Source organism: Nicotiana tomentosiformis, chromosome 1 (genome assembly GCF_000390325.3).
Source record: "Nicotiana tomentosiformis chromosome 1, ASM39032v3, whole genome shotgun sequence".
Taxonomy (NCBI): domain Eukaryota; kingdom Viridiplantae; phylum Streptophyta; class Magnoliopsida; order Solanales; family Solanaceae; genus Nicotiana; species Nicotiana tomentosiformis.
This window is the reverse complement of record NC_090812.1, coordinates 100,689,000-100,760,133: the sequence shown is the minus strand read 5'-3', so window position 1 is coordinate 100,760,133 and position 71,134 is coordinate 100,689,000. Positions and strand designations below refer to the sequence as shown.

At 37.4% G+C, this 71,134-nt stretch overlaps 5 protein-coding genes across 10 annotated transcripts; 2 read left to right on the top strand and 3 right to left on the bottom strand.

The window, feature by feature from the left end:
* Positions 1-13,551: 13,551 nt before the first annotated feature.
* Positions 13,552-21,401, top strand: LOC104116621 (CSC1-like protein At4g02900). Of its 2 annotated transcripts, XM_009627512.4 has the most exons (13): positions 13,552-13,875; positions 14,622-14,752; positions 15,024-15,363; positions 15,557-15,706; positions 16,105-16,240; positions 16,323-16,424; positions 16,651-16,770; positions 16,902-16,982; positions 18,048-18,388; positions 18,785-19,030; positions 19,683-20,007; positions 20,493-20,726; positions 20,899-21,401. In XM_009627512.4, exons 3-13 carry the CDS (start codon positions 15,050-15,052, stop codon positions 21,100-21,102), a joined length of 2,253 nt encoding a protein of 750 aa, XP_009625807.1. In that variant the 5' UTR covers positions 13,552-13,875; positions 14,622-14,752; positions 15,024-15,049; the 3' UTR covers positions 21,103-21,401. The 2 variants fall into 2 exon arrangements, with proteins under 2 accessions (XP_009625807.1, XP_009625808.1); XM_009627513.4 differs by lacking the exon at positions 14,622-14,752.
* A 6,458-nt stretch (positions 21,402-27,859) lies between these two features.
* Positions 27,860-32,118, top strand: LOC104094287 (isoamylase 2, chloroplastic). The gene is made up of 2 exons (XM_009600194.4): positions 27,860-27,958; positions 29,162-32,118. Exon 2 carries the CDS (start codon positions 29,237-29,239, stop codon positions 31,826-31,828), a length of 2,592 nt encoding a protein of 863 aa, XP_009598489.1. The 5' UTR covers positions 27,860-27,958; positions 29,162-29,236; the 3' UTR covers positions 31,829-32,118.
* A 71-nt stretch (positions 32,119-32,189) lies between these two features.
* LOC104094285 (protein PALE CRESS, chloroplastic) lies at positions 32,190-37,753 on the bottom strand. Of its 2 annotated transcripts, none has more exons than XM_009600191.4 (7): positions 37,579-37,751; positions 37,420-37,493; positions 36,748-36,942; positions 34,620-34,706; positions 33,910-33,960; positions 33,185-33,367; positions 32,190-32,984 (listed from the first exon to the last, which is right to left on the bottom strand). In XM_009600191.4, the coding sequence occupies exons 1-7, from the start codon at positions 37,691-37,693 to the stop codon at positions 32,751-32,753; spliced, it is 939 nt and encodes a 312-aa protein (XP_009598486.1). In that variant the 5' UTR covers positions 37,694-37,751; the 3' UTR covers positions 32,190-32,750. The 2 variants fall into 2 exon arrangements, with proteins under 2 accessions (XP_009598486.1, XP_009598488.1); XM_009600193.4 differs by having other exon boundaries at positions 32,691-32,929; positions 37,579-37,753.
* A 1,432-nt stretch (positions 37,754-39,185) lies between these two features.
* On the bottom strand, positions 39,186-50,380 carry LOC104094284 (mediator of RNA polymerase II transcription subunit 33A-like). Its single transcript, XM_009600190.4, has 12 exons — positions 49,918-50,380; positions 49,100-49,210; positions 47,115-47,462; positions 46,624-46,943; positions 46,456-46,547; positions 45,729-46,065; positions 45,135-45,345; positions 44,090-44,204; positions 42,814-42,975; positions 41,731-42,388; positions 41,116-41,322; positions 39,186-40,654 (listed from the first exon to the last, which is right to left on the bottom strand). The coding sequence occupies exons 1-12, from the start codon at positions 50,205-50,207 to the stop codon at positions 39,522-39,524; spliced, it is 3,984 nt and encodes a 1,327-aa protein (XP_009598485.1). The 5' UTR covers positions 50,208-50,380; the 3' UTR covers positions 39,186-39,521.
* A 984-nt stretch (positions 50,381-51,364) lies between these two features.
* On the bottom strand, positions 51,365-55,703 carry LOC104094283 (RNA exonuclease 4). Of its 4 annotated transcripts, none has more exons than XR_011412200.1 (8): positions 55,216-55,464; positions 54,590-54,741; positions 54,361-54,494; positions 54,033-54,250; positions 53,738-53,944; positions 52,258-52,338; positions 51,566-51,987; positions 51,365-51,522 (listed from the first exon to the last, which is right to left on the bottom strand). XR_011412200.1 is itself a non-coding variant. In XM_009600188.4 (8 exons), the coding sequence occupies exons 2-8, from the start codon at positions 55,260-55,262 to the stop codon at positions 51,753-51,755; spliced, it is 1,074 nt and encodes a 357-aa protein (XP_009598483.1). In that variant the 5' UTR covers positions 55,263-55,275; positions 55,500-55,703; the 3' UTR covers positions 51,365-51,752. The 4 variants fall into 4 exon arrangements, 3 of the variants coding, with proteins under 3 accessions (XP_009598483.1, XP_009598482.1, XP_070044626.1); XM_009600188.4 differs by adding an exon at positions 55,500-55,703 and having other exon boundaries at positions 51,365-51,987; positions 55,216-55,275; XM_009600187.4 differs by having other exon boundaries at positions 51,365-51,987; positions 55,216-55,275; positions 55,358-55,495.
* Positions 55,704-71,134: the final 15,431 nt, after the last annotated feature.

Below are 71,134 nucleotides of genomic sequence, written 5' to 3'. Positions count from 1 at the left end.
ATTAAAATTTTACCTATATAAATTTTACAATTAAAGCATGATTAAATAACATCAAATCTTTATGCGTATGAATTTTTCACAATTGAACGATTTTTAGTGCAAAAGAGATTGTACAATTGTGCTAAATTTTAGGTGAACCACTATGATGTAAACAAAATAAAATAAAGAAAAGATTAAAGAAAGAGTAAGCATTTTGCTTTTTCCTTTATCCTAAATCAGTAATTAACCTATAAATACTATGAGTAGTCTGCGTGAGATTAGTCCACTAACTATTAATTTTATTCTTCCATAAATAATTTGCTTAGATATAAATATTTATATAGATTTTAAAACATAATTAAAAAATAATAATTACGAAAATATTTACTAATAGCAAGAGAAAGAGAGAAAGAAAAGTGATTGACAAATGTCATTCACTAATACTATGACAAGCATAAAATGTAAAAGTTCAATTTTTCATCATTTGACAAAAGACTTTTTGTGGATAAAGATATAGTTATAATTAAATATTTAATATATGGTATGAACTACTATTAATAATTTGAACCCTAAAAAAAATTATTTCTTTTAGTGATTAAAACAATAATTAAGTATTTGAATTAAAAGAAATTAGAATATAAAACAAAATCATTTATAGTATTAAGAATTAAATTGATTAAAATGCGAACTTTAAGAAATAAGGATGAAATAGTGGAAGAAAGAATGCATTCATCAAGATCGGTCAGGTGAGACACAATTTAACATATTTGTATATTATATTATAAGATAAATATAATTACAAAATAATATACAACTAATTTAACTAAATTCATCATCTACGCATATTTAGAAGATATTGAATACAATTACTATATTAATGAGAGAAAAATTATTTTCATCATTTAAATAAATATTATATTTTATTTTAATGTCAATATATATATATATATATATATATATATAAATGGCAAACATTATACACACGTGCAACACACGTATACTAAAACTAGTGTCCGTTAATAATGCAAATAAAATAGCGCTCTATTTTGGAGTCCGGAACCAAAATGTGTTTCTTTTGGACTCAAACGATCGAAATGTGTGGAAAAAAATATAGTGACCAAAATATGTATAATGCCCTTTTAAAGGGCGCTATACCTTAACGGTTGTTTGCCCGTTAAGGTATAGCGCCCTTTTAAAAGGGCGTTATACTTGAATTTGCAAAGATGGGCAAGTATAACGTCGTTTATTAAGGAGATATACATATTTTGTGGGCCCACAAATAATTCTTCTGGGCTTAACTGACATAACAATAATTCAACTGGGTATAGCGCCCTTATTTAAGGTACTATACCTAAAATAATTGCACCCCGGACTGGTTTTTTGCCGTATTTAAGAAGGTTAAGAATTTTTTAAAAATTCATTCATAAATATTCTCAAGTCTTCTGAAATATTTCTTCGTTAAGTTGTTTTGCATTTTGTCATAATGTCTGAAGAGCGAGAAGTAAGGGTTTCATTATATTGGGGGGGGGGGGGAGGGGGAGGGGAGAGAGGAGGGGTGAGGTTGTGGTGGCGAATAACTCAGTAACCTATAGTTTATCTCTACAGTGTCATGTTAAGTTGCCACTTATAATGGAGTACGATAAATTGATATCGTTTTTATGTAAAAAAATGAGTGTGAGCAAACGTTCGGTGAACCTTAAAGTAACCGGAAGATATCTGCATTCTGGCACTCCGCAAAGGGTTGCTTGTTATGCTGAGTTTAACATCGAGAATGATGAAACTCTGAGATATTGTTTGAGGACTCTGGATGAATACCGGGAATTTCTTATGATAAAAATGTTGGAAATGTACGTCAAGGTTGAAGACATTCGCAATAATGAGGTTGCGCAAAGCAGGGATATCCATCGGTCATCGGGTGGTTATTTTGGAGCAGTTTAGCCGAACAGGCTCCGGCTGAAAGAGTTTGGCCTGATCTAAACTTATCTCCATGGGCGAATGAGGAGCGAGGAAATAATTTCTTTCCTAGTTTACATAATCCACAAGACGAGTGGTAAACTTTAATTTTCCATTGTGTTACGATGTTTATTTTTGTTGTATTGAATTTGTATTAACACTCATATATTTCACAGGGGGTACCGACCAGATATGAATTTTACAAGTTATGAACCAACGCCCAGTTGGAATATACCTAGTTCTGGTGTGTTGGATCATGGTGGTCCATCCAGGAGTCATCACCAACATGATAATGTCCATCATGGGATGTCAACACATTACAATTTATAAGTGAAGTGATATAGCTATATGTAAAGTATTTATCGATTTGAGTAACTCATTATTTTGTTGGTTGTGCAGTGAAAACGAGCATCCTGAAGGTCCTGTCCTTACTCAATTGCCCGAAGATGACATATTTAATCGGGATCTGGCAGATGCACAGAGTCAGGAAGATAATAGTGATTATGACAACAATGCCGATGAGTCTGGAGATGACAGACCCTTCCCCGATGAGGGTGATGAGGAGGAGGAAGAGAATGCTGGACCTGATTTGACGAGAGAGCATGCTCCAACCCCCGTTAGACCAAGAGTGTACGAGTCTCACGTGCCGTTTCATTCAATGGAGATTCCATACCTTGATCATTTTCCAAGTATGCCGGATGAGGATGCCCTGACAAGGGATATTGACGAAATTCGAACAGGAATGTGGGATGAATCTAGAGCAACGGTGTTGTCAAATGGAATACTTTTTTCCGATAAAACGCGCCTAACTAGGGCGGTGCTAATGTACAACGTAAAAGAGTGTCGTGAGATCATGGTACACGAGTCATCTCCAAATATATACAAGCTAGTCTGTCGTAGATGGTTTACAGGTTGTAATTGGATGCTGCGTGCGAGGAAGAAGAAAACAAATATGTGGGTTGTGGGTAAATACATTGACACCCATAATTGTGAAATGGATACATTCAGTGGGAATCATTTTAACTTAAATGCTGACTTGATTTCTCTTGTCTTGATTCCACACATTAAAGCGTCCATAAGGTACAAGATCAAAGAGTGTATAACATTCGTCCACCGGGAATATGGCAATTCTCGGGCACAAACATAGGTTTGAAATTGTTTATGGTAACTGGGATAAGTCCTTTGCATCTCTACCCAGGTACATGGCTGCATTGCAATACTTTAACCCCGGGATTGTGGTTGAATGGAAGCTTAAGCGGAGTCCGAGAATACCAGAACATATATTCAAATATGTGTTATGGGAATTTAAACCACCAATTGATAGTTTTCTGTATTGCCGGCCAGTAATATCCATATATGGCACACATGTCGATGGAAAGTATGATATTAAGTTGTTGATCGTCATTGCAGTAGATGCTAATGGAAGTATATTTCCCTAAGCTTTTGCTATTTGTGCCAATGAAAGCCAAGAGACGTGGACACTATTTTTGAACCACTTGAAAGAGCTTGTTATCAAATAGCGTTCAGGTATTTGTCTAATATCTGATCGGCGTAATGGTATTTTAAGTTATGTACAAAATTTACGTGCATGGAAAGAACCGTATGCATACCACCGTTACTGTGTGAGGCACCTGAAGGCCAATTTCCAGAAGGCATATCCCAACAAGGATTTGCATGATTTAATGTAGATGGCTACAACAGATCACCAAGAGTGTAAATTCAGGAGGCGCGTGGAATCTATCAGGCAGGAAGACGAGGGAGCCTATCGTTGGTTAATGCGACATGAGCTTGACAAGTAGACTTTGCATGCGGATGGTGGCAGAAAATGGGGAATTCTGACTACAAATGTGTCAGAGTCTGTCAACGGGTTATTGAAGTCTGCACGAGGATTTTCTATCACTGTCATGGTGCGAATGTCATTCAAGCAGATGACGGGGAGGTTTGTTGAAAGGGCTAGAGGTGCATCGTCATTGATGGAAAGGGGTGTTGAATTTATGCCAATACCAATGAAAAGATTTGAGAAATACAGGAAGCGAGCATATTGGCATTCATTTTTGCAGTATTGCAATGAGCGAAATATTTTTGAAGTTCGCACCGCTATCCATCACAGTCGGGGGAATAATACACACACCGTAAATGAAGCCAGAAGGTTATGCTCTTGTGGGAAATGGTCCATCTACCACATGTCGTGCCCACATGCCATCAAGTGCTTTCAACATACAGGTTTAGGGACAACCAACTACGTTGATAAAGAATATAGTGTTGTTGCATACTTAAAAACCTATAGTGGGTACTTGCATCCAGTGGGTGCTGAGCATTATTGGCTGCCGGAACCATTTAAAATAGTGTGTAACAAGGACTATGTACGTCAAGGACAGGTGCAGAAAAGAACACGTATACAAAATCAAATGTATATTGGTGATACCGTTTATGTGCGCAAATGTGGCATATGCTCGCAAATAGGACACGACCGTCATAAATGTCCTTCAACTGGTTTGGGTGGCGGTGGTAATCCAGCTCCTGGTGAGAGTTCATCTAATGTGCCCAACTATCAAGGATACACGTAGTGTTTTGTTTCCGTAATATGGTTGTAATAAGTGTATGTACTTGTTTATCTTGCAGAATGTATGAAATAAAATTATATTTACATTGCTGTTAAATCTTATTGATATTTAACATTAATACTTCAGTACAACAATCTAACATAAACCCATTTAAAAAAAAAATTGTCTTATCGACCTGAAAAAGCTGCTCGCCTGCAAAAGCTATCTTCTGGAAAAGTTGTATTGTACCCGAAAGAATCTTTAACACGCGAAGCATAGCGCGGTGAATTACTACGTTATGTTTGTTGTCTTGTCGACCTGAAAAGTTGCTCGCCTACAAAAGCTATCTTCTGGAAAAGTTGTTTTGTACCCGAAAGAGTCTTTAACACGCGAAGCATAGCGCGGTGAATTACTACGCTATGTGGGTTGTCTTGCCTATAAATAACTAGCGCATTTTAGTTATTATCTGCGCTTAACAAAAACAAATAGCAAAACTTTCCATAATTTTTTCATTTTTCTTGCATTAACAAATGTCTGGACGCAATAACCATTCAAGGTGCTATTGTGGCCAACATACGATTTTGAAGGCATGTTGGTCCGATGGTAATATTGGGCGCAGATACTGGATGTGTCAACAATTGTTTGGACGTAATGACGGGAATCATTGTATGTTTGAGGAATGGTATGATGAACCCATTAACCAGGAATATTACAAATCATGTTTGCAGTATGTTTGGAATATGAACGGTGAATACCAATGCCAGATCTCTGAAATGCAACGAGAAATTGCGGCAGTGCAGGAGAAACTAAAAGACACGGAAGAAGAAAAAAAATAAAATGGATGAAAAATTTAAGTGGTTGGAGCAGAGAATAATAGGCGGTAGTGACTAAACAAACACATGTATGTGTTGAGTGTAGTATTTTATCTTTATGTTTTCTGTGTCATGTATTTTCATTAGTTGTATTGAATTTAAATTATGTTAAGTTACTATGTTTGTGTTTGTGTTGTAGTATTAAAATAATGAAGAATCGGAGAAATAAGAATATAATGCGCATATAATGTAAATAATAAAAATTATTGCTATTATTTACTGAATGTCATATATACATAAAATTAAAAAAATCAATGTGTCCCACATCCTGTATGCTTTAATGCAACCGTTGGCCTGAGGCGCATCCCAAACCTCCCGGCTACGCAATCAGGATCATCCTTATCACGTCGCCTCTTTATCGGAGGATGCGCTGCAGCATGGTCATCAGCAGGGTTGGCAGGCTCGGTAGAAGGATCGTCGGTCCAGCAGTAACCTACAGAATAATAAGATATTTTAGTATATGAAATAGATATTAGTAATGTACGTGTTAAGTCATAAAAATTTAAATTGTCTTACCATGGTCTCATCTGGCTCCTGAATATAATCATTCGTCGTAGCCAGGTCAGTACCGCACAAAGTGGCCTCCGTGACGGGCGAGGATGAAGCCTTAATAAAAAAAACATAAAGATATTTATGGCTAATTAATGAGATAAAAACAAATTTAAATTTAATAGTGATACAAACATACTTGCGCCTGTGAAAGATCCCCAGCATCCCTCGATGATGAGCCATAACTCAGTCGGCACCCATTATCCACATCTCGTGTCGGCCGATCATCAGCAAGTCGATGGGCCTGGAAGATCAGGAAAATACTAATCCCAATCCTCTCGCGCAATGGTCGTGCCCGCGATCAACAATGGAGCGGACGGGATCACCTGCGAAGTCCCTGGAGTGAGCTGAAGCTAAAGGCTGAATGACGGCATGCTGCTGTGAAAGTGGTCTGGCTTATGGAGGTCACCCGACTGATCAACTCTAACATCCTCAACAGGTGCCTCAACACCCCCTTGCTGGGGACCACCTCCTCACCGACCACCACGACCTCGTGGGACACCCCTACCTCGTGGGGCACGCCAGCCACGTCGACCACGTTCCGGCCCCACTGGTGGCCCACGATGGTACTTCTCTGGTGCCACATACTCAGCCTCGTATCCTAATCGCTCATCATCTCGGGCTCCCTTCAATGTCCGGGAAGCCAGATCGGTAACCTGCCGGCCATACTCGTGCAAAGCGATTTCTCCCCCGCCGGTATATTATTGCATCTGCAGTCCCAACTAGTGGAACAGATGTAGGTCAATAGTCTGCACAACATGTAAAATATAAATTACGGAACGCTAGGTTAACGTTATAAGTAAGTATACCAAATAACATACCAGTGCCTCGTGCCTCCCAGCGTGTTGAACGTACCGACAGCCAGCGCGATAAATGGGATTCCCGATGAAAAGTCGGGTACCGCTGCAGTACCAGCCCATATAATCATGCTCAGTCTCCATCCGATCAGGTGGAGGGGGACGGAATCAGGTCATGTCGCTAGTCCCAAGTATCGATCTGCAACTCTAGCCATGCCATATATGTCTGGTCCACCCTGGAACGATCATCCCGCTGGTAATGTGTGATATGTCGGGGGGGCGGTAGCGGTACAAGCTGCGGGCGGCCAAACTAGCGAAGTACAAGCTCGGTGGCATGATACTCTACAATATCAAGGCACATCAACGGGACGGAAGAGCTCCACATAATTCGGTCGGCCGAGCAATAATCGGGCAAACCAACTATTAGCTCGTCGATGTATGGCCTCCAGATGAACTATTAAGTAACAACAGAAAACGTGAGTATACGCAACACATATGAAGCCAGGCCAAGTAAATTTAGGTATACATTTACCTGTGCATCCTCCAGCAAATCCAACAAATCCCTGCACAAGGAGAGATTATGTTGAGCCTCGTACTCTTGTCCATATTCTCGCCTATCAACCCACCTCCTAGCTAGAGGGAGAAACGGAGGTGGTGCACCCAGAGCTAAGGGTGGTAGAGGTGGCTGCAACTGCATGAACCGCTCCCAGGCCCAAACCTAATATATAAAGTGGACGTAAAATTTAAGGTATATTTTTACCGGGTATGTTATAACGAATAGAGTATTCGACTATGTTTTCACCTGTAGCAACGGTAAAAATTCAGCAACGTCATGTTGGGTGCCCATGCTCGCCGGGCACATCTGCCTGTACAAGTAACCGAGAATAGCAGCACCCCAATTGTACTGATGAAAAATCATCTAGTCGCTCAAGATGATGAAGAAATCTCAAGATGACTAGGTTTCCCGAAATGTTTGGGAACAAAACCCCTCCAAACATAAGGAGCAACATTAACCTCGTGTACCGGTGGATATGAAGCTCCGGTATATCATCTGTGATGTCAGTGTGCAATGCCTCCAAATGTTGTCGGACGAGCGTCAACTGCAGACGAATGGCCCCAACAAGTGCAGTCTCATTCAGTGGTTGGAAACCGGTGAGCCGCTGCAGCATCTCCATGTAGTGCAAACCCGTATACTCTATGATGGCTTTCGGCAAAGCAACAGGGTGTCCATCAACGGGCAACCCATACAGGACCTCTACGTCCTGAAGCATGATAGTGGCCTCTCCAATGGGCAAATGGAATGTCTGCGTCTCCGGTAACCACCTCTTTATCAGGGCCGTGATCAACGACCAATCCAGCTACAGTCGGCCGATCTCTACAATCATATAAAAGCCGGTATCCTGGAGGCGTCTGACTATACGGGGATAGAGAGGGTGGTCCCTGAGAAAGCCCCACATATTGTCAACTCTCCTGGCACGGAACGTCTGGGCCAGTAACTGCCCCTCCCATATGTGCGATGACCTATGATCGCCTTGTAACAACAGTAGCTCCAGACTAGCAGGTCCGGGATGCAAAGGCGGAATCTTCATGTCGTTTACCGTAAATTAAATAATATTAATTACATTATTTTACTTTAATATGTTAGTTTTATTATTTTACATGTTAGTTTTATTATTTTATATGTTTGTTTGTAAATTAAATAATTAATTTTCATAATTATACAAGATTTAATTATTAAATATTCACATATGAGTTCCGGGCTCGATATTTGAGGCCCAGTAGCACCAAGATATCCTGAATTCTTGTGTTCATGATGAGAAAATTTTCTTTATCACTCAACATGTCTGTTATTTTAAATGTTAGTTTATTATTTATATGTTAGTTTAATATTGTATATGTTAGTTTTATTAATTTATATGTTAGTTTTATTATTTATGTTAGTTTTATTATTGTATATTTTTGTTCATGATTCGCTTATTTTTTACTATAATAAAATTAAATAATTAATTTTCATAATTATACAAGATTTAATTATTAAATATTCACATATAGGTTCCGGGCTCGATATTTGAGGCCCGATAGCACCAAGATATCCTGAATTCTTGTGTTCATGATGAATTTTTTTTTTTCGATTTATCACTCAACATGTCTGTTATTTTAAATGTTAGTTTATTATTTATATGTTAGTTTTATTAATTTATATGTTAGTTTTATTATTTTATATGTTAGTTTTATTATTATATATTTTTATTTATGACTCACTTATTTTTTACTATAATAAAATTAAATAATTAACTTTCATAATTATACAAGATTTAATTATTAAATATTCACATATGGGTTCCGGGCTCGATATTTGAGGCTCAGTAGCACCAAGATATCCTGGAAATATTGTTGTTTTCTCATACTTAGCCCAGAAAATATTATTGTTTTCTCATGTTATTTTCTTACGATTGTTGACTAGAATTGGACAGAGTTTATATTTGAACTATCAGCTTTTTTGACGTATTTTGGGTATAATAGATACTTAAATGATTAATTTCGATAACTACAATGATACTACGCTAAAGGGCACTACATTTTACTACGCGAAAAGGGCATTACATTACAAATACAAGCACTACATTAGGTCACAAGATACCACTAGAGGAAACTAAAGTAATAATTTATCTATTTTACTAGTTTTTAAGCAAATAAATAATCTAAACCGGATAAAAATAATAAATAAATTTAATCACACAACATTCACGAAAATACATATACCACAGTAAAAAGTAACTAATTAGTATTTTTTTTAAGGTATAACTAATTAAAAGTAACATATACCACGGGCCGTTAAGGTATAGCGTCATTTAAAAGGGCGTTATACATATTTTGATCACTATGATTTTTTTCCACATATTTTGATCGTTTGAGTTCAAAAGAATCACATTTTGATTCCGGCCTCTTTATTTTGGTTGGATCAGTTGGACCATCATGTGACCTAGAAGTTAGGAAATCAAGAAACTACTCCAATAAATTAGCAAAAAGAGCATCGAGATCTGAAAAATACGTGGCCGTCTTAGTGGCAATGGTACCATTTTGCTATTTAAAGCTACCATGGTCTTGGAGGTAACATAGTGCATTTTTTAGAGAATGTTAGATGTCAATTAAATTATTTCAGACACCTCAAAATAGAGAAACAAAACGAGAATAACTTTAGAATCCTCATATGTCAAAAAAACAAAAGAAAAAAAATAACCAAACTACAACAACCGCGGTCCGCTTTTTACACTTTTTTTCCCCTCAAAAGATAAAAGTCACCACACAAAAAATAGGAAAACGGTTGGCTTTAGACTAAGGGTGGCAAGTGGGCCGGTCCCGGGCCTAAACGGGTCAAGTGGGTTGGTCCAAACGGTTTTGGTTCCGGATCGGTCCCAAATTAAACGGGCCAAATATTTCCGGGCTAAACGGTCTTTTTGTAGGACCGGTCCGGGACCGTGACCGTTTGATCCCGGGCTAAACGATCCCGGCCCGCGAGCTAAATAGGCTAAGTGGGCCCAACAGATTTTTTTTAAAAAAAAAAATTAAAAAGATATTAGAGACAAAAGGATGTTAAAAAAAAATATCTAAGGCAATGCTTTATAAATTTTATTATAGAATTGTGACCTGAATTTTATTTAACATCCTAAATTTTAATATTCAATATTTAATATCGAATATATATATATATATATTATACTATACTATATGTACATCTTATATAGCTCATATACTATACACTTAGTATATATACTATATATATATATATACTATACTATATGTACATCTTATATAGCTTATATACTCATATATATATATATATATATATATATATATATATATATACTATACTATATGTACATCTTATATAGCTTATATACTATATATATAAACTATATATATACTATATATATAAGCTATATATATAAGCTATATATATAGCTTATATACTATATATATAAGCTATATATATAGAGAGAGAGAGCTTATATATTATACATTTAATATATATACTATACTAAGTGTATAGTATATAAGATATATAATATGTACGTATAATATAGTATAGTATAGTATATATATATATATATATATATATATAAGCTATATTTGATATATATATCGAATATAGCTTATATATTATATACTTAGTAATAATAAAGTAAGCAATAGTAGCAATTATAGAAGAAAATTAGAGAGAGATTGTGATAGATTGATTATTTTGTAAGAAAAATGAAAGAATGAGGGGGTATTTATAGTTGAAAATAGAGAAAAAATGTAATTATAAAAATAGGAGGTATTTATAAATAGCCAACGACTATTTTTGACAGCCAACGGCTATATTAAAAAATAAAATAAAATTTAAATATAGCTGTTGGGACCGTTTGGCCCGCTAAGGGGCGGACCCAAAGCATAGGACCGGCCCACGAGACCGGCCCAGACCCACTAAAGCCGGGCCTAACGATCCTGGCCCGTTTAGCCCTTTTGGCTCGTTTAGCCCGCGGTCCCGGACCGGCCCATTTTAGGGGGGTCTGAGTGGTTAATTTCGTCGGCACCATAAGGATAATATTGGAATGAATGAACTTGAATAAGTAAAATGAATGTAGATGATCATTCGTATTCCCGACCCGAATTGAGGCTCAGTTGATTGAAAAAAAGTTAGATTCATTGCAAAGCTTGATCACATATTAGGAAAGGAAATGATCCATGGAATGCTAACTTATGAACTTTTGTAAACAAACATTTAGTTACATTGATTTTGTGAGTTACTATTTTTATCACCCTTCCCCTCTCCTAGTTCCAATTTAGGAAAGAGTGTATCTTAATTTGAAGTAATCTATATAAATTTAGATAGGTTACCACTCACCATCTTAGAGATAGTTTTGTTCAAGATTATGATCTTATTGTTTACCCACACGTATATATTGAAAAAGACGGGTTCCCCGCGTAAATTGGAACCGTAGCTGTTTTTGATGTCCCCACATATTTGAAAATGAAATTACTCATTGTAACTGCTTGCCTGAATTGGTTTAAAGCGTTGAACAATAGAAAAGAAATAGTTTAACGTTAAAAATAATAGATTGATATTGTTTAAAAATAATATAAGCTAAATATTAGTTTGAGACAAGAATTAAAGTCTGCCTCAAACACAATATACATGAGTTAATTTTGCAATGGTCACAGAATTATATATGTCTGTGTAAAATAATATTTTTAACACGGACATATAATATGCATAGATATAATAAATCGACACCAACATGTCAGGTATCAGAATTCCTTTGCAAGTGCACAAACGACAAGAAGCGTAGTCATTACTCATTTGAATTTGAAAAGAAAAAAGTTTGAGACAAACAAGAAGTCAAATTTGGAAGACAAGAATAACCTCGGACAAACAACCGCAGGAGCCAACAGCAACCGCCCAAGACAGCGAATCATCCTAACACTATACAAAACACAAACTGGACACGCAGTAAAAGCGAAGGGGCGTTTGTGGAATTAGCTCAAATATGCAGCTTATTTATTTTTTAACATCTACTCCCTCCTCCTATCCACAATAAGTGATTCTTTTGTTATTTTTACACAAATTAAGAAATTTATTTTTTAATATTAATTAATAATAAAATTGATCATAATAACTTTTACTATTTGTTCACATAAATACTCCTAACACATATTCCAATACTATTTACTTCAAGAACAATATAGGAAAAAAATAATTAATTCATTCTTGAAATCCGAAAAAATTACTTATTTTGAACCATAAAAAAAAGTCCAAAAAATCACTTATTATGAATCGGAGGGAGTAATGTTTTCTCGAACCTTCACGCCAACGAATATCACTCCGAATAAAGGTGTTTGTTTTCTTATTTTTTGATAATTTATATGAAATATAAAAACTTATTTTAATTACTTCATCATGTTGTAGAATGATATCAAAACTTAAACATCTATGAGAAAAACTTAAAATCGTTTCAGTCGGAATCAATTTGATGGGCTTTAATTCCACTCTTAATTTTAACATGTTATAACTAATAATTTAATTTATATTTTTAAATTATAATTTTACTTTTGGATGAATAGTAACTATATGACCAAACTTCTCTATAATAGATTCGTTTATTAGGACTTTTTGTTGCCTTTTATAATGATTAACTGTTATACCGAAATACCTATTATAATTTTACGTCTCTATCTCATTTTGTTGTTCTAAATCAAAAGTTATTAATTTTTTTAATTTGATTATGTTATAAAAAGGTAACAAAGTTATTTAATATTAAAATCTAAAATAATATTCATATTTCATTCATTAAATATTTTAAAAAGCTAATACACTACTAATAAGATGGACTGTGAGGAAAATGTCAAATACAAAAAAAAAATTCTTTATTTTTAGGATTGTTACAAAAAAAAGCATGCCAGATTTAATGTTTAGTCTTTCTTGTCTGTATACATAGATTATATATTGATTGTATATAATTATACATATATTATAGTATATAAATTATACATGTATTATAGATCGGCCGGTCATTTTAAGTTTAAGACATTATAGATTAGCTGCTATTTAGATTAAATCTTCTATTGTTTTTTATCTTCTGATTTAACAAGAGTGTTTGACCATTTAAATTCTTCGCTGAAGCTTTTACAAAGAGATTTGAACTGGATTAGTGATAGGATAGTAGTTAACTAGTTATCATTTATATGAATTGAGAGTACAAAATTAAATTGAAGAAGAAGACAGGTCAGAGCGCATAGGGGTAGTTTTGTAATTGCAACATATTTCAAGTTATGCTGCAGCTGGTCTGTTAATAATAACAGCATATAACGTTTTTTGGTGAAAGTGTCGTGAGACGCATATACACACAGCAAAAGAAGGCCGGTCCCGTGCTTGTTGCCGCCCCCTCCTCAGGCTCGGGCACATTTTCCCCTCCATCAAAATCGTCATCTTCCTCTCTAAGAAACCCTAACTGAATCTTTTTCTTCACCCACATTACGTTGAGGTTCTGTTCTGTCATTCACATATTCATTCTCTTCATTCTTATTGAAGAAAATACCTTTGTTTGCTTGGTTGGCCATAAGGGAAGAAAAAAAAAATCTTGTCGATACATTTGGGTTCTTGTGAGAGGACGGAAAGCAAGAAACTTGGCTCGTTTTAAGGTTTGTCATATGTCAATTCTTTGTTCATTAATCTTCTCAAGTTTGTATAATCATGTTTCTTCATGTGTTTTGTTGATTATCGGAGAGATATAAGCTGTTTTTCAAGGCCATGATCATGGAAAAAACAATTTCTGAATTCGAAAGAAAAAAAAAAGAATATAAAAAACAAAAACTGATGGGCCTCTGTTCTTGATCCTGATTTGTTTAAAAGACCATTAATGTATAACAAGATATTGTATAACATTGTATGTTGTCCATCATCTACGGCGTAGCTGTTTCATGTTCCCATTGTCTTCATCCTGTTAACTCATGGCTTAAACATGATTATCATGCTCTCAAATGTCATATTCAAGACTTTGCCATCTAAGGCGGAGCTACAATTTTGAATTTATTCTGAATTCTAGATAAGACGGCTTACTAGGTTCTGAATAAATTATGTATACATATTAAGTGAACTTCTTAACACAAATACTTGATTTGAGCCAAAGTTACTAGGTTCTACTGAAGTTGTAAGCCCGTACACTAGCTCCGCCCTGTCTGCCATCCCCATGTGACCCAATAAGTTTATTTTGTGATTATTTTTTTTCGGTTATGAGGGGTTTTACAAAAACGCTCTACATGTCTCGTAGCATACTGTTCTGCGTAAGTCTATAAATTATAACTTTGATGCTTCTTCAATTAGGTTTGAGGTAAAGTATGCATATTTTGGTATTTAATTTGTAGATATTGGCGTTGCACTTGTACAGGCTGATAGAGTACGGCCTGATAGAGTCAAAAGGTGATTGACAGACCTCGAAAGTGCGCAATCATTGCGGCTGGGAAAAAGGAGTGCCTATAGGTTCTAGTTCTTCTGGTTGCCTTGATAATAAAGCAAAAGGTGCTGACTATTGAGACTATGAGTCCAAAATTTGATATTTGTTGAAATTTTACTAATTTTTCACATATGTTTATATTCCGCGTTAAAATTACTGGTTCAGTTGAACCCAGTGAATAAGGCTGCATCCGCCTCTACCTCTGCTGACTGCTAACTGGACTGATGGCATATTTGTTAAACTTGATTATGAGTAGTATTTGTCTTCATTATGAGAAATACCATAATTGGCAAAGTTGTCACTCTTATACATACCTGTCTTCCCTGGTAATAACAGGTTACAAGTAACATTCTGAAGGAAACATGGCTAGCAGTGATGATATTCTTCTGTCAGCTGTGCTCAATCTTCTATCTGCATTTGCATTTCTTGTGGCCTTTGCTATTCTACGACTCCAGCCATTCAATGACAGAGTGTACTTCTCAAAATGGTATCTGAAGGGAATACGAGCAAGCCCAAGAAGTTCCGGAGCATTTGTGAGGAAATTTGTCAACTTGGATTGCAGAACATACATAAGGTTCCTGAATTGGATGCCTGCAGCTCTAAGAATGCCAGAACCAGAGCTTATCGATCATGCTGGTCTTGATTCTGCTGTCTATATACGGATATACCTTCTTGGGTGAGTTCACAACATTTAGAATATTCCTTGTCCATTTCATTAGAAGGCTATAGTTTTTATTGATAACACAGTGCTTTCAGTTATGCTTCAGTCGTTTTAACTAGGAACTTTTAAAGGATAAGTGGCAAAAGAGTTGGTTTACGTTATTGGTGGTTTCCGTGTATCAGAACTAACTCCAGAATTATTAATGCAGATTGAAAATCTTTGTTCCTATAGCACTATTTTCATTTGGGGTTTTAGTGCCTGTCAATTGGACTGGGAAACATTTAGAGCAAATTGAGGATCTAACATTCAGCGGTATCGATAAACTTTCGATATCCAATGTGCCTTCTGGATCACAGAGGTGAGGATTTAGTTTTGCCATGCTGTCTTGGTAGCTTTCTTGGTCTAAAAATGTTCATAATTGATAATTAATTTGGTATAGAAGTTTCACATCACAAGTCATAATTATATTTTAAATAATATTCTATTATCAAGGTATCAACAAGATATTCATGCACATCTGTATGTTCTGCAATAACTGTTAATGAACATATATTCATGCTCAGATTTTTTGGCACAAAATTGACAGACTTTCCTGTATTCTTCACTTCTATTACATAAAAGAGTAATGTACAAAATAGCACCTCAGGCTTAGCGATTGCAGCTTCCTTTATCTAGTGGTTTCTATAAGGATACACCTATGCTGTTGAAGACTTGTTACTAACTACATAAACCTTCCATTTATTCTTTTTTTATCAGGTTTTGGGCACACCTGGTAATGGCTTATGCAGTCACGTTTTGGACCTGCTATATACTATACAAAGAATATCATATAATATCAACCATGAGGCTGCAGTTTCTTGCCTCTGAAAATCGTCGGCCTGATCAGTTTACTGTAGGTGCATGACATAATTCATTGAAATGTTTAGACTGTGGTACACCCTTTGGTTACTTTACCAGCATTTTTCCTCCTATAGGTCCTTGTGAGAAATGTCCCTCCAGATCCAGATGAATCAGTGAGCGAGCATGTTGAACATTTCTTTTGCGTGAATCATCCAGATCATTATCTAACACACCAGGTTTCTATCCTTTTGAATGTTAATATGATGCATTTCATAAATTGATGTGAAACGATAGTTAATATGATGTTATTTAATATCATGTCTCTTCACTTCTTTAGATAACATAGTTATGATATGTTTTATCTAGCCTAGTAAGAACTAGGGATTTAGCCATTTCTCATGCTTACATGTCCTGGTTTGCAGTTACTGCAATTGATCAACCTTAAACTAATGCAACTTGTAGGTTGTTTACAATGCAAATAATCTAGCTAAATTGGTGGAAAAGAAGAAGAGCTATCAAAATTGGCTTACATACTACCAAACTAAGTATGAGAGAAACCCTAAGATTAAGCCAAAGACGAAGGTACTTTTTTCTTTGCCTTGTTGCTTTTTTGAACAGCAAAGCATTATTTTAATATCATTTGCTCTTTGGTTTTCTTGTTAAATATATTGAGTTAATCATACATAACGAATCTCATGTTCAGTCATGTATAGACAGGGTTTTGGGGCCTTTGGGGGAAAACTGTGGACGCCATTGACTATTATACCGCTGAAATTGAGAAGTTAAGTAAAGAAGTAAGTGTCTCTGACTATGGTATATCTTTCCACTTTCTTCTTGATGAATTCATCTGAATAAGTACTTCTTTTGCTTGGAGTATTGTCTGTTCTTCCATCTACATGAAGTCATTCACCACTGTTTAAAAGCTTATCATGGTTTGGGTTATACTTCCCAATTTATTCATTCTAAGTTACTGGCTTAACTCATTGATGTTTAACAAATCACGCTTCTTTCTTCTCATCAAATGATCTACATGTTGGAAAACCAAACTGATGTCAACACTGGAGGTTTGTTAAGAAAGAAGTAACGTGCTCTGTGTTTATGGCATACTTGATCAAATCTGGAGAGAAATGTTCCATAGAGGACTATTTAACAGGACATACAAACTATCAGCAAATCCTAAGATTTAATGGGAGTACATGCTCATGCATAAAAATGTGACCTCTCAGATCTTTCCATATTTTAAGCACCATCTTGAAGAAATCACGACTTTCAATTAGCTCTTTTAAATATAGAGCAAAGAAGATGCATCTATATGTGCAGTGAATAGTTATATTAACGTAGTACGTTGGGAAATTTAATCTGCGTTCAGGGAATCCAAAATAAACCAGGAGCTTTTCCCTGGCCAACCCTTGCATGAATTTTGCCAAAATGTTTATTCTCACTAATGTTTGATTTTAGCTAGCATGTGAGAAAATATTTTCAGCTTCTTTTGGTGTCTCTTGTCAAATATGATGATTTTCGGATTAAGAGTCACGTAAAACGTGACATAACCTGTGGTAGTACTGATAATTTTAGTGGCTGAACCTAATTGCATGCTAGCTTGTATAAGGTGATTTTAGATCAATTTGTGTTGATTTATGTTGAATGATACATATGGTTCCTGTCTTTGCTTTACTAGTCGAGATTCCAATCCTTTTACACCTAAAACTTCACTTTATGGGAAACCAATTAGTGAGACAAGATAAATTTTGCAAATGGAGAAGTCTTGATTTAATAGTTATAGCAATAAATAATTTATTTCGATTGCCTGCTGCAATATGGTAATAGACTTACTCTGACAGACTTACTCTTTGATGTAGGAAGCTTTAGAAAGAGAAAAAGTTATGAGTGATCCCAAGGCAATAGTTCCTGCAGCATTTGTTTCATTTAAATCTCGTTGGGGAGCGGCTGTCTGTGCTCAAACACAACAATCAAGTAACCCAACCATTTGGTTGACACAATGGGCTCCTGAACCACGTGATGTCTATTGGGATAATCTATCAATACCATTTGTTGAACTCAATGTCCGCAAACTGCTAATGGCTGTGGCTTTCTTCTTTCTTACATTCTTTTTTATGATCCCTATTGCATTCGTTCAGTCTTTGGCAAGCATTGATGGTATTGAGAATAAACTTCCCGTTTTGAGGCCATTGATACAGATGTAAGTGATCTTCTTACTTTGTGATTTTTTACTTATAAAAAAAAGGAAGTGATCTTCTTACGTTGTTAGTAAAACGGGTGCTAGTATTTATGCGACAAAGAGAGAGGGGAAAAAAAAAAAAGATCACTTCGAAATTCTGTTGTAGTGATGGGTGATTATACCATAAGAATATTTCTACCCATTCCATATAAGCGTTCAGAGTACCGGATAGAGGTCTATGTGTATATTTTTATACTATTTCCAATGCCCTTGCAAAATCTTTTCATGGGGAAGGTTAAAAGCCATCAATTTAGCTTACTTATCTAGAAAGACAAAGAAACCCACAAAATTAAGCATCAAACTTCAATATTTGCACTTCAATTTTTGAGGTTCTTACTTCTGGAATTCCTGTTACAGGGAAGTTGTCAAATCTTTTATCCAAGGTGTTCTTCCTGGGATTATACTGAAGATTTTTCTGATTCTTCTTCCTATGATTCTAATGGCCATGTCAAAAATAGAAGGCTATACATCACTTTCATCTTTGGACAGAAGATCAGCAACTAAATATTATTTTTTTATCCTTGTCAACGTGTTCTTGGGAAGTATCATCACTGGAGCAGCATTTGAGCAGCTTCAGAGATTTGTGGAAGAGCCTCCATCAGAGTGAGTTCCTACTGCTCGTCTAAATGGGAGACATGACATGTTCACGGATCTTTTTCTTGGGGTGCTAGAAAGAACCAATCTTTTTGTTTTGATATAAAAAAAAATAACATAAGAAAGAGGAAAGAAGATTACATTCACATTATTTGGTGACAAACATGTTACCTCCTACGATTGTTTACTTTTTCTTGGTTCAGAGACTGGAATGATAAAAATCAACCTCTTGGCATTAGGAGCTCACTGTTATCTAGAATTGTATCTGTGGAATGTTCCTTACAACTTGATAGCTGAATCCTGCTTGTGACCTGAAACATTTTAATTCTTTAGCAGTGCTCTTTGAACAATATTTCCCTCAAAGTGCAGCAATAGTTTTCATTATACGATGTTCAGCGAAAGCTGTAACTGAAGATGCCATTGCATTGACCGATCTATTATAGGAATTCTTTGTGTGCTGAAGTGTGAAGCATCAAGATTTTGGATTATTTAAGCGACACTTTAGATTATTGTGAAAGGAGTCTGAATGTGTTTACAGGAAATTCCTTAGTATTACATAACTTCTCTGTATTTGATATGAAAGGATCCCTTGGTTTAGTGGTTATGTATTTTCTGTCTTGATCATATACACAGCTTGTTTAACCTGTTCCTTTTCGTTCAGAATTCCAAAAACAGTTGGTGTAGCTATTCCGTTGAAGGCTACTTTCTTCATTACCTACATAATGGTTGATGGTTGGGCTGGAATTGCTGCAGAGATTCTTAGATTGGTTCCATTAGTTATGTTTCATCTTAAGAATACGTTTCTGGTAAAGACAGACCAGGATAGAGAGCAGGCTACAGATCCTGGTTCGTTGAATTTCTCTGTATCAGAACCTCGCATACAACTGTACTTCCTACTAGGCCTTGTGTACTCAGTGGTCACACCCATACTCCTGCCTTTCATCATCGTCTTCTTCGCATTCGCTTATATGGTTTTCCGCCATCAGGTATTGCTTATGCAACAGATGTTTAGATATCTTGTTGAGAAGGTGGAAAGACGAGATACATGATAAATGCTTAAAAGCAATGGAACCTAAAAACATCTAGTGTTCTCCAAGAGTTACATTTCGGTATGTGGATTGCCAATGAAGCAAATATAGCATATGTAGTTTGTACTTTTCAGTGTGCAATAACGTTCATATGTAATATCTGAAGAATTGACCCTTCTCCTGAACCTGTTTGCTTTGTTGGGTTTTTACACTTGTTCTTGCTTTATATTTCTAGTAACAACTCTTTCTTCAGTCAAAGAGATAACATCCCTTTACTTAGCCATTTCTAATAACACATTATTTGATTAACAAACTCAGCTAATTACTGCACAAAGATAACTTGCATTTGTATCAACGGCCTTGAACTGCAACATTTACCATTACTGTTTCTCCTCCCTAGATCCATCAAATGGTCAGATACTGAAATTTGTTCTTTCCTGTAGATCATCAATGTGTATGATCAGAAGTATGAGAGCGGCGCATCATTCTGGCCAGATGTGCATCGTCGTATAATTGTAGGTTTGGTTATATCCCAGCTTCTATTGCTTGGACTGTTGAGCACCAAAAATGTTGCCAGATCAAATGTAATACTGATTGCACTTCCAATTCTGACAATTTGGTTCCATATATTTTGCAAGGGCCGATTTGAGTCAGCATTTGTCAAATTCCCCTTGCAGGTTAGTGTTCATTACCTACTGCAGCACATTATAAGCAAAGTCAATCGTTGCATTCTAGAAAAATTCTTTGTCTATTATACTTCCAGTCTTTACACATACATTTTATATCTTCTTAGGAATGCTATTACCATGTTTGTCAACTCAGGCTAAGATTGTTAAGTGATTGCTGCAGGATGCAATGGTGAAGGATACACTAGAACGGGCGACAGAACCAAACCTTAATTTAAAAGCATATCTCAAGGATGCTTATGTACACCCAGTTTTTAAAGGTGTAGAGTTTGAGAGACCGACAGCACTTGACGATGAGGAGAATAATCCACTTGTTCCAACCAAGAGATGTAGGGGTAGTAAGACTCAGTCTGAAGAGGGCGTCTGAGACACGGGTTGTATAGTCAGTTTTGTCACCCAAAACAGATAGAAAGAACCTCAGAAATTGGTTATTCTTTATTTTGTTTCCCATTATAGCTTGAGTTGGGATTTCTGCATGAGAATGTAACTCAATCAGAATGTACTGAATGCAGAACTCATACGCGCATAAATGATGATGATGATGATGATGATATTGTAAATGCTCACTATAGGAGAAAGAATTCTTTAACTTGTTCATACTATGTGAAGTTTGGATCTGGTTTTGTGCAGAATTCAAAGGCTAAAAGAAAGAGTGTTTAACCATAATGGTAATTCAGTTCATCCCTCTAATATCTCAACAATCAACATGCATGTTTTCATTAGGCTGAACATTCTCATCCCTCAATCACATTATCAGTGATAAATGGCAAATAGAGGCCAATTTGGACCATTCAATGAGTAAATATGTTGTTTCTAAGATTATCTAAAGTCATTTTTTCATCCCTAAGAAAAATCATTCCATTTCTGGAACTAATTTTGGCACGTGAGACTCAAAGAGGGGTCCCAAACACGACAAAAATAAAATTTATTTTTCACTCAGTGAGCGACAACTGAAAATTTATCTACTTTTATTCTCATTGTATCAACCCTCACTTTTGGTTACTGTTTTACTTCAACGTTCTATGCTTGATGATATATTTTGTTTTTATTATTCAGGAGTTTTTAGCAATCATAGTGATTCACTTGGAAGATTGATGAACTTTTAACGTTGGTTTATGGTTTTAATCAACTTATAAAACTTATCAGTGGACTGATATGGTCCAAAATAATTTATAGTCTGTTTGACCAAGCTTCTCAAGAGGTCAAAAGTGTTTTTTTTTCCTCAAAATCACTTTTTTTTCCTAACTTGAGGTGTTTGGCCAAGCTTTTTTGGGGGGAAAAAGTGATTTTGGAAAGAAGCAGAAACAGTTTCTGAGAAGCAGAAAAAAGTAGTTTCTTCCCAAAAGGAGAAGCAGAAGCAGTTTTGACTTTTTTTTCTTATTAAAAGTACCCTTAACAAAATATAGTATATACCAAAATAACCGTTAAACCTAATACTTAGGATATTAATTTATAAATATTTCTTATTATTTTTAGGATAGATTTCTAATATATAGTGACTTTAGGGGTGAATGTTTTTATATTTGTTGAATGATTTTTAATATATTTAACTTATATTAAAAGAATTAAGTACTTTTAAATTTTATTTTCATATTTTACTTGAATAAAATGATAAGATTTAATTATTGATTATAATAATAAATTTTTAAAATTATTTATTTACTTATTCGGAATTTGATACTTAAAAACACTTTCTAAAAAGCTTGGCCAAACACAAATTATTGCTCAAAAGTGTTTTTCAGAGCTTCGAAAGTACTTTTTTCAAAAGCACTTCTTAAAATAAGTTGATTTCTCCGGTTTGGCCAAACAGGCTATTAGTCTGAATTGTAATATCTGCTAACAAGGATAGTGAAATACTAGTGGACAATTCACATATCACTATGTTTACCGGAAAAATCGGATAACGTTAGATTTGTGGATGGTTCTAAGGATATGCGATACAATTTGATATAAATCGCGTAGAGAAATGGAAATATGTGTATTATTGACTGTAAGAACGAAAATAATAAGCAAAAAGAATGAATAAGTAAAACAAGCACAAGGGGATAACTATCAATATAAGAAATGATCTTTTTCTTCCTCCTCACCCCCCCCCAGCTTACAAGGATTTCCCTTTTATAGAACAGGGTCATTACCAAAATACAATAAAGTAAAATATGTAGTGGAAGACCCATGATGACTTGTCTCTTCCTTGATTCCCGACAAGATTCTCTCTCTTGGTGTGGTTGCAACGATTCTTGTCTGTGAGCTCGATACTAGCTCGAACTCGTTACCGGGTCGGGCCCTTCGGTCTTGGATCGAGTTCGACCTTCGAGATGGGCATCGCGCATTTCCGACCTCGAAGCAGTGCCTAGCGGATCGATTCGGTCACGGGCTCGATAGGATTATCGAGCCGCCTCCTCGAGCGACTTTCGGGCTCGAGGTTCGTTAGTACCGACCTCAAAGCTCACTCCCAAAATCTCATTCCGACTTCTTAACACTCGAACTCGATCGAACGTAGAAATGCCGAAATCTATTTCGACCGTATACAGATAGTCCCCTCGTTTCTCGAAAAAGGATGTGGCGAGAAATGATATGATTTTCCAGCAGCTCGATCAGATATACACAAATATTTTTATCGATCCCGACCATGACGTATGTAATGCTCGATCATCTTATGCGTCTTTATAGTCCCCGACTTCATTGAGGATACCCGAATTTTCTCTTCCCCGGTGGGAATTGCCAGTTACCTTCGGTCCTTGGTGACCGGAGAAGATCAATCAGTGATGAATGCAGAGCGGCTTCCTGTCTTTTCAACGAGGCCCAACATGCTTTGAATCGGATAACTTCTGATGGCGTTTTCGCCGCTTCTGTACAAAAATTTTGTAAATACAAATCTTTCTTCTTTTTTTTTTTTGAAGAGAAATGGCCTTTCAAACTAAATAAACAGTTTGAATTTAAATCTATGTTGCCTTCGGGCCTCGTGGGTAGTCCCCTTTGTTTTATCGGGTTCGAGCGTCCTTCAGCTTAAATAGTCAAGTGTTTGTTTTAATTCGAAGAAATGAGTAGTTTTGCTTGAACTAAGGCAGCCCGTAGGCGTAATAGTCGAGCGAGTGATGGCTCGAACTCGAAATAAAGGTAGCCCATAGGCTTAGCAGTCGAGTGAATGATTCAAACTTGATGCAATGTAGCCCGCAGGCGTAATAGTCAAAGTAGCCCGTAGGCGTAATAGTCGAGCGAGTGATGGCTCGAACTCGAAATAAAGGTAGCCCGTAGGCTTAGCAGTCGAGTGAATGATTCGAACTTGATGCAATGTAGCCCGCAGGCGTAATAGTCAAAGTAGCCCGTAGGCTTAATGGTCGAGCGAGTGATTGCTCGAACTCGAAATAAAGGTAGCCCGTAGGCTTGGCAGTCGAGCGAATGATTTGAACTCGATGCAATGTATCTCGTAGGAGTAATAGTCAAAGTAGCCCGTAGGCTTAATGGTCGAGTGAGTGATTGCTCGAACTCGAAATAAAGGTAGCCCGTAGGCTTGGCAATCGAGTGAATGATTCAAACTCGATGCAATGTAGCCCGTAGGCGTAATAGTCAAAGTAGCCCGTAGGCTTAATGGTCGAGTGAGTGATTGCTCGAACTAAAAATAAAGGTAGCCCGTAGGCTTGGCAATCGAGTGAATGATTTGAACTCGATGCAATATAGCCCGTAGGCATAATAGTCAAAGTAGCCCGTAGGCTTAATGGTTGAGTGAGTGATTGCTCGAACTCGAAATAAAGGTAGCCCGTAGGCTTGGCAATCGAGTGAATGATTCGAACTCAATGCAATATAGCCCGTAGGCGTAATAGTCAAAGTAGCCTGTAGGCTTAATGGTCGAGCGAGTGATAGCTCGAACTCGAAATAATGGTAGCCCGTAGGCTTGGCAGTCGAGCGAATGATTCGAACTCGATGCAATGTAGCCCGTAGATGTAATAATCAAAGTACCCCGTAGGCTTAATGGTCGAGTGAGTGATTGTTCGAACTCGAAATAAAGATAGCCCGTAGGCTTAGCAGTCGAGTGAATGATTCGAACTTGAAATAAAGGTATCCCGTAGGCTTGGCAATCGAGTGAATGATTCGAACTCGATGCAATGTAGCCCATAGGCATAATAGTCAAAGTAGCTCGTAGGCTTAATGGTCGAGCGAGTGATTGCTCGAACTCGAAATAATGGTAGCCCGTAGGCTTGGCAGTCTAGCGAATGATTCGAACTCGATGCAATGTAGCCCGTAGGCGTAATAGTCAAAGTAGCCCGTAGGCTTAATGGTTGAGTGAGTGATTTCTCGAACTCGAAATAAAGGTAGCCCGTAGGCTTGGCAATCGAGTGAATGATTCGAACTCGATGCAATGTAGCCCGTAGGCGTAATAGTCAAAGTAGCCCGTAGGCTTAATGGTCGAGTGAGTGATTGCTCTAACTCGAAATAAAGGTAGCCCGTAGGCTTGGCAGTCGAGCGAATGATTCGGACTCGATCCTGTTTGCATAATAAATCTTGAACATAGAATATCGGTAAAGAAGAGAGCTTTCTTTGCAGGTCATTACACATGGGTTCATGTTTTGCGTCAGGGCTCGGGTAAACTATATAAGCATGGTTCGATTTAACCGTTTGGCCCTTACAATGTTTCCCGTTGAGACACTGTTTGTCATGAAATAACGAAGTAACTTCCTTTGCACCGAACTTGATAATCATCACACATGCGTTCAATGATAAAGCCCCCCTGTGTACGAGGTTGATTTTAAAGAAGCATCGGATACTCAGCAGTAGTATCGTTTCCGCTATATGGCTAGTATCGATCTCTGGTCGACTTTTGATTTTTCGTAATGGTCCTAGAAGCCAACTGGTCATCTTCGACTCTTATTTTGGATTGATATCGATTGTGCACATTGGTCCAAGTAATAGCTGGGTACTCCATCAGATTTTGCTTCAGCCACCGCGAAGCCCTTGAGCTCCGCTCATTTAGACCTTGAGTGAAAGCTTGAACAACCCAATCGTCTCTGACTGGTGGCAGATCCATTCATTCCATTTGAAAACGAGCTACGAACTCCCTTAGCATCTCGTTATCCTTTTGCATTACCTTGAACAGGTCCGACTTTCTGGTTTCGACCTTTATGGCTCCGACATGAGCTTTTACGAAGCAATCTGCAAGCATAGCAAAAGAATCAATGGAGTTAGATGGTAAATTATGATACCATATCATTGCCTCTTTTGACAGGGTTTCACCGAATTTTTTTAATAATACAGATTCGATCTCATCATCTTACAAATCATTGCCCTTGATGGCACACGTGTAAGAAGTGACGTGCTCGTTGGGGTCGGTCGTTCCGTTATATTTGGGTATTTCGGGCATACGAAATTTTTGGGGATTGGTTTTGGGGCTGCACTTGAGGGAAAAGGCTTTTGAATGAATTTTTTCGAATCTAGCCCTTTTATCATTGGTGGAGCCCCCGGGATCTGGTCGACCCTGGAATTATATTTCTACTTTTTTATCGTTGACTTCGACTCGTTTTGTGAGTTCCTCGAGCAATTTAGTAATTTCGGGAGTAGTCCCCGATTCTTGCTCATTTGGCTTCTCTATGACTGGTTCCGTTCTGTGGGTGACTTCTCGAAGCGGATTGGGCCCGGCCTGCTTTATACCTGAGTTTGGCACTGCAACTGAGCTATCGCTATTTGCTGGGCTTGTAGCATCTCGAAGATTATCCGTAAGCTGACTCCGATCTCCTCCACGTTATGGGTGTCTCGAACTACGGATCGAGTACCGCCCTGAATGCTTCTTTCCGGTTCGGAACGCTGATTCGCCTCTAGAGCTATTTGTGAATTGACATCCAATGATACTTCGGCTCGAATTTCTGGTGCTTCGATTTGAGCCTCAGCGCCTTCATCGAGTGGCCTTCCGGCCCCGGGTGCCAAGTTGTTGGTTTCATCTTGAAGGCCGACTTCGTGGTCAATAGGTGAAGCCATTGCTGATTTGAAGTTGCAAACTGGCGTGTACTTTAGGTTTATATCAAACGATCACTGTTACCCTTAGCCCCACGGTGGGCGCCAAGCTGTTTACCGAAAAAATCGGATAACGTTAGATTTGTGGATGGTTCTAAGGACATACGATACAATTTGATATAAAATCGCGTAGAGAAATAAAAATATGTGTATTGTTGACTGTAAGAACGAAAATAATAAGCAAAAATAATGAATAAGTAAAACAAGCACAATGGGATAACTATCAATATAAGAAGTGAAGACCCATGATGACTTGTCTCTTCCTTGATTCCCGCCAAGATTCTCTCTCTTGGTGTGGTTGCAACGGCTCTTGTCTGTGAGCTCGATACTAGCTCGAACTCGTTACCGGGTCGGGCCCTTCGGTCTTGGATTGAGTTCGACCTTCGAGATGGGCGTCGCGCATTTCCGACCTCGAAGCAGTGCCTAGCGGATCGATTCGGTCACGGGCTCGATAGGATTATCGAGCCGCCTCCTCGAGCGACCTTCGGGCTTGAGGTTCGTTAGTACCGACCTCAAAGCTCACTCCCAAAATCTCATTCCGACTTCTTAACACTCGAACTCGATCGAACGTAGCAAGGCCGAAATCTATTTCGACCGTATACACACTGTGTATATATATGATTTCTCTCTCTATTTTTCTTTTTCCTTTTTTAAATTAAAGAACTAAAGTTTTAGCATTCAATTAAGCGATCATTCTTCGGCTGGTCGAAGCCGGTATTTGTGCAAACTTAGTTATTGAAGATCGAGAACGAAAAAATAATACGAGGACGCTAGTCTTTTGCTTACCTTTGCTTTAATATGTTAAGTTTGTTAAGTAATGTACAAGACTCATTTGATTGATTTGGGTGATTTGGATTTGAAGTCAATAGGTATAACATAAGATGAATCATCATTTTTTTACATGTTAATGCACTAACTTTTGATAGTACGACTCCCATACATTTTTTTTTTGTGTGGAAATTTCGTTTAATTTATCATGTTAGGTTATATTTTAAGAAATAAATATAAAATTATTTTGTATAGATATAGTTTGAATTGAGATATTTCACGAATCAACAAGGAATTGGGGCCCATTAGCCCAAATTCACGTTCCTTAAAAAACAAATAAATGGACCCGTACGATCTTGACCACTCTTAATTACAGAGTTTGTGCTATTGCAGCTAAGTTGATCTTTCTTCACCAAATTCCTCAATTTCTCTTTATCTGATTGAATCAAATGGTATGTTTTCTCTTTCTCTCTCTCTAGATATTTTTCATTTTTCTTATTTTCCATTCTGTTTAGACTAAATATATCACTTTATTGCAATAATTTTTAATGGAAAAACACCATTGTTAAAGTATACGAGTATATCTGATGTTAGTGTTTTGTTCGGTCCTAGCGCTGAACTAAAGCCTCAACTCGACTATCATTGTTCAATGTGATTCTCACAATATGTAATATAGGTTCTTCTTTGCTCCCCACTTAATAATAGCTTGAAATTGTGATTGTAGATGCTTACTTGCGGTTAAACAGTAAGAATAAATTTCTGAGTATCTCCATTTGGCCCGAAAAAGCTTTTGAAAAGATTTTGTTAAACTGAAAAATATTGAAAATGTACAGTTGACAAAAGAAAATTATTTCCTGAAAAGCATACCCAAAACCAATCCAGACTTGCTTCCTTAATAACCATAAACATTTAGATGTTATTAATCTGATCCTCTTTATTTATAAGTTATTTTTCCTTTTAAGTATCATATGCTTTTCGGAGGCGGATCCAGGACTTAAGTTCTGTCAATTCTACCTTTAAGGTTCTTATCTTTAAACCCATTATATTGTTAAAATTATGGGTTCATTCCTACTACTACAATAAATTTATGCTCCATGTTGAAAGTACTGAGTTGCTGCAACTGCATGTGCCTCTTATGTTTTCCTGATGTTTTCACGTTCTCCGGCAATGCCATTTTGTCAATGTTGTCTTGTTGATAAAACTACTTATTTTTTTATTGTTTATGTCACGAACTTATTATTAGTCTAATGATGTAGACTTAGGAATATTGTTGTAGTGTTTACATACCTGGAGGTCTGATTGATACTTTCCCAAAGTAAAAGCATTTCGAACTATAATTTTCTAATTTGAAAAATGGTAAATCCAATCACTTATGTTTTGACTTTTTGATAGTTAGTCATCTATATACAAATTAATTTCAGAAAATCTTTCCTAAATATCATTTTCAAAGAACATTTCCTAGGAATTTTCCAAAAATTATAAGCACCACGTAAATGACTAAGTACAAAAATCTTTCGTGAGTCTTATAGTTTCGGGAGGCTGTTCCATTATCGGTATCCTGCTCTGAAGTCATTTTGCCTGCTAAAAATTCTTGGAAAGGCTACCACCTCTTTCAATTCTTTTGCTAATGTATAACGTTTGTGGTGTTTTTGCAGGACTTGATTAAGAATATGTGATTCACCAGGTTGTATGTCTGAGACTGTGGTAACATTTTGTTCTGCACTTTTAAAATGGCAACTTCAACAGTACAGTTGGCTGTGCAATCACGTTTATTGAGCTATGGCATTGGTGAATCAACCGAGTTGGTTCCTGCGCCTCCAGCTAACCGTGGAAAAAGAGTAGTATGCAGATTAAGGAAGCTGGAATTGGAAGAGATGAATTTCTCTGGCAGAAGTCGAAAAATCGATCAAGAAGTTTCTAAGAGAACTCATCGACTAAAAGCACTATCAGCATCAGGTATTTCGCTCATTCAAACTGCAAAAAGGGTTCCCACTTACCTTTTCAGGACAGATATTGGTGGTCAAGTGAAAGTCTTAGTGGAAAAGACAAACGGAAAGTACAAAGTGCTTGTAGAAGTTTTGCCATCGGAGCTCTCAGATGCACATGCTGAGCTGGTTATGGTTTGGGGCCTATTTAGGTCTGACGCGTCATGCTTTATGCCTCTAGATCTAAACAGACATGGAGCAGACGGTAAAAGTAGTACTATTGAAACACCATTTGTGCAAGGACCTTCAGATAAGGTCACAGTTGAGCTGGATTTTGAAGCAAGTTTGGCACCCTTCTATATCTCCTTCTATATGAAGTCACAACTAGTTTCTGACATGAAAAGCTCAGAAATCAGAAGCCACAGGAACACGACTTTTGTTGTACCAGTTGGTCTCACTTCAGGACATCCTGCTCCATTGGGTCTTTCCTGTCAGCCAGATGGAACCATGAATTTTGCTCTCTTCTCACGCAGTGCAAAAAGTGTAGTTTTGTGCTTGTATGATGACATATCAGTTGAAAAGCCATCCTTAGAGATTGATTTAGATCCTTATGTTAATCGATCAGGTGATATTTGGCATGCTGCTTTAGATTGTTCTTTGCCAATTAAGACCTATGGTTATAGATGCAAGGTGGCTACTTCTGGGAAGGAAGAGCTGGTTCTTTTGGACCCATATTCTAAGGTCATAAGGAGTGTTATTCCTCGTCAGGGTGGGTCTAAGTTACGTCCAAAATATCTTGGAGAACTATGCAAGGAACCTGGCTATGATTGGAGCGTTGATGTCCCTCCTAGCTTACATATGGAGAAACTAATTATCTATCGCTTAAATGTGACTGAATTTACAAAGGACGGGTCTAGTAAGCTACCTGATGACCTTGCTGGAACTTTCTCTGGCATTACCGAAAAATGGAGCCATTTCAAGCATCTTGGTGTCAATGCAATCTTACTGGAACCAATTTTCCCTTTCGAGGAGCAGAAAGGACCCTATTTTCCGTCGCATTTCTTTTCACCTGGAAATATGCACGGACGTTCTGGCGATCCTCTTTCTGTCATTAAATCTATGAAGGATATGGTTAAGAAGTTGCATGCTAATGGGATAGAGATTTTTCTTGAAGTTGTTTTCACTCACACTGCAGAGGATGCACCTTTGATGCATGTTGATAACTCTTCCTACTATTCAATCAAAGGTGGTGATCTGAACATTCAATATGCATTAAATTGCAATTACCCCATTGTCCAACAAATGATTTTGGACTGTCTACGCTACTGGGTGATTGAGTTTCATATTGATGGTTTTGTTTTCATAAATGCTTCTTCCTTGTTGAAAGGGTTCCATGGGGAAATTCAATCTCGTCCTCCATTAGTTGAGGCTATTGCCTTTGATCCTATACTTTCGAAAGTCAAGATTATTGCAGATTATTGGGATGCACTAGCCAATGATTCGAAGGAAATATTATTCCCCCACTGGAGGAAATGGGCAGAGATAAATACGAGATTTTGTGATGACATTCGAGACTTCTTGAGAGGTAAGGGTCTTCTAAGCAGTCTAGCTACACGGCTTTGTGGAAGTGGGGATATCTTCTCAGGTGGACGAGGACCAGCATTCTCTTTCAATTATATTGCCAGAAATTTCGGACTTACTCTTGTTGACTTGGTTAGCTTCAGTAGTAGTGAAGTAGCTTCAGAATTAAGTTGGAACTGTGGAGAAGAAGGCCCCACGACTAATAATATTGTCCTAGAGACGCGACTTAAGCAAGTTCGTAATTTTCTGTTCATATTGTTCATTTCTCTAGGTGTACCAGTACTTAACATGGGAGATGAGTGTGGTCAGTCATCACGGGGCTCCCCTGTACATGGTGCTCGAAAATCTTTTGATTGGAGTACTTTAAAAACTGGTTTTGGAATTCAGACTACCCAGTTCATTTCATTCTTGACTAGTTTAAGAATGAGAAGAAGTGATCTTCTTCAAAAGAGAACCTTCTTGAAGGAAGAAAATATCCAGTGGCATGGGAGTGACCAATCTCCTCCAAAATGGGATGACCCGTCTAGCAGATTTTTGGCTATGACTTTGAAGGCCGATGCTGAAGACAGCCAGACATCAGTCTCTGATAACGGAGGTGACTTGTTTGTCGCCTTCAATAGTGCAGGAGAATCTGAGAGTGTTATCCTTCCACCACCTCCAACAGATATGGTATGGCATCGTCTCGTTGACACTGCCCTCCCATTTCCAGAATTTTTTGCTGAGAAGGGGACGCCAGTTGAAGATGGATTAGTTGCATATGAGATGAAGTCTCACAGCTGTTTGCTGTTTGAAGCACAGAAACTAGCTGAAATTTAAATTCCCTTTTTCCTGGACATAGAGCTTTTTCTACTTGAAGTCATGCATCATAAGGCCCCTTTATTCCTTCATAATAGATTTTAGTAAGGCAGCAGAGAATATTAGATTTTCTTCTAAGAGGTAATAGCTTGTAAAGTCGTATATATTTAAATAAGAGACATTTACTGAGACTACTTGTATCTAAAATTTTCTTTTGCAGCAGGAAGTACCTCGATTTCATATGTAAAGCATGTAAAGAGCAATGCTACTGAAACTGTGTCATTGCAAGTTTTCTGACGTGATTTTCTGTATGACGGGCTTTTCCTCTTATTTCAGAATATAACAGTCTGAGTAAGGTTCTTATAAGGTCGCCCAAGCAGTATTTCCCAGAAAAAGAATCTCACATATATAAATAGAAGAAACTAACATTGAACCCAAATCGTCTTAAAACTTTTCTGATTCAGAAGAGTAACATGTCTCCCCACTGACTGAATCAGGACAATTTGCTACTACATCAATTGTACAACAACAAACCCAGTGTATACCCACAAGTAGGGTACACTGGGTTAATAAATAAAGCTTCAAATACTATGCTTCCAGCTATTAAATATAGACACTCTTGTCGGTTTGGGAGAGAGCAGCAGCACACGGTTGTTACCTGGGGCACGAAGGAAGAAGACATGGCAAAAATATCTAAAATTATGTTGCAAATTGCTAACAGATGATAATAAACACATTGCATTGTCTTGCAGTTCGGACCCTAACTTTTAAGCATGCTGAGTCGTCTTTGCTATTAATGATAGTTGGAGTTGGACACTCCATATACTGACTGCACTGGTAGAACCTTGTGAACCGGGAATATTATTGAAGAACCTCGTGTGACTTTTCTTTTGTTACGAAATTTCTACTCAGTGAACTTTCTCATTTGGGAAGAGGTAGCAAACTACCACTCCAAGTTGATGGCCAGATCCAAAAGAGTTTCGACTTGGTGTATTGCACGTTGCTTCTCCTGTTGTTTCAATCTACTTGCCACTGATTCTGGATCAAGTCCTTGTGTCTCTAATGCTTCAGTCTGTTCAGATCGAACCTCCTTTAACAGTGCATCCACCTCTCTGACAAAATCTACCCTCAAAAGCACATCATCAGCTTCCAAATCTGGTCTTAGAGGACCTTGATGCTAACAAGAAATGCAGAGAGTGAAAGAAAAGCAATGTGATACGTCTTGAAGTGACGAAATTAACGCGCGCATACCATATATAGAAAAGTGAATAAATATCACACAAGTGAAATCGGCTTTATGGATCTCACAGGCTAATGGTAGGAAGATAAACAGTTTATTTCAAATAAGAAAAGCAATTTAAAAGAGTATAAATATACCTTTTCAATGTCGAAACCTGCAGGTACAAGAATACTAAATGGGTCCTCTCGCAGAAATGTATCAACCAAACGTTTTTTACATGCTTTGAGCCATCCTTCATTATCGAGTCCACCGTCATGCATATTCAGAAGATCATTCAGTAGTCTCATGGCAGGAGTTGCTTCCCGCTTCAAAATCTCTGTCTAAATTTAAGGATAAAGGTTTAAAGACAAAAGGAAAACCCAATAAAGAGAGAGGGAGACAGAGAGTTTGGGGGGTGGGCCGGCGACGGAAAAAAGTAAAGGCAGCAGAAGAAAACAACAAGAAAGGATCTCTTGCTCAGCTTATGTTTCTATCAACATGCGATGAGAGATAAAACATGACTGAGCATGAACGAGTCAACAAAAAACATGAGTAAAAGCCTACCAGTTGAAATGTAAAAACAAACTAAAAAGAAAGGACACAAGGTAAGAAATATAAATAAACAGCAAACCACATCTACTTGTGAATTCGTCAAAGATCAACAAATGGGTAAGATATTTATCTAAAATGGATACTTAAGATGAGGTGCACTATATCAAAGTGATAGTAATGTTTGCAAAAGCTAATTTTGGTGGGCAGAGGAATACAACAAATAAGAGAAGAAATAAATGAAAATACAGGTTAAGCAACGTTTCATTAATTGATACCACAGAATATGAGTTTTTGACAGGAGAACTCCCACTGAAGCCCTGTTTTCACATACCTCAACTCGCCTGTACAAGAGATCAAGACTTCGAACTGCATCCTTCTCATCCTGGAAAGCGCAACAAAGATATCTTACATGCATTAGATTGTTCTTTTGGCCCTTTTCCTAAAGAGTTCGGGGAAGGGGCCAATGGAGCTACCGCATTGGACTTCTAGAGGATATTCTATACAAGCACAGAACTTAGAGGGTGCATATTCTTCTAAAACACCAAAGTAGAAAAAAGACGGTTATTCCCATTGCCGCACTGCCTATGCAACAGTACATACTAAGCTAAGATTGCACACTGCATATGAAGAACTTTAAACACACCAAGATGGAAACCAAAGAATTGTCAAGGAACAATACCTAACAGGAAAATTGCATGAAATATCATGCATGTTGCACTTCATCATTTAATCATTACAGTAAGTCCTCTAAATTTTCTCATTTAAACAAGAGCCATTTTATTCGGGGAAAACCCTGTCTAGATTCAGATCCAAATTTGCTACGGCATAAGTGTGCTAGATTTTGAAGCAGACACAGCTTCCCCCTTTGGCAATTGAAACCAAAAATCTTAGCTCATGAAATAAAGAATATGCTAAGGTGAATGTGACTCTTATACTGATGAGTGATGCCCAAAAGGCAAATCTGCCGCACAAACAGGAAAAAGAAATGGATAAGGGTCATTGAGTAGTCATAGAAAGAAAAGATAGCAGTAAAATACTTACATCACGCCGAGCAAGATCAAGCCGATTCCATATGATCAACAGAACAAGTTCATCGAGTTCACCTTTTTCTGCAGCTTCCTCAATTTTCTGCACATAAGAATCAAAACAAGAAACAATGTCCAATAAGAAAGCTATTGCAACATTGGAATTTAGAAAGAAAAAAAATGGTCTCTAGGGCTCGTCTAGTGCAGTGTTGTCGAAGGCGCGCTTAAAGCGCGCTTAAGCCCTGAAGCGAGGCTCAAAACATGTTGAGCGCTTCGCCTCGCTTTGTGGGCGCTTTAGTGTCGCATCAAGGCTCTATGGCATACTTTTCCTTGCCAATGAGTGTAATCCTGAAAATGCGATATTAAACAATTGATATTTCGCTTTATTGTAAAAAAAATTCAATTTCTTTGTCCATATATTTGTTATTCATGCTTATAATTATTAGTCTTGGACTACATATACATATTTTTACTTTTTCTCCAATTGCGCCTTTTTTCATTAAAGCCCACGCTTTATTTGCGCTTTGCGCTTAAAGCCCCAATAGACCGCAGAGCTTTTTTGCGCTTTTCGCCTTTGATAACACTGGTCTAGTGGTAAGAACACAATGATGTGTCTTTTAGGCGCATGCACAAGATCCTGGTATTTAAGTGGAGAACGGTAGAGGGGCGGGCCCATTATCCACCAGATTCCAAACCGTGTACCACTGGTCCTCGGGGTTTCCCGGTTATAAAAAAAATTGGAACTTAGTCGAGTGACCCAAATTCTAGTATGTGCAGTTCAAAAATGATTATGGCATGATAAACTACAATAGTTCTATTGCAGGATCAAACCAAACGAACAAGGGAGTTGCAGCAAATTACAATCATGAATAAGCAACAGGTAAATCTGGCTCACAGAAAACAAAAAGGATACTGTTACTTTTTCACTTATGTGAGGAAGTAACTGCCGAACTTCCTAAGGTAAGATCAAGCCTTGGTCGTGACACCTGGCACTTGGTACGTCAAGCCGTACGCTAATCTCACATATGATTGGATTCAAAGTGCTCACTTAAGCTAATTTGACAGTCAACATGACAATATTTTGGAATTCTTCCCGCCGGGTGAAAAGAACATATAAGACCTTGGATTAACAAGAAGATGGTCATGTAATCTATGCCACATCCAAGTAGTTACTATAATAGATAGATAGAGAGATAGATTTTCTAAGCAAGAAGAGTTTTTAAAGGCTAAATTAATAACACGATAGATCACCATAACCAGTCAGGAAATGAAGTCCCGTAAGAGAGAAGGGTTGCTGGGATTAGTTCTGCAACCTACAGAAATAGAAAAGAAAGAAATCTACAAATCCAAAAATAAACTCTTCAATTAGTTTTCTCAAGGTCACATAAATCAACAAGATCAATGACTTAATTGAACATCTTTGAATTAGCAACTGACAAGAGGAACTATATCCTTGAGAAACGAGGATTTCTGCTTCTAACTCTCTTGAAGGGGACATGAGGTAACAGTGGGTAGAAAAAGGTAAAAAGATATCCTTTTGCTACTAAATTTCTTCATTAAGACATTGTAGGACTAAAGAGAATAATTCATTCTTGTTTTAAAGGGGAAAAAAGGAAAAAGAAAATGACAGCACTTAGTAATTTTCTTGTTTGTATTTACACCAACTCCATAACAAGTTTGACATTGTTAAGATTCTCCTTGGCTGGGTAAGTAAGTAGAATACTTATCAAGGTATAATGTTATATTCTCATAAAGGTTGCAACTCTAATCTTCTTCTTTTTTTCTTTTTCTTTTTATATAACGGTGGTATTCGGGCCAGCTTGTACACACTTTGACAAATTCTACGAGATACCTGCTATCTCCCACCAACAACAGGTACCAGGTAACTCTGTCCACCAAGGCTTGGACATATTGAAAGAAATCACCTAGTGTGTTTGCCTCCACTGGGGTTTAAACCTGATACCTCATGGTTCTCAACTCACTTCATTGACCACTAGGCCACACCCTTGGGTGCAATTGTAACTCTAATCTTCTAAAAAACAAATATAGTTGTATCACATGGAAAGCCTCATACACCTAGAGTATTTTATCTATATACAACTAGAAAAAGAAAAGAATACACATTAGAAATGAAAGTAGTTCACCTCTTCCACTTCTTCGGCTGATCTAATGAAGCTTGCAACCAATTTCTTGGCCTTTAGAAGCTCTTCTTCTGGATAATTTTTCAAGCGCAATCCAATTTCACGATATTCATCAACCTTCTTTTCCTCTTCCTCATCCTCCTGTTGACGTAGTCTATGCAATTCCTTAGTCTTTTCCCTTTGTCGAGCTTGCCATTCCTAACCAGCGTAAGGTTAGCACCAACTTTCAAAAGAATATATAACATTATACTTTCCTTTTCCTCTACTTTTGCTTGTATATTACTCCACTCAGTCAAATCTTATACTACACTATTATTTATATTAAGGAGTCAGAGAGCCTTTTCAATTTTTTTCAAAACATTTTTTACTATTTTAATTGTAACATACTGTGAATCATAATACTTTTCATGCACTTCAATTTTCCAATTATATAAATTTTACTTAAAAAATCTTAAGAGATTGTGTCGGAATTCACACTGAATTATGGAAGCTTTGACCCTCGTAACCCCCTTTTTTTTCTCTTGTTACCCTTTTCAAGAATTAAACTAGAAAGTGGTAATCAAATCAAACTATATAATTCATTGGTCAGATGGAAGAATATACTAAAACATAAAGTAGAAACAGAAAAAAAAAGGCCTAGAAACAAGAATAGATGATGGGAAAAAAAGAACATACATCATCATAATATTCCTTTGGAAGGCCATACAGATCCTGCTCCTCGATTCCTTTGCTTCTTCTTCTATGCAGTGCTAAAGATTGTAACTTTTTAGATGCTGCAATCTTATATAGTAATAAACTCTAAATATGAATACAGAGATTAGAATAGAAGCTGACCTCTGCTGGGTGAATATTTGATTAGAGTAAGTGATGGAGTTCTTGAAAAAGATGAAGCTGAAGAAGAGACACAAGGGATTGCAGTGCATGTTAGGGACAGACCTATTGCCTCCATTTCTTGCTGGTTAATGGCTGTCCCTAAAACCCCGGATAAATCCCCCCTTTTTTAAAAAAAGAAAAAAGAATATTGAGATTAAATCCCATCAATTTTTATACAGTCCTTCAAGTAGTCCTCCTTACACCCTCCCCCCAAAAAAAGAAAGAAAAAAGCACTAATTTACTCAGGAAGTACGCAAGCTGACTTAGAAACCATAATAATAATAATAATAATAATAAATGAGGGAGTGAGAATTTTAATTGTTGGATATTTTAATTATGTTATAGCCTAACATACTTCTAAGGTGCTTCGACATGATTTGGTTGAGATTTGAGAAAATTAAGATTTGAAGTTGAAGTTTAAGAAGAGTATTTGAAAGTTAAAATTATGTTTGGATATGAAACACAGTTTAATTTTCCTGTTTTTCAAAGTTTGAAGTTGAAATATGAGCCAATTTGCTAAATAAACACTAATTTGAAATAATTTTTAAATATTAGTTCAGATATTTGGAATCTTACCTATCTTTACTTACTATAGACAGTTAGTCATTATTAAATTTTAATGGCATTATTGTGTAAATAATTTTTTTGTAAAAAGTTAAACATTTTGCTTCAGTATGAATCAAACAAGAAGCTATTGAGGGGAGGTGGAGGCGTTTTAGCATTTAAGTTAGACTTGCTCTTCTTAATTTCCTTCTTTTGTTTGTTATCTCCCTGCTTCTCATTTTATTTGAACTTTTCTAAACTCATACATTATAGTATGACAAAATTCTAAATACGATATTAATTTTGTTTCGGGAGGTTGTTAATCCTCTTGTTGGTCAAATTATACCGTAAAAATGACACCAAGTATTTGTTCTAAAGGACTGTTATTTAGGAATTAGCCAGTACGTCCTGAATTTCAGTTTTCCAGTTCAAATTTTCAGGACAAAAATGTCATAAGTTGTCCCGATTTTTTGGTTTAATATTTTGAAACAAAATAAGTACTAATTAATCTCTAAATAGCATCATGAGATTAGCTATATGTACACTTGACCCAATTATACTTTTGGTTTTGACCCAAATCTTAATGTTTTATTCGATCCACCAAGGAGAAGAGTAGATCGAACTAAATCAAGATTCTCCCATCTAGCCCAGAACTGAACTAGCGTTATTGTCGGCCACGTCATCTTGGGTCTCGTACTAAATGAATTTTCTTGACAAAATAAGGCCTTGATTAGTTCAACTTAATTCCATTCTAATAAAAAGATTAACTGCTTAACACGAACTTTAGTGAAATATCATAAAATACATATATCTGAGACAGATTGCCAACTAATACTCCCACATGGTACCAACACAAGTAAAATAGCAACAACAACAACAATATACCCAATATATTTTCACAAGTGGGGTCTGAGAAGGGTAGTATATACGCAATCCTTACTCTTACCTTGTGAAGGTAGAGAGACTGTTTGCGAAAGACCCTCGACTCAATACAATAAAATAAAATCACATCAGCGACAGAGAACTACAACAAACAAAATAGTAATAAAACGAAGCAAGGAGAACCTCGGGTAAGATAACACTAGTGCTACTAAACATAAGGAACACAAGGATAACACTAGTACTACAGCTAGGGAAGGAACACAAGTAAAATAGCAAAGTTCAAAAAAAAAAAGAATTCCTACTCATATGAGCAAGAGGTTTCAATAATTTGGTTTCTATGCTCATCTACATGGTATATGTACAAAATCAAAACTTGTACAAAAGCTAAAGCTCCTCTGATGATCTGAGAGGCAATGGTACAGGCAAGTCTCTCGCTTGAGTACAAACTATTGTAGGAGTAACATTAACTGAACCCCAACTCATCTAACAAAGTTGAAACCACCTTCTATAATCATTTCCGCAGCCGTGCCCATTGCGCCAATACCACTACTACCCAAAAGAGCCAATGCTAATTCCTCCTCATTCCACTGTTTCAAACCCATACTTAGCCTCTTCAGAACATCTACATCCACCTCTAGCATCCAGCCTGGTGTGGATCCCACCATCAAGCTGACGAACCCTGAAACATAAGCCTTCCAGGTAGCTTTGTTGCAACCGAGGGATATTTTCCCATCTAGGGCACTGGCAAGGAACTCCAAGTGTGCCCCAAGAATACTTGATCGATGCTGGGATGCAGGTGATGATGAATCCACTCCCCATGCAAATGTTCCAGAGAGCACTGCAAAGTAAGCGAGGGCATAACCCCCCAGCATTGCAACTAGCCCTCCTGACATCCCACCACTGGGCTCCGACCCATGTGCTGATATGAACCAAGATGGCAAGGTTTCTTTAATCAATGATTGAACCAAAGCTACACCACCTGTGATCCAAACTAATGAAGCACCCAGTGAAGCTGCAAGCTTAACACGAGTCATTGCTGCAGCAAGAGAAACCTGACCATACCTCATACCATATTTACTTTTCTTTCGTTTCTCCAATTTCTCAGCAGGTAATCCACTACTTGCGATATCTCTGACAAAATGCATCAAAAGGGAGACGACTTCCTCGGTCATAAACATGGCATTTCGGACAGCTCTATGGATGCGTAAGTAGAGTATACCAGGGGCAACAGGAGAGATGCCACCAGAAAAATGAGAGCCAAAACCATGACCAAGAAGTGCACCTACCCCGCCGTTGCTTGCGATACAAGATGTAGTTAGACCTAGTGTAGCTGCAAAGCACATTCTAAGCAGTTGAACCACTGCATCGCTATTGTGGTGGAACACGGTCCGGGATGCAGAGAAAACAAGAAAGTCACTCCACCGCTTCACTTTTTGGGCCCATAGTGCAACCATGACAGGCATGCAGGGCCAAGGACAAGCTGTAGCCAAGTTACTCAAGGCTGGGCTTATCAGGTTCAGAAAGCGGTCAGTTGATCTATCAAGTTTGTATGTAATGGTGAGGCTCACAAGGGCAGCCAGGGGCAAAGGAAGGGTAGCTGGAGAATTTCCACCTACAAACAGAAAAGCATAAGCTAGACATGCAGAAAGAGATGAATGAACAGTTAAAACCCGAAACAGATGGACAGGATATGTATGAAAGTCCAGGTGAGTATAGCAAAGCTTTTGAATCCATCAATGATAGAGACCGGTTTTACATGCATCAATGATTGGGAGGTCAATCTTAGCACCAACAAGTTAGTTTAGCTGGCATAACTTGGTTCTCTAAAAGTACAGGGATCAAACCCTATTATCTCCACCTCCCACATGTGATAGCAAGAGAGAGAGAGAGAGAGAAGACATTTCCACCCTCCCATGGAGAAATTATCACCAGAGATAACTGGTATATCCAGTAGGTGCCAAATCAATAGGTATGGGGAAAAGATTGTACTTAAACGAGAAGCAGGAAGCAGGTTTCTTACGCCACACTTTAGACCTTGAGAATGTAATCGCTTCAACTTAGATAAGTGCTTACCTACAGTGAGACTTGGGACATTCACACCTGTTGCAGCTAAAATTTTCTTTATCTGTTGCTCCACTGTTGCTAAATTTGCAGCTGGGCTTGGCCAGTCAGTTCCATTCATAGAAGCAAGCTTCCAGATACCCCGTGTCACTTCAGCTGAAAAGTAGCTTACGATGGTTGCCAAAGACGCTGGGAGAAAGTCTGCCAGATCCTTAAGACCTGAGATTGGGAAAATGCATCTGTCAAATACTAAAACATACAATTCATTGACTTAAACAGAGAACCAGCAAAATCACAAGTTAAGAAATACATGTTAGTTTCATTTTTCTTTCTTTTGTTTCCTCTCTTTTGAGTGAGAATGTGTGTCTTGGACAGGTAAAGGGGAGGTGGGTAGGATGGGGATATGATATATCTCCCATCAACACTTTATGCCTCCAGATGAAAGTGGAGGTCTGACTATCCATTTTTATTTGATGTAGAGTTACCATCGTAGCATTGCACAATACGTCTCTTATATCTGATAATTGGTCTTAAAAGCTACATCTCTCTTTCTGTCTTGAAAGTGTCCTTGCATGCTCGGCTGTCTAGTATATTAAACAAGTGCTCCTGAAGGCTAGATTCTCTAACCTGTGGCTAGTTCACGTGGTGACAATCTACCATGAGCACATGCAGTGAGAGCAGCATCAAGCACAAAAGGAACAGCTTCCAGAATATCCCATGCAGGCAGCTTAAGGTGGAGAAATACATCTTCATTTCCAGGCCCGGATGAGCTACTGCTTCCAGAAGTAGTTGGTGCCAGAGACTGACCAGTTCTATTTATCTTTCTGAACATGAAGTTCAGCAGTGCTTCAACAATCTGGTGAACAGGAGTTCCAGGGAGAAGACCTGAGAGAGGTGAACCAATGCATGCTTGATGTTGCCTGTACCACAGTTTTAATTTTGGAAAAGAATCCATAAATATGGGTTCTCCAGATAATGGACTTGAAAGTCTAGACAGCCGCTTGATTTTGCTTTGATCTTTCTGCAGATCATCAGAGGATGCCAACTGGGAGTTGCGCACCAGCAAAAGGTATTCAGGAGTTAGACGGGATCCCACTGGAACAACATCCATAACATTCTCACGGGGCGGCTGATCAAACCTCCACAACTTCAGCAGAAGAGTAAATGCGTTCGAGAAGATGTCATGTGAAGAAATTTCTTCAGACATTACAATCCATGTCACATTGGGTGCACACGAACCAAAGGCCTCACAAATTGGCATCAATGCACCAGCAAGCTGTGGAACCTGGAAAATGCAACGCATAGACATTAGTACAAAATGAACAGCCTGGTTTTCTCCATCCTAATCTTATGACAGCTGCTAACCCTGGGTACTTTATTTCAGGCTTCAAGGCCCTCAAAGGTACATAAAAGACGGTACTTTATTTCAGGCTTCATTTGTGGCATGGCTAAAGTTTCCAATATTTGTACAGGCCCCTGATTGCATACAGATATATTTTTCCAAATTTATTTGTGATACCATCAAATTTTCATGAAGTGTACACAGAAGAATTCATTTCTGAACATTTGTCATCAGGTTTCAAGGATGAGTGGCCATGCAACTGTAAGCTAGACTCTCTGCTTTTTAATGTGATTTTCAGCCACACAAGCAACATAGGTGACATTTAAAGTAAATTATAACAAGATAGGTGAAGCTGAAGTTCAACGTACCAATCCATGCAGAGAAAAAATCTGAACACAATCAATAGATGACACTCCAATGAGAAGAACATTCAGGAATCGAGCATAGCCAATCAAATGGCTTTCAGTTCCAGAATAATTAGCAGGAACAGGAGGCGAAAGCAACCTGGTGATGAACAAAACAGTATGTTCCTGCAAACATGCAGATGAAACACAGAGGAAATGAGTCTGTCGACATAGAAATGGCAATTTTGATAATGACTTAGCGGAAACCAACTTCTAATACAAGTACACTATTATCTAATTTCTTTGGCAGCTCAAATTAAAGTAATGTGCCCTAAATTACTGAGGCAGAGTATCTTAAGGTAGTCTTCGAGGGAAAAAAATCACTCTTCCAAAGTGAGTCATTTTCCGTGTTGGCTTAAGGGGTTTTCCTTTCGTAACTCCAGATCTATTTTCTTCCTTCTCGTCGTCCATCAATCTTCATTGTCACCACCTGCTAGGCTGCTACCGTTCCGCCCCTTGTTCTACAAGTCATACGAGCCGCCAACCAGCGGGTAGTGTCTTGCCTTCTCCAATCCTAGTTGCATACACACCAGATACATTCTTTTTCTTATAGCCTGTTTAGCCAAAGCTTCTTTTGAGGTAAAAGTGCTTTTTTTTGGGTCAAAAGTGCTTTTTTTCTAAAATTAAGGTGTTTGGCCAAGCTTTTGGAGGGAAAAAAAGTGCTTTTGAGGAGAAGCATGAGCAGTTTTTGAGAAGCAGAAAAAAGTAGCTTCTCTCGGAAAGCACTTTTTTGAAAAGTACTTTTGAGAAAAATACACTTAGAAGCACTTTTTAAAAGCTTGGCCAAACACTAATTGCTACTCAAAAGAACTTTTCAAACTAAGTAGCCAAACACAAATTGCTTCTCATCAAAAGTACTTTTTTTGAAAAACACTTTTGAGAAAAACACTTCTCAAAATAAGCTGATTTTAGAAGCTTGGCCAAACAGGCTATTAGTCTCACTAAACCAACTGCCAACAGTGGAAGGGGGAAACTAAGCCGTTTCTTCATCTCTTGATGTTAATGGGATTTGAAAATGGTGTCCAGGTGAGGCCTCTAGGCTTTGGTCTAGTGGTAAGAGTGCAGCGCGTGATGAGTGGATTAGAAGCATGCTAGGGCTTCGAACCCTGCTGCATATAGAAAGAAAGTTTTCATAAATAATTTAGACTCTAGAGGTTTTGAACAAAGAGAGTTTTGAGGTTCAACTACCTAAAATAGTAAAATACACCCCACTTTATCTAGAGAGAAAGGCAAGTATTACCTGTATATTCCAACCACGAGCAAGAGAGGCACCACAGAGAATAGTAGCAGCAGAAATCTTGTCATCATCCGAGCCATTGACGGCAATGTCATATATTTTCTCTATTTCTGCTAAACTTCCATCAAATCCATGAGCTTAATTTCAGTTCCATACCACTGTATAAATTTCGAAAAAGAAGATCTGATATACCTGGCTTCAGGAGAGAAAAGGTTTTAACTGAAGACCAGGCAGTTGCTAGGAAAAATAAGGGAAGATTTTGATTGCACAACTGCATTTTCCAATTTTAGACTACTAACATGCCATACCCTCGGAGATATAGACTGATTAAACTGAAAGCCGAATTACTAACCCTTAAACCAGATCTATTGCCCAATTTACTGCACTTTTAAGAGATTTTTTTCTAGTAAAATAATCCAAAGTTAGAGCAAATATGAGATTGACCCTTCAAGGGAATTTCTTTTTTAGTAGTTAATTCACCATAATTTTCTTTTCCATTATAGTTGGTTTGCCATCCAATCTTCATCACTCCCTCTCTACCATGTTCTTCATTACTATCTTCTTTCCACCTACTCAAAATTAGCATAAAAACTCATCTGCCTTCTGCCATTAGAGCCCATGAAATTCCTTTTTAATAAAATCTTTTAATTTCTGCCAATCTGGCCTATTTCCCATAACCTCTCCAACCATTCCCGAACTCTAGTAGGCTGAGCATTTTTTATAACTTCTGGAACTTTATTATTTAGTCATATTAATTCAGATTCTGATCCACTACGGCCCGTTTTATAAGCCAGCTTGGATGGAATACTTCATGTTGAAGGCCTATCTTTATTTCAGTCGGAGAGTATCGTTTTGTGAGTAGTTATATGTGCATCAGTTCTCTTATCTTTATCTTTTCACGCTCTCAACATGTTTGAAAACTCCAACTAGGAAACATGAACCAGTGGCACTATGTAGAATATTACTATTCGAAGCAAGTGTTCCGGGCAGAAGATAACGAGCAAATTAGGAGACAAGGAAAACTTTCTAATTGACAACTCAGTTGTACCTTGATGCTGGCGTTGATACCAAAGAACTGACCATTGGAGGAGTTAAGGGAGACCCCTTCATCAATGATGACCAGCCAGGCATTTGGGCCGAGACACTACGAGGCACTTGATCACATCTACCTTTTACATATCCGGGCCACAAATAAGCAGACGTGTCCAAAATGCTTCTGGCAATGCAAGCTTCCACAATCAAGTGCCGCAGGTTTCCAGCTACAAATTGTTAGAGATTAGCATAAAAACATACATCAGTAGTCTGACATACTAGTGCATAGAAGCGAAGTAACAGATGCACCATCAATCAAGTTAAGTTTTCCAATCATACCATTCGAACGCAATCACCCATCAAAAATAAATAAATAAATAAATATAACAAAAAAAGGGAAGAAACAGGAAAATAACATAAATACTCAACTGAGGACAAAAGGCAAAATTGAGAGTTTCATCTAACTTACCATTGACATGGATGAAGATGAGGCAAACTTGATTAGCAATTTCGTCAAAGTAACAGTATAAAGCAAGTTAAACCACATGGGACAACTAATACAAGACAGACGCACTGAAATTTCTTGCAGTTCAATAAAGAGATAACTCACCGCAATTGACAGGCATGTCATTTAAGCTCATTCCCTCAAAATAGCCACTCCCAACACGTAAACCTGAAAGGAATATCATTGCTTTTGCGGCAGCTTGATTCGCCAATGGAGCAGCAGGCAATGGTGGGGTCAACAAGCCTTCATAATCGACAAGTTGCTGAAGGCTAGATAGCAAGTCTTGGTGACGCTTTCTGGAGGACTCTTTAGTTTGATTGGTAGAGCTACAATTCCTTTCCTCCTCTTCAATAAGATTCGCTATTGCTAGTGGTGTAATCGACAACAACAAGCATAAGCAAGTATCTAGGCGAGGTACAGGTCCCTCACTTGGATCCCTTTCCTACATTGACCAAAAGCGGTTAGAAGATTCCAATAATGAAACCAAAAGCAAATCCAGCTCCCCCTCTCCCCCACCCAACCCACCCACAACAGTGACAAACACACAGCATCATACATATTTCCAGAACCTTCTACAGAAAGAAATGCAATGGTTCAATAATAAAGCAACCCTAAATTCAGCTTTAGCTAATGCATTGATTTACTTTCCAGAATTTAAACTTGAATTGTTCCCTGCAATATCACATTGGAAGCATAGTTTCCCAATTTGTTTTTTTTGGAGACTGGTAACATGTTTCCCTATAATTTTGCCCAAAGGGAAATAAAGGAAGGAAAGAAAGCTAAGATAAGACAACTTAACAATGGATGGAAGGGACTCATCATGAATTCTTACTCTATTAACTAGCCTTAGGGCCGCAATCCATAATCCAAGAAAAGTGTCCTGCCAGGTTGTAGAGTTAACTGCTTGCAGAGCCTTCACTAGACCTGCAATACAACTTCAGTTTAGCAATGTAATTTAGAGCAGGTTAAACTCACTAACAACTTAGAGTACTATGTATACCGGTGAGTGTTTCAGCAGCACTTGTAGCTGCTACTTGTGACCCGTCGATGGTGTCCTCTAGAAAGAGATCGATGGGAAGCCACAGCACTGATGGACTAGCACCATGACACTGATCTGCAGAAGATGCAAGCGAACCAGACGCCACTACAGCATGAAACTTTTTCTGTGAGCTTGTTTTGCGCTTTCTAGAGAGGACTACATGATTATTGGATGTTAACTGCAGCAAAGCCTCCGGAGAAATATTCTTAGAGTTTCTTAAAGCTGATGAGTTTGACACGAGAAGTCTTAAATTCTGGGTAAAAGATTCCCAATGTTCGGGCCTAAAGAAAAAATAAAACATGAACAATGAGCCACTGCTATATCAATTTGTATTTATTCATTGCTTAACCAAACAGTGAAAAAAGGCAACCGGTAATATGCAAACTTGTGTGAGGGGTACTGTCACTATTAACAAAAGCAGCAGTTGAGAAAATAAAGCTATATGATCTTACATGTTCTTGCGTGCCAAATAAAGGATCGCAGAAGTCACTTTATCTCGAAAAAATTCACCAATTATTTCAATAGCCATAACTGTGTTCATTTTACATAATCCTTCATGCTTTTCTGTTCTTCCCCCAGCAAAAGCATCATGATTATTCAATTCCATGTCTTGAGATGTAATAGGCCACCTGGACTTCTTTTCAGCCGTCAGTTCCATCACTCCCTCATCATCAAGGGACGCATCAAGTAACTCCCATACAATAGCAAAAACAAATTCAACCATAATTAGACCACTTTCAGATCCTTGAAGTCCAAATATCTGGTAAAGATGTAATGTATCATTTATTGCTTCCATGATCCTGCAAATTTATTCACATTTATTAACTGTTGATACTAAATTAGTTGACTGCATTTGCACTAGTTCAAACAAATTCAAAATAAATTGGCAATTCTGAGTCAATACACTTTTCATTTATATGGATATCTTATGATCTCTGGGGTACTAAAGACAGGAAAATTCCCGGACCATAAAGTGAGAAAAAATAATTATAGTTCCTATGAGTTCCACTTATATCATTTTCACTAGAATAATGATCATCTGAACTTTGCTAGATGGAATTTAAAAAATCCTCATCTTGGAAAGGGGTGCTCAGCAGGCGAACAATTGAATATATATAAACAATAAAAATTACGGGAAAAGGAAGCTAAGTTGCTCGGACACGGGTTCGGGTGTCTGACACGGGGGGTGCGGATCTAGAGGTCGGATCCTTCGAAATGTAAAATCTAAGATTCGGAGATGCGGATCCTGGTATGGATACGGGTGCGGGGATCCGGGTAAAAATAATTCAAAAAAATAAAAATATAAAATATAAAAATATCTCTAAATTATGAAAAAAATTGTGGAATACTTACCTATAGCTTGTAAAGTGTGAATTTTTTTTTTTAATTCTCAAGTTGTAGGCATGATTTCTTGATTTTATTCCATTCTCGGATTCTCCTAATGGTTAACTTTTTTTATAGTTACCTTCATATACAGTTAAATATTAATTTTATAATTTAGATTAGATCTCTAATTATTATTATAAAAATCAGAGTTAGTGTGTGTCAAGCTTTCACTACAAAGGGTACAATAGTATTAAATATAATAATATCCAAATAAAGTCAAAATCTTGCACTTTCCCAAATTCTCGAATGCTCCGTCTTCCCCAATCTCAATTGATATTCTCTGCTGCTCTTTCTGCTCGATCAAGAGGAGAAGCACTGAAGCAGAAAGTAAAGGATCCATTTCCAAGATAAGGTAAGCCATTTTCTTTAAATTTACCCTAGTTTGGGTTCTGATCTCGGGAATTAAATTGTATCTCGTCTCGAATTTTTTCACCCGTCATGGTCAAAGTACCCAAAATCTTTTGACCAGATCCGGTACGGATCCCATACCCACACCCACATCAGTGTCGTGTCGACACGGGGGCGACACCTAAACTGCCCCGTCAGAGCAACTTAGGAAAGAAGAGCCCCTTAAATAATGATTTTTTTGGAATTAGAATCTCAATTAATATTTTCCTGAAAAAGAAGTGATACTCTGGCCTCCGGGGCGGTCAAAAATTGGAATGTTATCTACTGACGTTGTCAACTTAATTAGGTGGACAAAGTGTCCAAGGAAAGGAAGACCAAAAACCTACTTTAACTCAAAAGTAAATAAATGTACGCTTTCCTTTTTCACCCCAATTACCTTTCCACCTTCTCCAAGCCCACCATCTAACCAGAAAATCTAAACAAATTAATAAATGAATTCCCATCTTGCGGTAGTCCACGGTGTCAACTCAAATGCTATATCACATCAATGTTTTTTAAAGCTAAGATTAAACTTAATAAAATGCAGATGAAGTATTAATGACCAACATGCATAAATACTCGTCTGAAGTAATAAAGGATATGAACAAACAAAATGCTGCTATGTGAAATGAACTGAAGAGAGGATACAAGAAACGAGGTGTACTTTTGATAATTTGGACCATTAATCAGAGATGCCAATGAGAATGCATATCTTTTTAGAAGTTCCATATAGAGCCTGTACGCCACTGGATAGCTCCTTCGAGCAGGGATCACTCTGCAAAGAGGAAAAAAGGAAAAAAAGCGTGAACAAAAAACAAAGACTAAAAATCCATTAACCAATCACCACACCTCAATCACAAACTAGTTAGAGTTGGCTATACGAATCTTCTATATCTATCATGTTCTATAACAGCCAATTTCACTTTTTTTGTAACTGAGAAATCCATTGTTCATAGCCTTGAAAATTGGTGGATAATGGACTCACCCCTCTACCCTTCTCCACTTAAATATAATACTTGGTTCACGGATTCAAACTCGTAATCTACCAAAGCCCTAGGGGCAATAGTATACAAGCCAATTTCATTACAATACGAAACATCACGAGAAACTAATAAAGATAAATGCATTTCTTAAACTGTATGACCACCTCATCTAAATTATCATTAGGAATAGGACACTTTTTTTAATCTAATTACGTATGTCTCAACATTCATCTACGTGGCGGGGGCTCATTCTTTTCTATTAGTACAAGCTCATGAAAATACTTTCTATTACTGCGTAGTTGTTAGAATTTAACCTAGAAACTATATCGAATAGGTTATCACCTCAGCTAAAAGCTTAAACTTTAAAATTAGAGTTGAACATTTTGTTTAATTATATTAACCGCCTGAATAGGTCGGGTATATAAACTTTAGTTCTATAGCAATCAAGCCACTTAATAACATTGATTGGTAATCTCGAATAAATGGCAAGTAAGCTAACCTGGTGGAAAGAAGAGCGAGAACGAACATAGGAGGGACAACACGAAGGGTCAAAGCTTTCTCTAGAAACTTCCAAGCAATAGGAACGTTATTAGCCCAACAGATATGAGAAACGAGAAGGTTGGCGACGTCGGTGGAAGGCATGGAGAGTCCAGCAGAGTTAAGGTTGGAAGAAAGTTGGATGGCCCACATCAAAGGGTCGGTGCCTTTCTGCTGAGCCGACTTGGTCAGTTCCATCACTCCGTCCCATAGGTTTGATTGTATTTGTACAGAGGACACCATAGCTGCCATGGCGATTTACTTAGTGTTTAAGCTTTAGATCTGAAAATCTTCTTCTCTCATGTCATGAATAGTAGAGCTGTTCAAAATTTGGACTAATGGGGAAAGAAGTTTCCAAGTGTTGGCTCTTTCGTTCTGTGTAGGGGAAGACTTGGTAATATAATTGAGTCAGTTTTGAAGGCTTTTGCTTCTTTGATTTTTCTCTTTTGACCCCTATTACACTTTGCTGACCCACCTATCGTTTTCAAAAAAATTGCCCAAATATTTGAGTAAAAAATACTACTCCGGTTTCTAGATCATTGCGGGATATTGAACAAAATATTTTTTTAAGTTTGGTCTTAGAGCTATAAAAAGATGTTTGTGTGAATTTAGTTTTGTATTTCCTCTTTTTAACTGTTCAACCTTTAAAGTAACTTTAGTTAATTGTGAAGAAGTTCTAATTATTTTATGGCGAGATACTTGTTTAGTTTGATGCCTTAAAATAGTTTGTGCAGTCAGATATTTGGAATCGTCCCGGCTCTTACATGTGAAAAGTGTAGGATCAGTCCGAGGACGAATTGAGAAAAGGACTTTATGGTCCATTATTAGGGGTGGAAGTTATGTGCACTAACGCAACGCTGTATAATATATTTAAATAATTAGGTTACTTAATTAGTAATTGTAAGTAATTCTATTTAATATTAATAGGTAATTTAGGAAAAATAATAAGTAAGATGCTATAACATGTTAAGTTGGAACAATGTATACAAAATTCATTATGTTATTACAGTATGTAACTTAAATCTTTAGGGGGGGAGAGGATAAAGTCAAAATCTAGGTTTAATCATATGAATTCAATAACGTACCCATTTTTAGGAGTTTCAGCATCTTTTTCAAAGTGTGGATTCTCAGCTAGATTGTGGTCACCCAACTACATTGCAACTTTCTAGCACAAGCTATGACTTCTTTAAAACCTATACTGAAGTGCTCATATTATATTACTAGTAGAACTTTACACTCCATGGGGTCCATTGAAATTGCAAACAAGATATTGCATGAAAAATTTACACTAATCCAATTAGATAATAATCTCTCTAATCACTCAATCCATTCGAAATTGGTTTCTTAATTAGCTGTCAACATTTGCTGCATATGTACTTTCCTACTAACACATTATAGAGACCGTAAAATTGCAATAACAAAATCCAGTAATTCTATTTCCTTTGAATTAAAGCTGAAGTATCAAACTAGAAGAATCCCCCAAGGATGAAATTATGGCAAATAAGGTATAACTTTTACCAAGGAAAAACATATAGTTCTACTCATTGACACTTCAGTAAGTAAAAACCTTCTGCAGCAGCCTCCTAATTAAATGTAAATCCACAATAAACCTTAGCGCAGTGTCATTATCTATAAATGCACAAAAATCTTCCCCCTTGCCTCTAGATTTCCAAGGTAGCTTTTGAATAACAGCCTTCCCAATCAAGGGAGCAAGTCATTTTCTTGAAAAGATAAAATGCCAACCTCAGATCAGATGTATAGTTAATAACTGGATTCATCAGTAAGGAGAGAGCATCATCATCGCCTTTGCACTGCTTCCCGAGAATCAAGGCACCAACACCTGTAGTTTGGTGTCATTTTCTCGTGTGTCATGGATTTCCATGGATCAGAGATACTGTAAAAGCTTGGGGATGAATTTGGTACCCTCGTGGTCTCTTCCATCGGGTGGTCTTGTGAGCGGATCCTCTTATACAGCCGCATGACAGACACAGAATCTTGGTAAGGATCATGGAAACCAACTTGGATATCGTATCTGTTGGGTGAAAACTATCAGTCAGCATAGCACAGAAGTGGAGAGATAGTATTAAGAACAGTTGAAGCAAATAACTACGAAGCAACCAACTCTGCACAGAAATGCCTACTCAAGCTTCTAGTAACCAACAGTAACAGAACATTTTCTTCACTAGCAGAGGGCTGTCAAAGTACAACCGCGGAATGGGAATATAATGCATAAACTTGACCAACAAATATATAAGAGAAGATAAAACCAAGTAAAAAACATAACAGTAAGCAAGTAACTTGCCCTAGATAAGTCTTGGTTAAATATTTGAGAGAGTGGCTGACAAAGTTGGTCTTCATCAGGGGGCGGTACGTTGCGGTATCTCTGCATAGAACAAAAGCAAGACATGAATATTTCGAACCATGGATACGGGAATGAATCTTGTGCAGAAACGATATCCAAGGCAGGCAGATAGTTTTTCCATATACCCAACTTACTTGACAGACAAATCCGGAGAACGTGAACAATTGATAATCCTTAATTTTATCTTCATTTCTTATGTTTGAATTTCTTAAAACGGAGTGCAAGAGAAATCAACACAAGCTGCAATGGGAGCTGTAGTACATGCTCGCAGATCAAGTTTCCATAACCAGGGATCAAGGGAGATTTAAATGAACAAATTTATTGTGTTCCGACCTTGAACAAATAAATTCATATTTTACTATCTCCCAATGTCTTGAATTGCTTCTTACAGGTTTCACCGACATAAAAGTGAAACATAAGTTACCATCGACACTGATGCACATTAAGCAGTTCTGAGTGATTCTGACAAAAAAAAATGAAATTAACAAGGAATATAATGGGAAAATAATGGTAGCAGTTTAATTGAGAAGCAAACTCTTTAGGAAGAGCAACAATTTTTATTGGTGGAAGTGAATGAATTAGGCCAGAAGTAACAAAAAGACCTAACAAGTATAGCTCCAAGTATTACCTTACTTTCATTCAATAGACAAAAATCTCTCAATATTACAAATCTAGGAAAGAGTGTTATACTCTCTCTCGTGGGCCAATACAGTTATAATGAAAAGAGCTATTATATTTAGATACAAATTCATGCTATGATGGTGCTGGACATAATTCTTGATATTGAAGTCCTGATATAACCAAATTCTGCATAAAAGTAACTAAAGATTCTAACTCATTGAAAATGTGGGAATTCAAAACCGGTCCTAGTAGAGGAGGCGGGAATTCATCTTCTGGGCGGTTAATGGTATATGGAGTGGAGCACATATTTGGATGACCCCAGCAGGTGGAAGGATTAGAGTATCAGCATTTGGATAGGAGGAATGCCCAAAGAAACTAAAGGGGTGGAATTATATAGAAAATTGTAGGTAGAACAAAGAGGGCCATTTTGGCTCACTTAAAGAAGTAAATAAAATGTATGTGGCAATTGGCAAGCCTCGGAAAAATACTAGGCTTCTTGTACCTGATTAATGAGTTAATAGGTCTATCTCAGGAACAAATCTACTTTGACCTAAGCATAAATGTTCCACCCCAATAGTCAACTATAACCTATTTTCTTTGTCTTTTTTAATAGCGGTGTTGTAGGTACCCTTAAAAGAGCATCTTATGACGAAATTATGAATAATTTAATCATTCGTGTTTATGCATGGCAGTGAATGGCGTAATACACATAATATAGGACAAGCCCATGATTTGGACATAATACAGGAGATAAGGTTCCGACAAGATGATTCTCAAAGAAAATCAAAAATGAAACTACCTCAGAAGACGATCAGGATAATCCATCGCCAAGCAATCTAGGTGATGCGCAAGGTTATGGCCCACAAGTACGTTTGCTCTTCCACCATTCAATCTTGCTCTAGAAATTGACTCTCCATTGTAAAGAATCTGCAGAATTCTCTGCCGGACTTCATTCAGAGGCATGGCATCTCGTAGATTCTCCTCTGTTATACCAGTAATTTCATACCTGACACACAATGATGAGGAATATGAAAAGGTATAGTGCCAAAAATGTAAACCAGCACAATAAATAGGTATGTATTGCCAACAGATACCTATAATTAGTAACAGGTAACTGAGGTAGAACGTAAGTGTGGAAAATAAGCCTCTCATCTTCGTCCACAAGGCATACTCTTGCGCAATAATCTAGTGATCCATCACTTCCACATCCAACCATTTCACAATCTATGGCAACTGCTTCCTGACTTCTTATGCTGCTATTTCCACTACTTATATCAATTTCATATTCTGAATTAAGCATCTCCACTGTGTCCTGCATCAATTTAATATAACAATTCAAGCAACTAAAATATACATTTGGTGTATCCTAAATGTAACTGATTCTTGTGAAAGCATCGAGGGAGAGAAACTTCATCAACTTACAATGGGCCGAGGAGTGGTTAGATGACACATTTCTTTATGCTCGTTAAGAGAGTCTACGCTGTCACAGATTTTCAGACACAAAATGCAGCCTCTTTCTGCATAGATGCTTGAACAACTCACTTTGGACAGAGGACCTAAAATGTTAAAGAGCAAAAGGGAAATGAGGAAGGACAGCAGAAGAGAGCAGTTGTACTTAAAGAACATTCCTAGTCTTAGCACAATGACTGACCAGCAATGTGCTCCCTTAGTGATTCAAACGATTTGCAATGCTTGTTACACACACCACACTTAGGGTCATGAACCGAATGATTAGAGGTTTTCATATGTTCAATAAGATGCTCCTTCTTGTTATACTGCTTGTAACAAGCTGAACACTTGTGCCTGGTAACACATAACAAGAACATAAGCAAACACAACCTTCAGCAAATGAAATCGAGATGCTATACCCCTACATAGAACACCTTAGTTTAGCTGTTGACAGATCATCTTTTTACTCCACCTCTCCACAAAGAAATCAGCATATAATGGTGGACGCATCTAACTTAGTGAATTATTTCTTTGAATCCTTTTTCTCAAAATAAAATTTATATATTTAGGAAATATATAAAATAGGAATTAACTTATATATTGTTAAGATTTTTCACAACCTTATAAGTGACTTGATCATATAAATATCAGTGCACAAAACTTAAAGACTTGTAGAAAAAACTACTAGGAGTATATAGTACCAACTTTTACAATATATGAACAAATTAATTAAAGAAACAAAAAGCTCAAATATCTCCAAATAATGAAGTCTTGCGGGTCGTCAAATATGATTTCGTACATTGCTTCGTGTAGAGAGTTGCAAATTACCTTGTGGTGTTGAGGGTTTGAACAGCAACTTCGTAGGGCTGCTCCATAGAATGAACTCCGCTGAAAATGATAGAGTGAAATTAAAGCAAATACAAAATGCGGGTGCAAAAATGGAGATGTATTCAGGGTCCATTAGGATTACAGTGATGCTGCTTCAGCATTTCAAAACCCTCTTCGGTTTCTTCACTCAAAGTAGTGCTAAATTGAGCAAATGCATTGCAGGGGTCCCTCAACAAGTTAATGAAAAAGTAGAACCTTCAACTTTATTTCCGGTCATTACGCACCTCAATAAATTTGTTTTTTTTGGTGCGTTTACTGCTCCAGTAACCGTATTGGATTCCGACTATAGCTAGGTTTGCACTGCATAATTAGAGAAATTTTTTCATACTCAAATCTCGAATACAAGAACTATGAAGCTGCTACTTCCCTGCACCACATGCTTTGGTGTGCTCGATAACAAATTAACTTCCTCTACCCCTAATTTGGTCAACAAGATTGTAATGAGAAAATATTTACTTTGTCAAAATATATAGTTATATACTGTTTTTTTTATTTTTAAATTCAAACTTCTTACTTTTAATTATTTATTTTAATTTTTAAAATAAAATCTATATATTTAAAAATTATATAGAAAAAATATAAGTCTAAATAATTCAAAATATCTAATAGTATATAAAATATTACGGTCAAAAAATAACTTCTTTGACTCTCAAAATTGAAAAGGGAGGAGTATTATTTAGGAAGGTAGAAGTTCTGCTCCTCGCATAATATTAAACCAAGAGGAGGAGAGACTGAGAGAGACTTAATTGCATTAAAATAATTGAGAGCAGGTAAACTTAGTTGTCCATAAATAGGTCCACAATATGAAGGGCCTTGATGGACTATAAGATAACCAAAATTGAAAATAATGTAACTATCTAATAAGTTCCTCACAAAAAGAAGAAAGAAAATAGAAGTACATGTTGGAACATATTGCTTTAGTCGATAATAATAACAACATATATTATATTATACTATAAAGTGTTAATTGGACCAAAATCAACATATAAAGTATTGTAGGATTGTGTAAATTTACCTTCTATAATGATATTAATCATGATAAATCAATATGTTTTGATATAAATATTGAAGGCGAGTAAGTTTTTTGCATTCATTAAAGATCCATTTAATGCAATAAAATTTTACTGTCACAATATTTTCGATTATACTCATGGGGATGATAGCAAATTTAACTTGTTCTACGTTTTCAATCACTTAACTTTACGAGTGATCTTGCACTTTTTGTATTTGTTGAAGCGTATCTTATACCTTCCTTAAAACACAAGCCTTTTTTTGTTCAAATTCAGCGAATAATTTTGATCGTGATGATCTCTCTCAATGTTTTTCCTCTCTCATCTTGATTTCCCCTCCGGGCTTCCTTGGCCTTTCTCATTATTTCTCTTCGTCTATCTTGTTCTTATAATTTAAAACACAATAAGAAAAGCAAAAAAAATTATAACTTACCGAGAATTTTGGCCGAAAATTAAAAATTAATTTTCCCTTTTTTTCCTCCATCATTTTTCATTTCATGAAAATTTTCCATGGTTGAAGTAACGCCTTTCAAAGTCTTTCAGACGCTTTCAACTCTTGATGTTTCGGCAACTCTTTTTTTGGAATGTGTATAACCTTATATGCTCAATATAGTAATACTTTGCTCGGGTTGATATTATATACACTTTGAAAAGTCATATAGATTCACAAAATATAAGTGTGTAATTGAAAAATTAGGACAAACGCAAAAAAAAATTATCAATTATATCTCATAAAGCCTCCTTATAATTGGATTTGTTTATAATTACACAGTTTAAGACCGTTTGTATGGTCAGTAATTACTTGATTAACATGAAATTGAGTGTACTTGAGTTATCCAATTCAAGAAAAAATAAAAAATGATTATAGCTATATGGTGTCATTACAAGGTGACTTTTTAAATTATTTTTAGCTTTAAAAAAATATATTATTCTTATTACACTTTTTTATTTTTATTTCAAATATATGGAAGATGGTTAAAAATAATTTCATGTTTTACTTGCTTTATATTCTATTCATTACTATAAAATGTTTATTCTAGAAATTTTTCCAAACTCATATCTATCTTTTATTTGTTATGTAAAGAATGCAAAAATCTCATTTAACCGATTGACCTTTTGGTGTTCCTTGCTTCACCTATTAAATAAGTCAAGTAATTCCAATTAATTAAAGTTCTCTTTTGGATTCAAACTTTTGAACACAATCTAGATTTATGTTAATTTCACGTATGAACTATATTAACAGTCACTATTATTATTTTCTAGCTTTGCTTGATGATATATTGTATATAATTATGCACTATTAAATCAACCAAAAAATATCTATAAATGAGTCTTCTTAAAATATAAAATTAGTGTATACGGTTAAAACCGAGACCACTCGATTTTACTATTTGACCGAGACCGGAAGGTTGCATAGAAGGACGGCGTCGTAACGGAACAGACTAAACCACGAGGATAAGGTACCGACTTCAGAATCGAGGTACATGTCGACATCGAGGCTAGTAGCGATCGAAGCCAAATGAGACAGACATCGAGCAAGAACGAAGATAGCACAATAACAGAAAGGCGAGATATCCGTGACTGGTCGAGGATCATGGCGTAAATCTAGGAACGAATCAAATCAGAAACGGTTAATTAGCTAGTTATGGGATTTCCTTCTGTAATTAGAATTATACCATAAGTGGAATTTCTCTACTATTTAAGTAGGGGTTATAATCATTTGTAAGACACATTATTCACAGATATCAAGGCAATATAATTCTCTTTCTCGTTTATACTATTGTTCATCAGCTTGTTATATTTTAATTGTTCTTACATTAACCAGTTCGAGGATATCCAAACTCGAGGGCTGAGTTCCGTTCTAACACTGGTTTGCTTTACTTTGCAGTTCATTTCTGTTATTAATCTCCATAATTATCAATTGGTACTAAGTGAAATTTGAAAACACATAAATTTGAAATTACAAAAAAAAAAAAGTGAACAAAAAACTTTTTTTTGTGCAGGGTGGGAGGCGGGTGGTGCAGAAAAAAAAAACAAAAATTTGAAAATTTCAAAAAAAAAAAAAACTTTTTTGTGCGGGGGTGGGGGGGCAGTGGGGTGGGGTGGTGCAGAAAAACGAAAAAAACAGAAATTTGAAATTACAAAAAAAAAAAGTAAGAAAAACTTTTTTTTTGCGGGGAAGGGGGGTAAGGTGGGCGGTGACGGAAAAAAAATTTTTTGGAGAGAGGGGTGGGGTTAGGTGGGTGGGTGTGAGGGTGGGGTGGGTGAGGGTGGATAAGGTTGATAAGGAGTTTTGGAAAATGTTTTCCCTTCTCTTGATAAGGAAAATATTTTCGGAAAAGGTTTTCCAAAATATTTAAACCAACCATACATGGAAAAATTGGAAAATATTCTCCTTCATACCAAACACACTCTAATTGTTATCCAATTTTAAGGGTAAACAGTTTGGCGCCCACCGTGGGGCCAAAGATAATAATAGTGATTACGTAATACTGATTCCGATAACACACATTGCATTACACTTGTTCTTGTAAGAAACTTTATTTTCAGGATAAACGTGTCAAACTCACAAGCAACGCCTACACATGGTGACAACGGCCTCAGATTTCATGGGGAAAATGACAATATAGTCGCCCCAGGGATCGAGATGCCTCAGGCTGACCTTGAGGGAGCACCAATTATAAATTCCGTCGATGTCAGTTCACACATCGCCCTAAATGCAAATTTGGGTGTTGATTTCGAAGGTAGCGTACGCAGGGAAGTTCGATCAGGTGGTCGAGGTACGCAAAGCGGAGAAGATGGTGGAGTTAGCCTCCAATTGATTTTTGAAATGTTACAGGCTCAACAAACCGTTATAGCACAACTACAAATCAGCACCGAACACCGAGTAGGATCGAACCAGAAGTCGTCCACATGACCAAGCATGTGCCGGAAAGGTCAAACGCTAACGAATCGGGGACTGACCTCGTCGTTATGAAAATGCTCAAGGATCTCACTAAAAGGATTGAACCGGGAGAAAAGAAAATTGAGTCAAATGACAAGAAAGTAGAGACATACAACTCCCGGGTTGACCAAATACTGGGGGCACCGCCGATTCTAAAGGATATGGATTCAAAGAAATTCGTACAGAAACCTTTCCCTCCAAGTGCGACTCCGAAACACATTCCGAAGAAATTCTGAATGCCAAAAATTCTTAAGTACAGTGGGACCACCGACCCTAATGAGCATGTCACTTCTTATACATACACAATAAAAGGAAATGACTTGGAAGACGATGAGATTGAATCTGTTCTACTTAAGAAATTTGGAGAAGCCTTATCGAAAGGAGCAATGATATGGAACCACAATTTGCTGCCTAATTCCATCGATTCCTTCGCCATGCTTGCAGACTCCTTCGTAAAGGCACATGCCGGAGCAATAAAGGTTGCGACTAGGAAGTCGGACCTCTTCAAGGTGAAACAAAAAGACAACGAAATGTTGAGAGAATTCGTATCTCGATTCCAGATGGAACGCATGGAACTACCACTGGTCACAAACGATTGGGCTTTTCAAGCCTTTACTCAAGGTTTGAACGAACGAAGTTCGGTGGCATCACCACAGCTAAAGCAAATTTTAATTGAATATCCAGCGATAACCTAGGCCGATGTACATAATCGATACCAGTCAAAGATCAGGGTCGAAGATGATCAATTAGGGACCCTTTTCCGGTTTCGTTTATCCAAACAGGCCCATCGGTAGAACTCAAAGGGATATCGACAGAGAACCCCGATCGAACAGATATCGGTACCAACCATACAATGCATATCGAAGAAATAGTAGCCCATGATGCAATCACATCCGAAATGATTGAAGGAACGATCGAGGACAGACCTCTCGAGGGATCATGAGCAAAAGCGGCTTCGATAAACATGTAGATCCCACAGAAGCACCATGATTATTATAATACAACTTCATCATCGACGCATCAGGTATTGTATCAGCCATTAGGAGAATCAAAGATACTAGATGGCCCAGACCCCTACAAACCGATCCATCCCAAAGAAACCCCAATCAAATATGCAAATACCACGGTACACATGGTCATAGAACCGAAGACTGCAGACAACTAAGGGAGGAGGTGGCCCGTCTATTCAATGAGGGTCACCTTCGAGAATTCTTGAGCGACCGAGCTAAAAACCATTTCAGAGACATGGATGCAAACAGGAAAAACGAGCAGGAAGAACCACAGCATGTGATTTATATGATCGTTGGTGGGGTCGATATTCAACAAGGGCTCATGTTCAAACGCACTAAAGTATCAATCACTAGGGAAAAACAAACTCGAGACTATGTGCCAGAAGGCACTTTATCATTCAATGATGAAGAAGCATAAGGGATCTCACAACCCCACAATGATGCTTTGGAAATCTCTATCCTTATGAATAAACTTCACGTTAAATGTATTTTAATTGATCCAGGAAGCTCGGCCAATATTATTCGATCGAGGGTCATGGAGCAGATCGGCCTACAAGATCATATCGTACCCGCAACTAGGATTCTCAATGGCTTCAACATGGCGAGTGAAACAACTAAAGATGAAATCGTCCTACCAATAAATGTAGCCGGAACTATTCAAGAAACAAAGTTCTATGTGATCGAGGGCGATATGAGATACAATGCACTGCTCGAAAGACCATGGATTCACAACATGAGGGTGGTCCCCTCAACCATTCACCAAATGCTTAGGTTCCCAACAACGAATGGAGTAAAAATGGTGTATGGGGAACATCATGGTGCCAAAGAGATGTTCGTGGTCGATGAAGTAATACCGGTATCGGCGCTTTCGTCAACAAAGGGATCAGAGTCCAAAGAAAAACATGAAGCTAAATAGCAACCACAACCACCAGCCTCGACTCAGTCGAAGAAGCAGGGAACGGACGAGGATGATGACTACTGGACCCCTCGATCCTTCATGATCCTAGGGGATTCCGACGCCACCAAATCTACAGTTGAATAGCTGGAGCAGGTCATACTGATCGAGCATCTACCCGATCAAAGGGTATTCCTGGGTACGGGGTTAACCCCCGAGCTCAGGGAAAAACTGATTAAATTTCTTATCAATAATATGGATTATTTTTCTTGGTCCCACCTAGATGTGACAGGGATACCGTCGGAGATCACTACATATCGACTAAGTTTGGACCTGAAGTTCCGCCCGATAAAACAAAAGTGAAGGCCCCATTCCGAGGTAAAACATGCATTAATCAAGGAAGAGGTAGCCAAACTTCGCAAAATAGGATCCATTCTTGAAGTAAAATATCCTGAATGGTTAGCAAACGTGGTCGTAGTCCTTAAAAAGGGAAATAAACTTAGAATGTGCGTAGACTATAAAGATTTAAACAAAGCATGTCCTAAAGACTCTTTTCCTCTGCCGAATATCAATCGCATAATCGATGCAACGGGCGGCCACGAGATCCTTAGTTTTCTCGATGCCTACTCCGGGTATAATCAAATACAAATGAACCCGTAGGATCAGGAAAAGACATTGTTCATCACTAAGTACGACACCTATTGTTATAACGTAATACCGTTTGGACTAAAAAATTCTGGTGCCACTTATCAATGCTTAGTAAATCGAATGTTCGAAAAACAAATAGGTAAATAAATGGAGGTTTATATTGACAATACGTTGGTTAAGTCCATGCGAGCAGAGGATCATTTGACACATTTGCAGGAAACCTTCGATATACTAAGGAAATACTACATGAAACTCAACCCAGAAAAATGTGCATTCGGGGTCAGCTCGGGCAAGTTTCTCAGCTTTATGGTATCAAATCGGGGGATCGAAATCAACCCCGATAAGATCAAGGCAACCGAAGACATCACAGTCGTGGACAATGTTAAGGCCGTACAAAAATTAATAGGGCGCATAGCCGCTCTAGACCGATTCATATTGAGGTCTTCAGATAGAAGTCACAAGTTCTTCTCACTGCTCAAAAAGAAGAACAATTTTGCATGGACGCCGGAATGCTAACAAGCATTGGAAGAATTAAAGCGGTACCTCTCGATCCCGCCACTACTTCATACTCCGAAAGCGGATGAACAACTCTACTTGTACTTAGTAGTCTCGGAGATCGCAGTAAGTGGGGTCTTAATTCGAGATGATCAAGGTACGTAATTTCCTGTTTACTATGTTAGTCGAACTTTAGGTGAGGCCGAGACCCGGTACCCACACTTAGAAAAATTAGCGCTTGCCCTAATAAATGCCTCTAGGAAATTAAAACCATATTTTCAATGTCACCTGATCTGTGTGGTGGCTACTTATCCCCTTCGCAATATTTTGCATAAGCCCGAGCTTTCGGGCCGATTGGCCAAATGGGTCGTCGGATTAGTGGGTACGATATCGAGTATCGACCCCGAACGACCATCAAGTCTCAAATCTTAGCGGACTTCGTGGCCGACTTTACGCCAGCCCTCGTACCCGAGGTTGAAAAGGAAATATTATTAAAGTCGGGTACATCATCGGGGGTGTGGACCCTCTTCACAAACGATGCTTCGAACGTGAAGGGGTCCGGGCTAGGCATCATTTTGAAGCCGCCCACGGGTAATGTAATTAGACAAGCTATTAAAGCTTCTAAGTTAACTAACAATGAGGCCGAGTATGAGGCCATGATTGCAGGTCTCGAGCTAGCTAAAGGTTTGGGAGCAGAGGCCATCGAGGTCAAATGTGACTCCCTGCTTATGGTAAACCAAGTCAACAAAGCCTTCGAGGTTCGAGAAGATCGAATGCAGAGCTACTTGGACAAACTACAGGTAACTCTACATCGGTTTAAAGAATGGACCCTACAACATGTGCCTCGGGAACAAAACAGCGAGGCCGATGCCCTTGCAAATTTGGGGTCATCAGTCGAAGATAATGGGATTAGCTCGGGGACTGTCGTACAACTTTCAAGGTCAGTAATCGAAGAAAGCCACGCCGAAATAAACTCCACAAGCCTGACATGGGATTGGAGGAACAAATATATCGAGTACCTAAAGAGCGGGAAGCTTCCATCGGATCCTAAGGAGTCGAGGACTCTATGTACGAATGTTACGTCCCGTACTTTTGTACGTTAGATTTGTCGTAAGATAATTGACATAAGTTCAAGGACAAGATATTTTTTTTGATGTTATAAGTATTTATGTTATTTATAACAAGTGATAAGTAAGTGTCGTGAAGGTTAGAGAGTAAACGAGTTGAAGAAAATGAGTTCCGTCGAAGTTTGATATTTTGGAATAAAATACGGTCCAAGCTATAATACCTCGTATTTATGGATTAGTGCTATACAATATACCACATGACCATGATAGTAAAATATATTATAGTAAGGTATATGAAATATATTAGTATTTAAGTGAAATAAAATTTAGAAATTAATTATGTGGCTAATTGGTTAAATATTAAATTTTAGTGAAAGATTAGTAGATTAATTAGTGAATAATTATTATGTGGGCATGATTCACATGGATTAGGAATATGTGGAAGCCAAGGGATGGAGACATGAATGCATAAGGTATAGGGGACACATATTTTGTCTATAAAAGATACATGTGTATTTAAAAGGTGTGTTGTCATCTTATTAAAAAGGATGACATAGGATTGACTCATGTGTAAATAAAGTTACTACTTAATAAATTTAGATGACTTTCTTAACTTTTCATTTAAGCAAGATACTTTTTCAAAACTTGAACGGAGATACAAACCTCATTAATGTAATATTTCAAGGGATTAAGACCATTCATGAGGTTATATAGGATTTGTGACTATGTTATTGTAAGACCCCGTAAGTTTAACAACCTTAATATCATTAGATACAATTTGATATGGTATTTATTTTGAGTGAAATATTTTTTTGTAAAAAGTTTGAAAAATATAATTTTATATAGCTATTAATATTACTACTTCCGAATATGCTTTAAATTATACACATAATATGAGAAAGTTTATGAGATTTTCTTTATTGTAAAGATAAAAGTTATTTTCTCACAAGAAAAGAAGGTTATGTTTTTACCATTTTAAGAATTAAGCGTACGAAAATTTATACTTTTTATACGAGATTAGCAAATTTAGAAGTTGATAAAATATATGTATTTTCATATGGACGTTTTAATGAAATAATAATGTATGTATTGATTTTATATGGTACCATAATTTATTAATATTTTAATAGTAGTAATTTAGTATGAGGACAAGATTTCTAAGTTTTCTCGATATTATCCATGCTAGTTCACGTGATAGTGTCTACTCAATTAGACATCCTTATATTATTATATTAATAAAATTATTAGAGGAGTCAAATAATCATGTGAGTGCATATAAGTTAGAGGTGGGGACTATGTGTAATGTGTTTAGGAATTGAGAACAAATGTTGTGGCATGATAGATAGTAATTACCACTATTCATGCCTTACTTCCACGTGTTTTGGTCATATTCAAGTAATGTAGGGACAAGGAATTAATTTTCAATACTTGCGCGGGAGGGAGTGTGTTTAATTACAAATAAAGATTAGTCTTATGTTCATGTGGACCTGCTTAAATGAATAGATGATGATTCATAATGTCTTCCTAACGTGAAAATGGTAGCATAAGCACTAATATGTATTAGATGGTGACATCTATACAACAAGTCATAATTTTGGCAAATGGGGTGGACCCCACTATCCACTAACTACAACTGTTACCTTCACTTTTTGGTGGATACACTTATGTCTTGATATATATATATATATGTATAGCTATCACAAGCAACGGACTAGCAAGTATGGAGAAAATACACATTTTGCTTCCTCTCAACATAGATTAGAAACGGGTCCCCTTGAAAAATTTGAGCTACAACGTGGGGAGGTAGATATATCTCCTTGCACCGAAGCAAAATGTGAAGAACAACATAGATGTTATACCGACATCGGTTTCCTCTGGATGACAAAAAATTGGAGATTTCTTCGTAATGAAGTAAGGTGGAAGAAAACTAGTTTTGGCATACAAGATTGAGAAGATTGTTCACATATTCAAGTAGGAAATTGATATTAAAGGTATGTTACGGCTAATCCTTCCTTCTTTTGGTATGATCTAAGGATTAAATGTCTATTTGCTTTCATTTTGGCAAAAGCTACTTATAATGTTTACACTTAATTTTGTGCGGAGAATGAATTAACAACATTCAACATCTTTTTGGTTAATGATTAATTCTTTCATTGGGGGAACTCATGCCAACACTATGAGGATAACTTATTTTAGAATAAGTATGATATTGGCATGTCTACGTGGGGCCATGACAATATGTAACATATGACTAATGTCCTTTATAGAATTTATGAGCGGACATTTGGAAGAAGTTGGTGATATAGTGATATAATGAAGAGGTGGGTAAACCTCACAAATCATGATGGATAAAAATACTCTCTTTTGGAAACTTATTATGAGAAAGAATTGCAGCAAATATGATCCCCTTATCACTTTAGCTAAATATAGTGTTTCATAAATAAACCTAGGCAACAACTATTTTGGTTCCTTCATTTTCACGAGAAGTAGAAAAAATTGAAGCAACCTTTCAACTTTGAAAATTATACATAGCAGCAGTACTACATCACAAGGGATATAGCATCAATGTGAATTTATATTGTAGTAGCAGCAATGTTAGTTGGTAATTTATGGAAGAAGAGTGTAATCTTTCTCAAAGACAATATATGGGTTTTGCGCACCACCTTGATCTCGTTGTTCTATTTTGGCGCGTTGGTTAATCCGGGTTGTCTTCAGTGTGAAGTAAGGTGGAATAAGAGTATTTCTTGGCAAATAAGGTAAGAATTTTCCTCTCCTTGGTATATTTAAATTCGTCTAGGTCATGACTAAATTGTGGAATGAGAATTATGGAATTAATAGCGAAAAATCGCATTTTGACGTTGTTGTTATTGTGTCGGCTATTCGGTAATGTTCGAAGTTGTGTTGTGGCTGGAAATCATTGGAGTAACTTGGATATATAGTTGTAGTTGTCATTGATATATGTTTTGAAGGAAAGAAATATTGGAGAAGTGTGTTTGATAATCGTAGCCGAGCTTGTCGCTCGTTGTATCATAGTTTGGGTTGTAAAACTTGTTGTGAGATATTACCTTGCCAGTTGTAGGCTTGAGGGAATGATAAGAATAGGGAAAATCATGTCCATTTCATTGTAGGATATGTTACCTTATGTCATGCGATTAAGAGAATTGTTCGTATGTTTTACAATAGTATTATTCTTGTTATTGCATAGATCGTGAAGTGGATGCGAGTTGAGCTCTTGAGACGGTGGGTTAAGACTAGGTATGCTAAGTATATCCCTTCTTTCCTTTTGGTATGATCCATACAATATAAATGAAACGAGCAAACGCACAATTTTTATAAATGTCTCTATTCATAGAAGCACTAGGGGTGCCTATGTTCTTGATTTCCCATGTGTCTTATTATTATATCGTCTGTTCATGGGTCTCAGAAAATACGTAAGTTGACAAATTTTATTTCATGATATTAATCGAAGCCATAATGATTTTACGACATTCCGAGAAATCTTATTGACTTACTTCTCATGCATTGCATTCATTTATACATGTACATTGACCCATGACCATATGCGTTATATACACATATATTATATGTATATGGGGTATGGAGAAAGGTTACAATATTATATACACACCACCACCTGATCAGTTGGTATACATCGATTATTTAGCATACAGAGGTCGAGATAATATGATAGGATGCCTTCAGAGGCTTGATGATGTTATGTATGCATATACATATGCATGATAAGACATTTATATTGTCACGACCCAAAATTCAACAAGTCGTGATGGCACCTAACCCAACCCGCTAGGTAAGCCAACTTTTAATTATCCAATTCTAATAATAATTATTAAAGTAATTTAAGTGAAGAAGCATCATAATCTTATACATCCCCCAGGAACTGGTAGTACAAATCATGAACTTTTAAGAATAGAGTATATAAAGCGGAAATAAAATAAATACACAGTCTGTTTGAATAATACATAAATAGAGCTTTTATAAATCTAAGGCTACCATGAACAAGAGGCATCTACAACAGGAACACATGTACATCTTCAAGTTCCGCAACCATCGAGCACAACAACAACAACAACCAACATCTGCACACAATGTGCAGAAGTGTAGTATCAGTACAACCGACCCCATGTACTGAGTAAGTAACAAACCTAGCCGTAGGTTGAAAGTAGTAACGAGCTTCTACCAAGATCGGGTCCACAACCAATAGTCCATAACAACATAAAATAAATAATACCAAAAGTAACTCAGAGATAAAATGCTCAGGCAAATCATGATTTCAAAAATATTAGTTCTTCATTTCAAATACATCAGTGAAAACCCAAATCGTTTGTCGAAGTTGCCAAAACAAAATATGAATAGTTTGAAAACAATAATTTCTCCCAAAAATCTTTTCAATAATAAATAAGATGTTTCATGAGGAAAATACATCTCTATGCATGTATGTCATGTGTGCATGCCAATGCGATGCAACTCAGTGATAAAATCATAAACAGTCCCTCGGGCAGAACTTCACTCATATACAGCCCATCGGGCAAACCTCACAGTCACTCATGCCACTCGGGCATACCTCACAATCACTCTTGCCACTCGGGCATACCTCACAATCACTCATGCCTCATAGTCACTCAACACTCGGCACTCTCACTCAGTAGGTATATGCGCTCACTGGGGGTGTGTACAGACTTCGGAGGGGCTCCTTCAGCCCAAGCGCTATAATCTGCATGGACAACTCATGTGTTGTACGGACAACTCACGTGCTATAATAATAAAGTATGCTGCAGGCGGGCAGCCCCGATCCACACTCATCCTCACAATCAGGCCCTCGGCCTCACTCAGTCATCAATCTCTCCAGTCTCTCGGGCTCACAATGTCATGAAAAATAGCTCAAAATGATGATATGATGTATTAATGAATAACAACAGAGACTAAGATATGATATATAATGAAATGAATATGACTGAGTATGAATTTTCAATTTAAAATAAATAATTTATAACAATATGACCTCCGTGGGTCCCAAAATACTTGCACATAGGCTCAACATAATTTTTAATATGCTTTTTAGCTTAATTTCTTTAACACATAAAATCGCATGGAGAATGCCAAGATTATTTACCTACAAAATTTCACAGAACCAATTATGTCACAATTTATATAGTGCACGCCTACACGCCCGTCACCTAGTATGTGCGTCACCTCCCAATAATTCACCAAATACATATATTCAGGGTTCATATCCTCAACTCGAAGATTAGAAGAGTTACTTACCTCGAACAAGCTGAATCCAAAGTCGAGCAAGCTAAACAATGCTCCAGAAATTCTATTATGCGCGTATCAACTCTCTAATGGCTCGAATCTACCACAATTAATTTGATTCAGCCCACACAATTTATAGGAATTAATTCCATATCAAAATGCCAATATTTTCCACAAAATTCGAAATTACGCCCCCAAAATCACTCGTGGGGACCACGTCTCGATTTTCGGCAAAACTCACAAATACGACAACCCATCCAATTACAAGTTCAACCATACTAATTTCACTCAAATCCGACTCCAAATCAGTATTCAAACTTGAAAAATTCATTTTGTGACATTATAGAAATTTTCCTTCTGTCTCTCTTGAAGATTCAATAATCTTACACCAAAAATGAAGATTAATTCATGGAATATAGTCACAAGGGAGTTCATAATACTTACCTCAAGTTGTGTGGAAAATTTCCTCTCCAAAATTGCCCAAACCGTGCTCCAAAATCCGAAAATGAGAAAAATTCCCGGAACCCTCGTTTTTAACACTGCCCAGACATTTCCGCACATGCGGTGCCTGGGCTCGCACATGCGCATCCACTTTTGCGGACAAAAATGCGCACCTGCAAAAATAATCGGCCCTCTAAAATCTTGCATCTGCGGCGCCATTCTCGCATCTGCGGGCTCACAGATGCGCATTCCCCTTCGCACCTGCGGTCGCCTCACGCCAGCCCCAGTCCGCATCTGCGCCAACACCTTCGCACCTGCGGCCTCCCAGATGTGGCAAATTCCTCGCACCTGCGAGCAATTCCCAATTCCACACTTGGCCGCTTCTGCGACTGATCTCGCGCACATGCGGCTTTGCACCTGCGATCAATAGCTTCGCATGTGCGATCACACCAGTAGGCATCAGCCCCAACATTTTCTTAAGTCCAAATTTGATCCGTTAACCATCAGAAACTCACCCGAGCCCCTCGGGACCCCATCCGAACATACCAAAAAGTCCCATAACGTAACACCGACCTATATGGGGACTCAAAATACACATAACAACATCGAAGCGATGAATCACACCTCAATTCAAAATCATTGAACTTTGAAGTTTCAAGTTTCTACAAACGACTCCGGAACCTATCAAATCATGTCCGGTTGACCTCAAATTTTGCACACAAGTCACATTTCACATTATGGACCTATCCAAATTTTTAGAATAATATTCCGACCTCGATATCATAAAGTCAACTCCCGGGTCAAACTTTCCAAAAATTCATCTTTCGGCATTTCAAGCTTAATTCTACTACGGACTTTCAAATAATTTTCCGGACACGCTCCTAGGTCCAAAACTACCATACAGAGCTATTGAAATCATCAAAATTCGAATTTGAGGTCGTTTACACATAACTTCACATCCGGTTACTGTTTTAACTTAAGCTTTAAACCTTAAACTAAGTGTTCCAATTCATTCCAAAATCTCACTGGACCCGAACCAATTACCCCGACAATTCACACAACAACTGTAAAGTATAATTTGAGCAGTAAATGGGGAAACAAGGTTGTAATACTCAAAACGACCTGCTGGGTCGTTACATATACGCATATGCATGGCATTATAAATATTTTATGATTTACATAGCTATCCAGACTTACATGTTGAGTCCTTTATTCTATGTTTCTTTCATGTCCTTTATATACTGATTTACATGCCTTACATACTCGGTACACTATTCGTACTGCGTCCTTTTGTCGTGGATGTTACATTCATGCCTGCAGGTATATATAATCAGTTTGACGGGCCCTCATAGTAGTCAATGTTAGCATTCAACGAAGGACGGTAAGACTCCACTTCATTCGGAGTGCAGAGGAGTTTGTAAGTCAACGTGTCGTAGTTTTGCTATAGACTTATGGGTAGGCCGGGTCCATGTCCCGACCATGGTTTGATGTCAAATACTCTTAGAGGCTTTGTAGACACATGTTCATCATGTACAATATGTCATAGACCTTGAAGGCCCATATGTATTCATGTTTTAAGTACTATGATTCGCTGATACAACGTTTGCCCACTTATAGTTATACATTACGAGTTGTGGCCATGTTGCCCTATGATAGTTGAAAAAAAAGAGAGTTACAAAGTGGTTCGATCGGGCCAGTTCGGCACCGGGTGCCAGCCATGCCTCCGCAGGTTTGGGGCGTGACAACGAAGGTCGCACGATTCACATTGGCCGAAGATGGAACACTATATAAAAGGATGTTCGATAGACCATTGGCAATATGTTTGGGACCAGGAGATACCAACTGCGTCCTACGAGAAATCCACGAGGGCACATGCGGAAATTATTCTGGTGCCGAATCATTGGCACCAGAATTTGGCCTAGGGTTATTTGATATTGACATAAAAAATTAACGATGACAGGGTTGAGGGGGCCCACTGTGAAAGGGTAAATGTAAACACTTAGAAACCCTTCCACATGAGTGGTGATGTCTTCTTCGGGGGTCGGGATCATCACACCTAGGAAGGATGGATTTGGCCT

What these genes read in the sequence shown, in the direction of transcription:
- LOC104116621 (XM_009627513.4), top strand. Translation starts at nt 15,050, where the DNA reads ATGGCTAGCAGTGATGATATTCTTCTGTCAGCTGTGCTCAATCTTCTA. An exon ending in GTGGAAGAGCCTCCATCAGA is followed by an intron (nt 19,031 to 19,682) that starts GTGAGTTCCTAC and finishes CTTTTCGTTCAG; the next exon opens with AATTCCAAAAACAGTTGGTG. An exon ending in ATATGGTTTTCCGCCATCAG is followed by an intron (nt 20,008 to 20,492) that starts GTATTGCTTATG and finishes TCTTTCCTGTAG; the next exon opens with ATCATCAATGTGTATGATCA.
- LOC104094285 (XM_009600191.4), bottom strand. Translation starts at nt 37,693, where the DNA reads ATGGAGGCAATAGGTCTGTCCCTAACATGCACTGCAATCCCTTGTGTC. An exon ending in CAGCCGAAGAAGTGGAAGAG is followed by an intron (nt 34,707 to 36,747) that starts GTGAACTACTTT and finishes TCTTATGTGCAG; the next exon opens with AAAATTGAGGAAGCTGCAGA. An exon ending in CAGGTTTCGACATTGAAAAG is followed by an intron (nt 32,985 to 33,184) that starts GTATATTTATAC and finishes ATTTCTTGTTAG; the next exon opens with CATCAAGGTCCTCTAAGACC.
- LOC104094283 (XM_009600188.4), bottom strand. Translation starts at nt 55,262, where the DNA reads ATGGAGCAGCCCTACGAAGTTGCTGTTCAAACCCTCAACACCACAAG. An exon ending in TAACCACTCCTCGGCCCATT is followed by an intron (nt 54,251 to 54,360) that starts GTAAGTTGATGA and finishes AAATTGATGCAG; the next exon opens with GACACAGTGGAGATGCTTAA. An exon ending in TTACCTGTTACTAATTATAG is followed by an intron (nt 53,945 to 54,032) that starts GTATCTGTTGGC and finishes ATTGTGTGTCAG; the next exon opens with GTATGAAATTACTGGTATAA.
- LOC104094284 (XM_009600190.4), bottom strand. Translation starts at nt 50,207, where the DNA reads ATGGCAGCTATGGTGTCCTCTGTACAAATACAATCAAACCTATGGGAC. An exon ending in TGCTGCTGAAACACTCACCG is followed by an intron (nt 46,548 to 46,623) that starts GTATACATAGTA and finishes GTTGTATTGCAG; the next exon opens with GTCTAGTGAAGGCTCTGCAA. An exon ending in TGTCCCAAGTCTCACTGTAG is followed by an intron (nt 40,655 to 41,115) that starts GTAAGCACTTAT and finishes TTCTGTTTGTAG; the next exon opens with GTGGAAATTCTCCAGCTACC.
- LOC104094287 (XM_009600194.4), top strand. Translation starts at nt 29,237, where the DNA reads ATGGCAACTTCAACAGTACAGTTGGCTGTGCAATCACGTTTATTGAGC.